Raw genomic sequence first — 60,948 nt, forward strand, 5'->3', positions numbered from 1 at the left:
ATTTCTGACCTCTGAATGACATATGATTGTGAATTGTTCAACATCTAATGTTGAACCACTCAGAGTTAAACACACTTTTAACCATTAAACACCTAAATTTTATGTTATATCTTCTCAAATTATATCCATAACACTTAACAAATAATTATATTGAATTTTTTATTCATGTAACACGTTACTAAGATAATTTTACACAAATCATATCGTTCAATTAAAATATTATCAAACAACATACTTTATTCAAAACTAAGTTTATTCAGAGACTTTAAATCATTCAAATTATGAACTATCCAACACTAAATCATTCAGTTTTTTCAAATGCAACCTAAGTCTAGAATAAACAATGATATGTTTTTTTAACTGCAGTGCGGGATCACCAAGTGGACTTAATCACCCATGCGTTCATCTCCCGCCAGTTGCATAACCCGCCCTCAACTAAACCCGGTCCAATTCGAAGGCATGGGCGGTAAAACCCCCTCCCCCACTACCCCCGCAATGCGATGTGTAGTAGGCACCCTTAGGTGAAATTCAGGGGTAAATGGGCAACCTTGTATGCAATGCTGCATCCCACGGGAGTCGAACTCCCGACCTCTCGCTAAGATAGGCAGATCACTACCACATGAGCTACAACACAAAGTTAAATGAACTTTTGTTTTTGAAATTTTATCATATATGCCCTTGTTAACCTCTAAAATCACATATTTACTCATTTAAAGATAATAATATAACATATGTCCATCTATCTTAACCTTTAAATCAAACATATTTATTCATTTAATAAGGACAATATCACATATGTTCATACACTTAAACCCATCAAATATATCATCTAAAATCACATATTTACCCACTTAAGTAGATAATATCACATTAACACATTTTAAATAATTAAAATCATCAGATATATCCATTCAGTCTATAAATCACCACTCGGTTTCAACCAGTTCCCTATCAAATTGCATTCACGATGATCTGCAGTCGGCTACATTAAATCGTGAACTTCTCCTGTTTCTATTTACTCCGTTTTATCGAATGATGATCTATATATCATTTTTGTCACCAGAATTGCTCTTCCACCAAATTTTGTTATCATAATTGTTTAGGTATTTTACACCTTGTCTTTTTTATTTAAACATAAGTTGTGTTATATTTTCCTTGTTTTTTAAATATATTTTTAGATATGTTGGTTAATGGACTAACCGACAAAGTTAAGTATGATGTTTAACCAAAGAATATGTTTTGATGATGACACATACATATGCATAAGTGATGGTCGACATCTTAACATAAAACACGCAAGTTCACTAATCCATACTTGATCTTGCAAATGACCAAATCAAACAAAACTTAGAATGAAAGTAAAGATCATTAAAGTACACGGTCAAAGTACGATCGACCGTATACTTGACCGTAGAAGCCTAGACTGAATCAACAACGCAGTTTTGTGAAAACAAGTTGCACGGTCGCCACCACGGTCAACCGCAGTGCGACCGCATAATTCTTTGTCACCATTTTTGATCAAATTTAGTTTGACCACTTCCCGACATCTATAATTCATGAAACCTTTCTCAACACGCTTAGAATAGATGCCTCCTCCATACTCAATTAAGTTTTGATCATAAAAACACTAATCTCGGTCAATTACGCTTAATTACATCTTAATAACAATTTAACCATGATAGGCATAACACATAAGTGTTAATCATAACTTGTGATCTTAAAACCTGTCTAGACATTCTTAGGATGATCACCAAGTACCAACACACATAAGCTAATGTCACTAGAACACTAATTAATATTTAAGATTACTTAGTGACAAAATTAAGGACAAATGAAGAACAACATTTTTAAGTGTAACTGTAACACACTAATTTTTTTTATCACAGCAGAAGTACTTATAATTACCAAAATAACCTTAGTTAATGTTTACAAACTATAGTTAAGAAATCAAATTAGTTAACATTGTTTACAACATTCCAAAACGACGGTGTTACATGAATACAATACAAAAGAGACAACATTAGAGTTCAGCTTATAGTCAAACATGTCTTCAACCCGTCCGTATCACCCTTTCTAGCCAGCAGTACCTAAATCCAAAATGGGTGGAAATGTGGGGGAATTAGCACAACTGCTAAGTGAATGGATACTATCTAACAGACCAAGCATAAGCAACTGAACATGCAAAGGTCACAGGTATGCTAACGTCCTGAACTAGCATAAAAACAACAACAATAACTGAAAATATGAGGATTGGTGGCTTGTACGAGCACACGACTTAGCTGATCAGGCTACCATCTACCGATAGTCTGCTTTATTGATTCCACTGCATAACCGTCCAGACGCAACACATGCGTCCTTCTATGTTATACTGAACAATCAGTAACATCATGACCCGACCAGGCTACCACAGTTGACCTCACACCAACCCTACCTTGTCGCCTCGGTGGGTTCCCAACCTTTCCGCCTCGATTGGTGTTCAACTAACAGTGTGCACATAAGATCACAGATAATCAGTCATGCAATCGTCCTAACTAGCATGACAATATCTAACTACACATGGTATTCATACAAGGCATAAACATAATAATAAAGAGTCTGAACAAGTAGCGTGTCAGCTATTAATACTCTATCTGAAGATAGACCCACTCACCGAATACCAGCAACTAGCTCAGGTAATCTATCACGGAGCTGCGTCCTTATCCTTATTACCTGAACATAAGGCAAATCAAGTTAGTTTCTATTCTTTAGCACAAAACGGCATAGTACAGAAAATCGGTATCAAAAAGCGCCGCTAAAAAGTCTACTTAACATTTATGCTTTTTCAGAATTTACATCCTGATCATCATAAGTCACGCGGGTAGCATAACGGCTACGAAACAACTAAATTACACAATAAAGCATCACTGATCTGCATCCGTACTGTTGCATCGTGCACCCGTACGGTTGCACACCCACTACCCGGTTGTACCAACACCACTGCATCCGTACGGTTGCACATGCACCTGTACGGTTGCACAGTGTACCCGTGCGGTTGCAAGCTGCAACCGTACGGTTGTGTTCATCGTGCAGCAGCCGCAGAAAACTGACGGGTTTCAACCTAAAATCACCAATTCTTGCTTTAGAGCTCGTTTCTTACCTCTAAACTGACCAAATCAAGTACACTTAACATCAGTAAGCATAAACTCACAAGATTTTGACACAGACAACATCAAAATCAACCATTTTGACTCAAAATTGCACATTTAACAAAGTTAACACAAAATCTTCATTTTCTCCAAGATTAGAGTTTGAAACACTTTGATTCTTACCTCAATAGACTCAGTATATCGTAGAGAACAATATGATATGAATGATTTGAGCTCTAGAACACAAATTAGAAATCTAGGGTTTACAAGTGGTAAGATTTTAGGTACGGGGTAATATAGAAGATTCAAGAAAAATGAGAGGAAAGGCTGGTCACAAGCTTATATATTTAAGTTAAAACACAATACCCCATCACACACGAGTATTTACCAGTTATCTAATAACTTTCGTACTTAATTTGACTGCCTTAACGGAGTCCAAATTAAATAAACGAACATGTTCTGTGACCCTTGTCACAAACTGGTCTTAACCAAATAATAAAATAACACTAAACATATAATTAAAATATATGCATAATTAGTTACACAATTATATCTAAGGGTAAAAAGTCATCTTACATCTAGGCCTGATATGAAAAAAAATGATAAAAACTGAAATTTAAAGTCAAAAAATGGTATCCATATCCTCTCATTTTAAAGAAATCCGCTTAATACGCCTCATGTGTTAGGTTAGATGGATTAGTTTTTTAAATCAAATGTTAATTCAATCTCCAATCCGCCTAAGACTGGTAACAACGCGGCGTCAGAATCAATCGCGTCAGACGAGGTGGCACATTCTGACGCCCCTGACGCCTCCTGTAACATCCCGCGTTTTTCCGTTAAATTTATTTTTAACACCGTTTTTTTTTTAAATAATATCTTTCGCTATTTAAATTCCCAATTTCCGTTGACTAACGTTTATAATATTCTCGTTATTTAATTATAACATCACTCGCCTACTCGAGCGTTTTTAAAATATTCGTTTGGTTAAATCCCGCACCCGCTTTGAAACTCGAGGGACCGGAGTTGCCAAATGGGCAAACTAGTTGACTAGGTCAACTAGTCAACCCATTTCACCACCATTCAATCCCTCCATCTCTCTCTCTTTCTCTCTAGCAAGAACACACACAAACCCCAACTTCATAGAATCATCATCTAAATTCGGGATTGGAAGCAAACTTCAAAACAAATTACATATTTGGAATCCTCTCTTCATCCTCTACAATTTGATACCAACTTCATCTCGTTTGGGTAACATTTCTAAAACTCTAGATTTCTCTAAATTCGTGTTTTCGACTTGAAATTGTGTTAGTTAGTGTCTATGGCTCGTGTATAATATGAATATATGTTTTGTTTGCTCGATTTGTTGATTTAGAGTAACTAGTATGAACTTTGAAATGGATGTGCTTAATCTTTGATTTTGGATGATTAAATGTTGTTAAATTGTTAAAGTTCATGTTTTAATTGTGTTACTAGTATCACTAGCTTCGTTTTGATGCGTAGGTTGATTAAGGAAACTTCAAAAACATGAATATTGATTTTTGCGGATTTTGGTTAGGGTTTGATAGACTTAAAACGAGCTTTTGATGTTTCGAATGCCATGAAATGTTATTAGTAAGTGTTTAGTTGTAATGTATGCTTCATTACCTTCAAAACGGCATATCGTATGTGTAAATTGGATTCCCGAATCATAAAATACGTTTTACGAACTTGAAACTTTGAAAATAAACCTTTCTTGATCAATTGACGAGTTTTCGGTTATTGTAAATGATGTTTTTGATTGATGATATGTGGTTAGTTGTATTCCTCGTCAAAATACCTTTTCGACGATATATGATAGGCATTATAAGTGTTTGCGGGTCAAGAATTGGGTTGGAAAAGGTTTTGGTTCGTGCACACTTGGAAAAACTGACCAGAATTCTCTGCCCAGGTAGTGGCGCGGCGCGCCACATCCCCGCGCGGCGCGCAGAATCGCCTGGCCAGATTCTGCTCACTTTGTCACATTTCACGCGAAATGTTTGACTAGCTACCGACCTCCGATTCACATGAAACTTGTTTTAATATACTTGTATATGAATATTTAGCATAGAAAAATAGTTCGGGACCCGACCCGAACGCGTTGACTTTTCGTTGACTTTGACCAAGTTTGACTTTTAGTCAAACTTAACCAAACTTTTATACAATCATTCTAACATGCTTTTATACTTGTTTCTTGTATGAAACTTGACAACGTGATTCACATGCTATACTTAATCGAGTCGTAACGAGCCATAGGACTAATTGAACACATTTCACCCGACCTTGTGTCGTAACCGGTTAATTGATATAACTTACTTGTTTAGGTCAAGGCTAAGCAACTTTCATGCATACGTTACTTTGTGAAGTACTTTTATACTCGTGCACTCGAGGTGAGATCATAGTCCCACCTTTTCAACAACTTTTATACTTTTAAATCGTGGGCTGAGAAAACATATACTTTGTTACATCTTGTACTACTTACTTTTATGTTTTGAACACAAGTGTGAAAACAAACATTCCACGTGCGAGTTAGAACAAAAATGCCTCAATTCGATTATCATTAGTTACACTTGCAGGGTGTAAGCGAGAACTTATATTGTGTGGCCATACGGGTTTAACAAACCCTCATTCGGACGGTTCGCTACCGTTATGCGGATGAAATATAATTTTTGTGTTTTAGTGTGGGTTCTAGCACTGTGTGATGGGGTAACGTTGGTTAAGTCTTGATAATTGGGTGCTCGCGAACAATACTTTTGGAATGCAAACGATTTTGATAATCAACTATGGGAATACTAAATCTTGTGGTTCAAAAACAACGTTTACAAATACATCTATGATTTCACCAACGTTTTTCGTTGACAGTTTTCTATATGTTTCTCAGGTTCATACTTGGCTATTTGATACATGCTTCCGCGTACACTCATACTTGCTTGGGGTCAAGCATACATGCATACACTCTGATTATTTTGCTTGGAGTCAAGATACATACATACATACGCTAGTGATAGCACCTTTGGATTCAAACTTTTGTTTACATACTTACGCTATTTATAGCAACTGTGTTTTTAAACTAATTATGTCGCAAGTTATTTCATTTATACTTTATGACTTTTGTAAACTTAGACTTGTTGTCGAACGGTTTTGTAAACTAAACTTGCAAGTCTTGTACCTTTCAAATGAATGCGACATAATTTTGGTCAAACGAGTCTCCTATAGGGACTACGACCACGCAACGGGACCTAAGTTAACGACGCCGTCAATAACAGTTTTGGTCGGGTCGTTACAAGTGGTATCAGAGCGTTGGTTGTAGGGAACTAGGACGTGCATTAGTGTGTCTGACAGAGTCGTTAGGACGCATTAGTGAGTCTAGACTACAACCGGATAGTTAATCATTGCATTCTGACATACATTTGCTATAGATAGCACTTACTTGACTACTTGTGCATTATACTTGAATCATTCTTAGGAAAACTTTTAATGGTACCCAACCTTCATTATACGAACTCGTATCCTGCCACTTTAGTTCGGGAACTCTGACTCCTTGGTTGTTATTTCCCCCGTCTCATCTTACTATCCATGAATATTGTAAAGTCACTGTCACTACTCTAGATGAGTATCGTCGTCACCATTTATCGCTACGGTTGCGTATTACTTGTTATCATGACTCGTTACTCTTTTCATACCTAAATACAATATTGTCTGACTCAAACCACATTGACGTGAACAATCAACTATACACTTCCCTCGGGGAACGCATCTTCAGAGTTGCACAAATTCTTTCGATTTAATACGAGTCACGTTTGAGACGTCGTTACATTTTGTTCATTTTAGGTCTTCACGATGACACGAATTTGAATCTATGGAGTGATGTGGGAATGGAGGTATGAGTTAGCGTAATATAACGACACTCGATCAACGTGGTTATATTACGGTAAGACATACCAAAGTTCTAGTGACGCGTGATGGTGGTTAGACTCGATCAACCTAAACACCACCATGTGCCATGTACATGACTTCATCCTTTCATGTTTGGACATCCGAAAACTCCGAGAATATTGATAACAACCATACCGGGGACACCCCTTCGACTTTTGTCGAACTATACTTATGCTTCCGAATGAATTACCGATTCCTCTCGACTTCAACCGTATGTTACACGTGTATACTATCTCGTCCTCGCACAGTCTTATTGACTAATTACGATTTACTCGTTATGCTCGCACCGAGGCGGAAACTTCTCTCTCATCACACTCGTACTTCCGGTTCAGGAAATCTTTACTCTAAACTCTCAATGGGGGGAGAGACTCTCCACGTTATACTAGTATTCACCTCGAGGGTGAATAGTTCCGACGAACGTTTTTGGAAACTGATAAATCTTCCGCGACGCGAATTTTTCTTGAGAAACTTGTCCTAGCTAACGTTTTCAATTCCTAGCAAACTTGTTCAATATGCCTTAGGGAAATGTACCCCGTTTCGGATCGAGATCCTCGTTTCGCTTCTAGATTTTGGAGTACCTCACAAAAAGCCTCGGGACCGCGTTTAGACATGAGTACCGCGTACCATCCGCAACCCGACGGACCGAACAAACATACGATTTAAACCTTGGAAACCATAATACAAGTTTGTATTACCAACTTCAAATTTTCTTGAGAAACGTCTTTGCCTTTAATCAAACTCTCTTACCACAAAATTTTCGTTCGAGTATTGACGCCACGCCTTCGAAACCTTATATGACCGGAAACGTCATTCTCCTTTTGTCGAACGAAGTAAACGATGACCAATTCACCGGGACCGGGATTATGCATGAGCGACCGAGAAAACTTATCCATATCCAAGAAAGACCCAACACGACTCGTTGTCGCCAAATGAGCTACGCCGATTTAGACGTAAACATTTCAAATTCCACGTGGGAAACCGCGTCACGTTAAGAGTCGCACCTTGGAAAGGTGCAATCCGTTTCGGAAAAACGTAGGAAGCTAAATCCGCGATATTTTGATCCTTTAAATTCTTGGGGTGTTTTGGACCCGTCGCTAGCCGTTAGACTTTTCTGACTCATTTTGGGTCTCCGTTTATCCTACATTCGATGTATCAACTCAAAGACGTGTTTTGCGAAACGAGAACTTGTTATCTCCTTTGATGAACTCACTATCGACGATAACCCTCACTTCCTAGGAGGACCGGTTGAAACCATAAATCGTGAAGCCAAACCTTAAAACAACATATGATCCCGACCGTCAAAATTCGTTGAAATACCCTAGAACGTACTTCTCCCTCATTCGTAGAATTGGCAACACAAGATCTCGAGGAAGATTCAACAACTACTACTTCCAACTAAATTTCGGGACGAAATTTCTTTTGAGGTGTGGATAATGTAACATCCCGCGTTTTTCCGTTAAATTTATTTTTAACACCGTTTTTTTTTAAATAATATCTTTCGCTATTTAAATTCCCAATTTCCGTTGACTAACGTTTATAATATTCTCGTTATTTAATTATAACATCACTCGCCTACTCGAGCGTTTTTAAAATATTCGTTTGGTTAAATCCCGCACCCGCTTTGAAACTCGAGGGACCGGAGTTGCCAAATGGGCAAACTAGTTGACTAGGTCAACTAGTCAACCCATTTCACCACCATTCAATCCCTCCATCTCTCTCTCTTTCTCTCTAGCAAGAACACACACAAACCCCAACTTCATAGAATCATCATCTAAATTCGGGATTGGAAGCAAACTTCAAAACAAATTACATATTTGGAATCCTCTCTTCATCCTCTACAATTTGATACCAACTTCATCTCGTTTGGGTAACATTTCTAAAACTCTAGATTTCTCTAAATTCGTGTTTTCGACTTGAAATTGTGTTAGTTAGTGTCTATGGCTCGTGTATAATATGAATATATGTTTTGTTTGCTCGATTTGTTGATTTAGAGTAACTAGTATGAACTTTGAAATGGATGTGCTTAATCTTTGATTTTGGATGATTAAATGTTGTTAAATTGTTAAAGTTCATGTTTTAATTGTGTTACTAGTATCACTAGCTTCGTTTTGATGCGTAGGTTGATTAAGGAAACTTCAAAAACATGAATATTGATTTTTGCGGATTTTGGTTAGGGTTTGATAGACTTAAAACGAGCTTTTGATGTTTCGAATGCCATGAAATGTTATTAGTAAGTGTTTAGTTGTAATGTATGCTTCATTACCTTCAAAACGGCATATCGTATGTGTAAATTGGATTCCCGAATCATAAAATACGTTTTACGAACTTGAAACTTTGAAAATAAACCTTTCTTGATCAATTGACGAGTTTTCGGTTATTGTAAATGATGTTTTTGATTGATGATATGTGGTTAGTTGTATTCCTCGTCAAAATACCTTTTCGACGATATATGATAGGCATTATAAGTGTTTGCGGGTCAAGAATTGGGTTGGAAAAGGTTTTGGTTCGTGCACACTTGGAAAAACTGACCAGAATTCTCTGCCCAGGTAGTGGCGCGGCGCGCCACATCCCCGCGCGGCGCGCAGAATCGCCTGGCCAGATTCTGCTCACTTTGTCACATTTCACGCGAAATGTTTGACTAGCTACCGACCTCCGATTCACATGAAACTTGTTTTAATATACTTGTATATGAATATTTAGCATAGAAAAATAGTTCGGGACCCGACCCGAACGCGTTGACTTTTCGTTGACTTTGACCAAGTTTGACTTTTAGTCAAACTTAACCAAACTTTTATACAATCATTCTAACATGCTTTTATACTTGTTTCTTGTATGAAACTTGACAACGTGATTCACATGCTATACTTAATCGAGTCGTAACGAGCCATAGGACTAATTGAACACATTTCACCCGACCTTGTGTCGTAACCGGTTAATTGATATAACTTACTTGTTTAGGTCAAGGCTAAGCAAATTTCATGCATACGTTACTTTGTGAAGTACTTTTATACTCGTGCACTCGAGGTGAGATCATAGTCCCACCTTTTCAACAACTTTTATACTTTTAAATCGTGGGCTGAGAAAACATATACTTTGTTACATCTTGTACTACTTACTTTTATGTTTTGAACACAAGTGTGAAAACAAACATTCCACGTGCGAGTTAGAACAAAAATGCCTCAATTCGATTATCATTAGTTACACTTGCAGGGTGTAAGCGAGAACTTATATTGTGTGGCCATACGGGTTTAACAAACCCTCATTCGGACGGTTCGCTACCGTTATGCGGACGAAATATAATTTTTGTGTTTTAGTGTGGGTTCTAGCACTGTGTGATGGGGTAACGTTGGTTAAGTCTTGATAATTGGGTGCTCGTGAACAATACTTTTGGAATGCAAACGATTTTGATAATCAACTATGGGAATACTAAATCTTGTGGTTCAAAAACAACGTTTACAAATACATCTATGATTTCACCAACGTTTTTCGTTGACAGTTTTCTATATGTTTCTCAGGTTCATACTTGGCTATTTGATACATGCTTCCGCGTACACTCATACTTGCTTGGGGTCAAGCATACATGCATACACTCTGATTATTTTGCTTGGAGTCAAGATACATACATACATACGCTAGTGATAGCACCTTTGGATTCAAACTTTTGTTTACATACTTACGCTATTTATAGCAACTGTGTTTTTAAACTAATTATGTCGCAAGTTATTTCATTTATACTTTATGACTTTTGTAAACTTAGACTTGTTGTCGAACGGTTTTGTAAACTAAACTTGCAAGTCTTGTACCTTTCAAATGAATGCGACATAATTTTGGTCAAACGAGTCTCCTATAGGGACTACGACCACGCAACGGGACCTAAGTTAACGACGCCGTCAATAACGGTTTTGGTCGGGTCGTTACACCTCCAACGCGGCGTCAGAATCTGACGCGTGGGGGCGTCAGTTTACTATTTGACGTCGGGTAACTTGCAGGTCCGGGACAGGTGGCTACGTGTGGTTGGCTGAGAATACAACGGATATATATCCGTTTGAGATATTTTTTTTATTTAATCCGAAATTAATTATACTTATTTATTTATTCTTTCCATCTTCCATCTTCATCTTCTACCTCCTTCTTCTTCTTCTTCTTCTCTACAACTTTTTCAATTTTTTTTTTCAATCTTCTTCAAAACACTATGTCAAATCCAAATCAAAGACCAAATACTCCACCCGATTGGTACGGAAGTTACATCGGAGGAGGTTCATCAAACCCAAACAACTATCATCAAGTTCCATTGATCGCGCCTCAATTCCGAGTATTGACACCCGAACAACAACATCAACTATTTTTTGAACAACAAAGGCGAATTGAAGAAGCCCAACAATTTCGCAACTTTCAAACCACGATGACTCCGATTTATCAAGAAACGGTGCCGGAAACTCCGACCGAAACGGTTCCGGAAACACAAGATCATGCCAAACGAAAGCACAAAAAAAAGAACGTCGAGTTAGGTATTATTTTTTCCCCAAATTATATTTTTTCCGTATTTTTTTTATTTTTTTCTTTTTTTACTGTTTTTTTCTGCTGTATTTTTTTTTTTTTTTTTTTGTAAATGTATGTGAATTTACATATTTGTATTATATATGTACATATGTATATGTATTTGTTAGTATATGTGTATGTTTATATATTTATTAATTAGGTATAATTTTTGTCCCAAATTATTTTTTTTTGTTATTTTTTTCGGTTTTTTTAACTGTTTTTTTCTGTTCGTTTTAGGTTTTTTTTTTTTTTTGGTTGTATATATTTTTTTTCTGTTTTTCATGTATATGTATATGTATTTGTTGTATTTTGTTAATTGTATGTTTATGTTTATATTTGTAGGCGAGGATCAAGTTCGTTACATACCGGCAACCAAGAAGGTCACGGCTTAGTCTCCTGAGGAAGAAGCATGGTTAGCCCAGTGTTGGGTTGATTCGTCCGAGGATAATCGAAAGGGAAATAATCAAAAGTATGGTTCTTTGTGGGGTACGATTCACAACAAGTTCAATAACAATAACAATGGGTGGGTTCGAGGTGACGACCAATTGTCATCAAAATGGCGAAACATCAACAAGGCTTGTAGTGAGTTTGCCGAGGCGTTCAACGAGGCGGAACGCAATTGGAAAAGTGGATCAAATGATGTCGATGTGTTGACACGAGCCCACCAAATCTACGTGTTAAATACAAAAGGGAAAAAGTTTAACAACCTAGCCGTTTGGTATGTGTTGAAAGATAAATCAAAGTGGCATGTTCCGGGCACGGGTGGTCGAGTTGATCTTAGTGCGGATGAGGAGAGTTTTGAACCTTCGTTGTCTCAAAACGATGTTTTTGATGATGATTTTGTTCGTAGGCCAATGGGACGGGACAAGGCTAAAAAGAAGGCCAAAAAATCACATGACTCCGATTCTAGTCAATCGTCTCGTTCGTCTCGTTCGTCAAAAGCGGAGGATGCTTTGAGCGCAATTTCGAAGCATAAAAAGGCACAAACTAAAAGTATTAAACTTTTAGATTAGCATGAGCTCCTCCGCACCGCTTTAACGGGTGCAAGTGTTTTATCGGTGAAAATCGAAGATATCACCGACCCGGAACAACGAGACTTCCTCACAAGGCTTAAGCGAATGTACCTTGATAATTTTAAGCATTTGCTCGACAACCCACCGAAACCACAAAATCTAGACACCGACGAAGAACAATCCGATGAAGATTAGTTTTATTTAATTATTTGTCTTTTTATGTTTTTTTTTTATTTCGGTGTGTTTTTTTAACGTTGTACTTTTTTTTGGAATAAAGTAAATTAGTTTTAATAATTTTATGTTTTAATATAATATGATAAAATGAACAAAATAAATAAAATGAATAAAATAAATAAATTAGTAGACCCTACAAATATTTGACACCATACACTTGACATTTTGGGTTATTGGAGGTCAAAATTTGACATGGTCCAGTCATAGTGACTGTACACTTTTTGGGCCAAAAAATACACTTGCCTGCGTTGTCACAGGCAGGGTTAGAAACAGTCTAACACGCCTCGAGCCTTACGTTAGAAGTTATAAATGACACATGGCATTTTTTTATTGCTTAATTCTCATTTTATCTCATCCGCTAGCACTTAGGCGGAATATTTGTGTATGATTGAAAAAAACTGACATCGACTATAATGGAGAGACAAATATGACTATATGGGGTCGTTTTCCATTAATTTATATTTATATCAGGTGCTATAATTCATTGCATGTTCTATTACCTAGTACTACCTACTACCTCTAAGTCTGTGATTATAATCATGTGGCTAAAATATGTGGCATGACATACAGGTGTGTCATTTTCGTTATCACTGAACTAAATACGAGCCACACACCCTTCTTTAATTGAAGTTGTTCAAACAAACAAGGAAACAAAGAACAAGACTAGAACTGTATTGGTACCATAAACAAACGTTGAAGATTTATGGTTTGATCTATTTGAGGTATCATATCTATAATTCTACTTAAGAAGCTTCTTTTTTACTCCGTATCTTATATCTTGGTTCATCCTAGTACTCTATATATGTAGTATACGTTATTTATTTAGTTTTGAGTGTTAATGTTAATATGTCTTCAGTAGGTATATAATATAACTAGTGTTTGGGTGATTGGCCAAGGCCCAAATTAAATCCTTTATTTTCAGCTGCCGCCAACACTTTTTGACCAAGGATTAGTAAAACGACGACGGAAATAATACGTAAAACGGCAATCCCGACCCTGCGCTATAATATAATATAATATAATATAATATAATATAATATAAATATAAACTAGTAAATGAGTCTCCGCGCTTCGCAGCGGAAGGCCAGAACAAACACTAAGAGAAAACATAATATTAAAAAAACAATGTGTATGAATAATAGTCCGAGATATTTAACGTTTTTTGAAAAGTTTCCATTTTGCGTATAGGTAGTTGCGTTGTTGTTCGTAAAATTATTTCGAGTTGAACCGTGGTTTCGAAAAAATTTAACGTGTGGCGAGCGAGAAGATGTGGTCCGTTGAAGATTTTGGTGAGTTTTTTAAGTTTTTTTTTATTTAAAAATATGTAAGTTTCACTTTAGCCCTTGAAATTTGAGATGTATGACATTTGTTACTAAATGGTGCTAGTGGGTACGACGATTTAAGCGGAACGACTCCTCTAGCATGGAAGTGGGGTACTATTTATGAATAGTAACCCATTTGCTCATATGTATTTATATATTATTATCATTACAATTGAAAACATTTGTTTATATAAAATACAATATAAATATAAATATAAATATATCCATTAAGAATGTGTTATTGCTCAAATGTAATTATATATATATATATATATATATATATATATATATATATATATATATATATATATATATATATATATATATATATATATATATATATATATATATATATATATATATATATATATATATATATATATATATATATATAAAAGAGAGATTTGATTAGATTACATGCCATTAGTTCCTTAAATATTGCATATTATGCCAAGTGTAATTTTCACATGTCACAATTTTTCATATATAACCTCATCAATCTTTAAAATCACATGTTTACTTATGTAAATCATATAATATCATATATATACTCAATTTAAATGCTAAAACTATCATATGTACCCATTTAATTAAAAAAAAATACTAAACCCAATTTTACACAATTTAATTTCTATTTGATCCCTACTCCTATATACTATTACGATCATCAGAAAAACTACATACATTTGTTCATACACACATGTCCTATTATTATAGTATATTCATACACACATTTATTCATATAGAATCATAAGAAAAACTACTGAACAATTTTGAATACTAATTTTGAGGGAACAGTAACGTATTACTTTGTGTTAGTAAAATTATACCATTACATAATTAGATTCAGCAGATTTCTTAAATCTGATAGAACTCGAGAAATTTTTTGTTGTTGCAACTACACGCAATATGAAATATATATGTATATTATAGTCTCGTTCTGTCAACGAAGCATACTAACATACTAGAAATGCGTCATTTTTTAAGAGCTTTCGGCGATCGTCGGAACATTTGAAAACGGTGACACATGGACGGTTTTGTTTCTAAGAACAACCATTAACTAAAGATTTGTTAATTTGTTTCTTGTAATTAAAATGAAAAGAATTGGGACGGAGGGAGTACATAATTTGTTTGTGGAGATATAATGTCAAAGAAGAAAATTGATACAAAATTGTTTGTTGGAGAGAAGGTTGAAAAAGAGTGGTTTATAAATCTGCATCGTAAAATATATGTATGTTCGTTCTCTAACCTCTAAAGTATGAACTTGGTGGAAGCTATAACTGATTCTAAGATCTAGACCGACTGTACTTCTCTAACCTCTAAATTATGAACTTAGTTCCAACACTTCTTTGTCCATTTCATTTTAGTCTTATTGATTCTTCTGTGTTATTTGTGGTAGTCAAAATATGATGTAACATATTATTTGAAAGACATACATTTGAAATATTTCAATGCATCAATAACAAAATGAGTAAATTTTGACCCTTTTGATCTGGTCAACTAATCAAACTCATTACCATTTTATCTAAACTTTTAAATACTAACCGCTATGACCTCTTAAAAATAGAGTACGGGATCAAATTAACCACATTTAAGTTATTGGGTCGACATGTCCCCCTTAAACGCAACCACAAATATTGTTTGAAAATGTAGATCAGGCATCATAAAATTAAAATAAGTGACTTATTTAAAACGGATTTTGAGTAGCCGTGCAACGCAGGGCTCAAAACCTAGTATAAATATAAATTTTAATTATAAATATAAATATATCCATCACCAGATTGTACAGTACAAGCTTCTCATGCATGTTCACAGTTTATGTACAAATTAACAATCATGCATGTTGGATATGAGTAGATACAAGTTTTCGGGTCAGCCGCGCGCTGTGGCGGCGGACCCCTTATTTTTTATACAACTTTTTGAAGACACAATTTATATTTTAAATTAAATACTTAAACGTTAATAACTCTAACGAAATCAAAAAGAGAATATGTTTCAAATCAATAATTAAAATCAACAAAATTTGAATATTCTCGTTATTTAATACGAAGTAGTAAAGTGTGAGAGTAGAAAAAAATTATAAAGAAAACGAGAAAAAAAAAAGTTTAAAAAGAAGCTTTTAAATAAAATATATATAGAAAAAGTGGTCAAGAAAAAATAATAAAAAAGTCATAAGAAATATTAAATTTAAAAAAGAATTCAAAAATAAAAGAATTAGAATAGGAGGACTGAATTAAAAATAAAAAATATTAAGGGGTGCATTATGAAAAAGAATTAAAAAAAGGATTAAGGGGGTAAATAGTAAAAAAAAAAAAAAAAAAAAAGGTATAAGAAAAATGGTCAGCCCGAGACTCGAACCCATGACCTTACCTTCAAGGTAAAACTTAATTTATCACTGAACCATGTTTACGTTTATTATATATTTACGATATTTAGTATTTAACAATTAAAGATGTCGATTTCAAAATAGTCAAAATTGACGGTTTGATGTTACTGTAGATAGAATTCTAAATGAATATATACAAGTATTTGGGCTGCCCTGCTGGGAAATAGGTTGTAGTAAAAAAAAAAAAAAAAAGAATCTTGGTCTCGAACCCGTGACCTTCAGGTAAGGGTTTTGAGTGCTAAGCCACTGAGGTAACAATTCATTTGTGTAATATGTTAGATGACTAAATATATATACTTCAATTCGCGCTTTTACAAAAGACAAAAAGAAAGGAATGATTCTACCCTTGGAGTTGAGTTTTATTACGCATGTATTCTAAATAAATAGTAACTTTTGTGATTTTCTATTTGAATATATGTATAATATTATATAATATAATATAATTTTGGTCACAGCTAAAATTAGTGACATTTTGTATGTAACTAGAAAGAGTTCGGACCGCGCGTTGCTTCGGTACGCATTTTGATATACATTATTTGGTACCTGTTTGTAATATCAACGCTATTTACGTAAAAAATGCGTACGCATCTTTACTACTTATTACATACATACATAATCTTGTACATATAAAAATTTTTAAAACACGATATTTCTGAAATTAACGTTCTGTTGTACAAATTAATACCAAATACTGGCATTTGAAAAACTTTGTTTCGAATATAATTAGTTGCGTTTTGTTCGTAAAATTATTTCGAGTTGAACGGTGATGACGAAAAAACCTAACTCGCAGCGAAAAATAAATAATTCCCGTTAAAAAATTGAGTGAGTTTTATTTACAAATTATTATATTAAATTGAAAAGTTACATTTTAACCTTTTATACCCTAAGTAATTATAATTTTTACCCTTGAACAATTACATATATTTTCCCTTAAGTATATATCACTTGACATGTTCTTCCATTACAAAAACTACGTTGCCCAAAATATGAAACGACCAAAAAAATGGTGGGTATTAGTAGATATTAAAATATTGGCTGCAGGTTTGTTAACAAAACTATACTACTAATATTATAGTGAGATTTAAGAACTTTTACCAAACGACTTATAGTCTAGGCGTGGCGAATTCAGGAATTTCAATTGACGGGTTCAAAAAGTTAAAAATTTGAAAGAAGCAAAAAAAATGGGCCAAAATGTCGAACTTTAACATATGAATATTAAAAAAAATTCAATTGCCAGGGCTGCTGACCCCGGTTGCCCCTTCAAATGTATCAAAGTTATCCCTTTAATATACTAAATGACGTGCAGATATGTGTCGTTTGACACAACCAACGGACCAAAATAGGGATAAAACGACAACCAACCAAACTCAATTCAAAAAACTCAAAAACACCCCCCTCAACTATAACCAACTTCTAAAACCTACACCAAACTCTTGGGGGGTAAAAACATAAATTCTCTTACTTAAAATAAAAATTCCACCCAAAGACTTCGACAGTCTGTATCTTCCTGCTCGTCGCGAGTTAAATTCCACCGACCACACCGCTAAACTCGAAATATTTTTTTGAACAAAACGAAACTAAATACGTTCGAAACGGACACTTTTTAAAAAACGCTAAACACAACGACAGTCCGTATCTTCCTGCTCGCCGCGAGTTAAATTTTTACGACAGCATCGTCAGACTCAAAATAATTTTATGAACAAAACGAAACTGACTACGTTCGAAACGGACACTTTTTAAAAAACGCTAAACACAACGACAACCCGTATCTTCCTGCTCGCCACGAGTTAAATTTTTTCGACAACACCGTTAGACTCGAAATAATTTTATGAACAAAACGAAACTAACTATGTTCGAAACGGACACTTTTTAAAAAACGCTAAAGACAATGACATCTACAACGTCACTTAACACATGTGCCGTTTTTCCTTATGTAAATACATAAAGCTACGTTAAATATGAATACGCAGGCCGAAAGCCCCCGACGCATCGCGCGGGCCGGATCCGGACTAGTTGCTACTATAAGAATCTGTTGGGTTCTGTTGTTGATCACGTGCAGTTCTCAATTAAGGAAAATAGCATTGCATATCCATCAATCTTCTTTTTTCTTTGAAAAAAAAAGGTAAAATTTTATTAGAATTGCACAGCCACTTACAATTAATAAAATCAACATGGAATAGCACGGCAGTATCCATCAACAACAAACAACAACAGTCAACAACCCACCCAAATACACCAGTAGCAATTTTGACCCAAAACTACAACTGAACATGAATACAAATAAGACTAGAACATTCATATCTACTTGTTAAGCAGTCTTCTTATTATGCTTATGAATTACTAATTGTGATAATTACCAAATTTCAAGTGACAAGTCTCGAGTCCCGGACTTTGGTGGCTACAAGTCAACTCTTGTTATCTAGTCAAAGAACAATGACACAACGATCACAATCTCGCCTTCAACCTTGGAACCTGTTAATCAAGTCCAACTGTCAAATCAGTCGGATATTATTTGCTGTATTTCTTGTGATAGTTTCCTTGGAAGTTATCAACTCACATTTCACGGTTAAGAAGCTTCCAGGCTTAGTTGGTGATCTTCCTTTTACACTTGAAACAGGGTATGCTTGTTCTTGTATTTAAAAGAATACAGTTGATGTAGTATCATGATATCCATTTTTCATGTTGTAGTAGATAAACTAAATCTTAACACAATAATGTTGTTTAAGCTACATTGGTGTCGAAGAATCAGATGACGTACAGTTCTTTTACTATTTCATTGAATCTGAAGGGAACCCGAAAGTTGACCCTCTTATGCTTTGGCTCACGGGCGGCCCGGGTTGCTCTTCTCTTTCTGGCCTTTTCTACGAAATAGGTATCATTCAATGTCCTGAATATTTTGGAATTAAGAGCACCTGTTGTTGTGATTTGAGTAAAATTTTTAACTTTTGGGGTCCTGATATCCTCACAAGAAATCTTTTCAAACCTCATTACCAATATATCTTTGGGCGATTAGGGAAAGATTCGAAAACGGTCACGCGATAACCTGTTTTTATAGATATGAGTAAATACTCCATTTGTATTTGACATTTTGTTATGATATGACTAGAAAACCTTATCCGTTTTCCTGTTTACCTTTTGTTGTGATTGTCACAGCAAAAACGAAGTTTTCATAACGAGTTCATTTGTATTTAGGGTTAAGGCTACTCAAAGGCCATATACTTTTTTTTTGTCCCGATGTAGTCCATATACCCAAAAAAATACCATTATAGGCCATAAACTTCAAAAAAATGTGTTAATGTAAACCGTTGACCTGATTGATCGATTTTGTAGGTTGATCTTCAAAAAAGTATAATTTTTTTTTGTTCCAATGTAAGCTTTATACAAAAAAAAGTACTAATGTAGTTCACATACTTTCAAAAAGTGTATCGATGTAGGTCACATATTCACATATTTTCAAAAAGTGTATCGATGTAAACAAAAGGTGGCCTGTTTAGCCGGTAACAGGTTACCTTTTGTTTACATCGATACACTTTTTCAAAGTTTTTGGCCTATAATAGTATTTTTTTGGTATATGGACTACATCGGGACAAAAAAAAAAAGATATGGCCCTTAAGTAGCCTTAACCCGTATTTAACATTTTGGTGCTTCTTCGCAGGCCCCTTTACTACTGACTTTGCTTATTCCACTTTGGAGAATCCAATGCTTAAGCTAAATCCTCACAGTTGGACAAAGGTGTGTTTAATCTTTACCCAAATTCTTACTTGCTATTCGTACTTGTGTATATTTGACAAGTGTTTAAGTATCGTCTCTAACATTTTTATTCCTAGTTTTTCTTAAACAAGGCCCCATCCCAAAGTGAATTTAGTAAGAATTGAACTTGGATCGCCTTTGGAGATTCCCAATCATTCAACCACTAGGCCACTCTTTGGATTACAAATTTTTTTTTGAATATAATATATATATATAGTGAAAAGATCCTGAGCGAACTTTTGACAGCCGCGAACCAAAGCAAAAACAAAACCCCGCTATGATGAACAAACATGGATTCAATTCATCAATTCAAGGCGTTTTAGATGATGATTCCAACATGAAAGTTGCTTAAAATGTTGCATCTAATGTTCTTCAATCGTCAATTTAAGCCGAAACATCATATAGATTATGAATTTGAATCATGAAGAAATTTTTGACTTTTTTTCTCCAAATCTTTGACTCACAAATTCGAGCTCGAATCTAATAGTTAGAATCTGAAACTTTGCAGATAAATTCATGAGATGAATGCTAACATATTTGCGTTTTTAATTTTGGTCATGACTTGATTTTTGTGAGATGCATCTACTAAATGCATCTACTTTTCATCTAAGTCTGGAGTTCAATATGCAAGTTAGAGAGTTAAATCTGGGTTCCAATCTGTACACAGATTGAACTCAATCTGTTGCAAATTGAACCCAATTTGTGTATAGATTGAGTTAAATATGAATAATTTTTTTTTTCTTTTTCAATCTGTAGGTTAAGTCTGCTGCAGATCGAAGTTCAATCTGCGTACAGATTGAAGGTCATCTGTTGAGCGGGCAGTAGTTCTCTGGGTTCTCTTCTAAGTTGATATATATATATATATATATATATATATATATATATATATATATATATATATATATATATATATATATTGTGGATTACATATTTTAAGGTTTCAAGGGTAGAATTTATATGATGTTAAGAAGCATATGAGTACAATTTTCATTATACAAAGATAGTTATATCAATCATCATTATTGCATTTTAGGCGGCCAACATAATATTTCTTGATCAACCGGCTGGGTCTGGATTCTCCTATGCAAAAACTCCGGAATCTTATATGACAAATGATACATCATCATCGATGCGGGTTTACAGCTTTCTAAAGAAGGTATCATATGATGATTTTTGTAATTTATCTTTTTTCATCTAAGCGTACTCAATAAATATTTGACTTACTATTTTTGAATGTCAAGACAAATGTGTTAGCCTTATCTATTCTTCAAAATGGATTACTTATTACTCTCTTCAAAATAAGTGTCAATCTTTTTTTTTTTTTTTCTCAAAATAAGTGTACAGTTGCAAAAAAAATAAAAAATAAAATAACTATTAAATATCATTAAACTCCTCGATTTATCTTTAGTTATTACCCTCAATCTCTCATAGTTTATATAAATCCGATCAAACTTACCTTAAATATAATGTCAAAACTAGCATTCATCACAACTATCTTAAATTCAAAATTTCTACCACATACATGCTCCAAACATAGGTTAGGTCCTTCTTAACACATTTCTGAATGAAGTGAAACCTCGTGTCTATGTGCTTACTTCTGCCATGAAATACCGAGTTTTCCGTGAAAGCTATCACCAGTTACTGACAAACAATGACAAACAACTGGACAGTTCTTAGCTTCCTGAACCATAAGTCTGTCAAACTTATAACCATCAAGCTAGACTTTCAAATAGCTACCATAAACTTACCTTTCACAAAAAGTCAATGCTATTGTTCATTGTTTCTGGGAAGACCATGTAACTACATTACGTGCAAAGTAAGATACCATTCCGGTTGTACCCTTACGATCATCCAAATCCACACCATGATTGTCGTCACTAAACCCGACTACTTTATGTTTTTCACCCTGATGGGTATCTTATTGCAGGCAAAGAACACTCGGTCTATCAACAAATCCCTTTACGGATTGTGGCAGGAACCAAGGACGTGGAATTTTCACTTCGAGAAAACACTTAATGAGTTGGGTTATTAATCAAGTAAAATTTAGCTTGAGTGCAGAAAGTGAAGATTATGTACGATCAATCGAGGATAGTAAAAGAGATCGATCACCGACTACAAGTTAGGTTTTGCAATCGGTGGTAGGATGTATTGTTGTGCTCTTGTGAGATGTGAATGATGAATGAACGGTACGGCAAACACCTAGGTTGTATTTATAGGGAGAAAACTAGTTAGAATTGTATCATGATTGTGATTCATACTAGGATTAGGATTCCAACTAGGGTTTTCCACTCCTTGAACTCGTCCGCATTGTGGGCTGTCATGGTGGGCCAATTGGCATTGCATCTTGGGCCAATGTTATTAGTGCTAACACGTAGGGCTACATGTTACAAGAAGTATTCTCGCACATCATGCCTAAGATAATGTGCGCAGTTGGACTTTGAAAATCCGGCTCGCTACACTGCTCTTTGGGTTGGGCTGGTTCACTACGCGGCTTTTTGTGCTAGGCCAGTTCGCTACGCGGACTATTGATGGTCCGGTTCGCTACATGGCCCTTTGGTCTAGGTCGGATCACTACACGACCCTTTTAGCTCTCGTACGAGAATTAGGTAGCGAGTTACTATGTGTATCATTAGTTATTAGATATGCCATTAAGAACAACGTGTTTACAAGCTTCAGAAGTCAAACACAGTGTTAACAGTTGGCCTTTATATAGACGATTTGATTGTGACTGGTGAGGACCAGGTGGCGGTTTTCAAGATACAAATACAAAGGGTGTTTGACATGAGTGATTTGGGGAAACTATCCTAACTTGTGATAGGATGACCGTGTAGTTAGCGTCCTGATATCTTCACAAGAGGTTTCAGGTTCAACACCAACTACTAGCACAACTTGGAGTGTCTAGATCCATTCCAAACTTATTTAGTACCACTTGGAGTGTCTAGATCCATTCCAAACTTATTTGTATTGATATTAACTCGATTTATTTTATGTAATATTCAATCATGTCGAATGCGGCGGTACGAATAAAGTTGAATACGTTGGACTATCGTTAGAAGGGAATCCCAATCTACTAAGGTTTAAGGGGGGGATTATTAGGTGCAAACCCAACCTACATCGAAATTGAAATAAAGTTATGATTGCATATAAGCTCATGGGTTACCTCATTTAATTATCTATTGATTTTAGAGTTAAGCTTTAGTGGGTTTATATGTTTATCATATTGAGCTAAGTATCGGTCCTAAGACTTTTCACCTTGTCAATATATGAGGCAATTGATATATTGCATTGCTCACATCATGAACATATTGCATCGTATCGGTTTATGATATAATTAAGCTAATTATGATAAATTTAATTACTTGATATATCTATCCTAACAGTGGCTTGTGGATCATCCTAACTTTCTTAACAATCCATTCTATCTTGGTGCTGATTCCTACGGTGGCATTGTGCTCCCAATAGTTGTCCAGAAAATATATGAAGGTGCTAAAAAAACTTTATTTCCTTTTTCATATTCCAACCAAATTAACTTGATGATTTCACATGTCTCAGGTTTCTCATTCAGGTTTCCTTCTTTCGTAGGTAATGAAGTTGGAGACTTGATGCACATTAATATCAAAGTATGAATCATTCATTAATACATTGACTTGATAAGTTCAGTTTTGGAATTTTATCAGCTAAATTGTTGTGAATTTTTTTTTTTTTTTTTAAATGCTAAGTGACCAACTGTAGTGAATTAACATATATTTTCCAAATTAGGGGTATGTACTTGGTAATCCTGTGACAGATGCAAGTGGCGAAGATAATTCAAGAATCCCATTCGCTCACAGAATGGGACTCTTATCAGATGCAATCTACAAGGTAAGTTATTTCATGTTTATATATTTATCTGGCAAAACACTCGCACACCCTCGCCATTAACTAGGACTTGAATCTCTTTGTAGTAACTTGTTGGACTACCTTGATATTTTCGGACCAAAAGCCTATCGATCAATAATTTATTTTCTGCAAATAAACATAAACTAAATTAAAAATATATCAGAATATCTAATGAAGTTAGATGTGATACAAATGCTATGATCTGCTTCAGTGATCTACTTGAAAAAACTACAATGTCTACCAAGTGAAACCAATACACATGCAACACTATTACAACTTCGAATGATCTGCATTGAAACGACAACAGCTACCACAAACCGCATCCGAACCCGAACAAGCAGTCACCCCGACTACATCAATTATTAACTCTAAAGTCGCATACACAAAGCCGTGGAAAACCTTTTGTAACCAACTCGTAAACACAGCCAAAGTTTGAAAGACACAGCCGGGAGATGAAACTAGCAAATGGATACCGAAAAGTACCCTTGAAACTCGTGAGCTGCAACCAAAAGAAGAACCACAACACAACGAAACTAGAGACGGATCAAAGGTAGTGTCCAGGATGAAGAACAGAGGCACAAGGAGAAGTGCGGAAGTAGGAGATGTACGACGAATTAGCGCCACACAAGGAGGAAAAAGGAAGTGGGGCCAGAAGAACCACAAAACAACAATCCATTAACCATTGAACCAGAAAACTATAACATCTCTAATGAGATCCAACTTCGTCACGATCTCTTATGAGATATAACTTGAAACAAACTTACCAAACACTTTGAAACAAACAACCAATTGAAAACACTTTAAAAACAAACAACTAGTTCCAATGCAAATTAAGAAAACAGAAAACTCTTGACAACTTCACAAACTATTGAAAACTTAACAATTGAAAACCAAATCTTGAACACTTAAATACAACTCATTAACAAAACTTGAATAAACCAACCAACCTACCAAACACATTTAGTGAGTTCCATTTTCAACAAGCAACCATATGGAAAACAAGCATCTTGAAAACCAACAGAAACACTTCATCGCCCTCGGATGAACACTACCGGGAAATCGAAACCCGTCTCCAGTGACCTATCACTAGTTGAAAGTATCCAGCTAAGTGAGACCAAACCAACCACCGAACCCCACCCCACAGAACAACCATCACACCAATGAAAACAACTACGGCGGCAAATAGAGAATTTTTGGCTTGCTGCCGGTATCGGAGAACAGAAAATAGAAAACAACGGAAGCAGAGGAAAAAGGAGAAAACACCCTACATCGTAACCACCCACAAACTCAGAATGCGGTTGCCACCACCGTATTCTCCGCCTGGGTGTGGTAGTGTTTGCCGGAATAAACGACGAAACTCCCCTCAAACACTCATCGCCAGAGAAAGATGGGTGGTAGAAAAAAGATAAAAAAAATAAGGAGAAAACATAAGGAACGAGGAGAAAGGGGGCAGAACGCAGATATCCGACCACCGGCACAGAGCCAACGGCCGGAAAAAGCAAGAAAGTGGCGGGCGACGCTAGATTCGAAATATTGGAGATTGGTCCAAGAGAGAGAAATGGTGAAACACCTTTTTCGATATTCATTGGGTAACTTGCTTATTGATGAATAAGTAAACATTCAATTGTTACCTAAGATTATGTCACTATAGTTTGTTAAAATGTATTATTCGTTGACAGGTTAGTATGTTCTCATTCTTCTCATAGGTGCTACTAGCAGCAAACAAAATGGAAATATATCTAAAAATATATAGTTGTATCTTTTGCAGTCAACTGTAGAGCATTGTCATGGAGAGTACTCAAATGTAGATCCCAACAACAATGCATGTCTGATTGATCTTCAAGTGGTAGACAAGGTACACAAGCTAGTTTCAGACATGCATTATTAGCTAATAATGTCCTCTTTAGGATCTGTATTGACTTTGATGTTATGTTGTAATTGATTTGCAGTGCTGGGATGGAATTTACCAGCCCCATATCTTAGAGCCTAAATGTCATGACACTTCAAGTATCTTAATGTTTGATCTCTTCCGGAGGGGCTTAAGAGCTCTTGACAATACCTATCTGGAGATTTCACCTCAACTTCAGCTGCAAGGGTGTCGAGTATGTCTCTAATATGTGTGTGTGTGTGTACTTGTCTTGACAATACATTTTTTAATGATGTTTTTATATACTAAAATAAATAATAGAATTCTAAAACCAAGTATCAACCAATCACTCTTATAACTGTTTTATGGTAGTTGTGTTTTATCCTTACTTATGGCAGGATGACAACTATATATACTCTTACGTATGGGCTAATAGCAGAGAGGCACGTGAAGCTCTTCACATTAGTGAGGTTTGTAATTCACAATGAGTTTTATTCATGTTCATCTTGATTTATGTAAGATGATAATCTCATCGAATTACTGGCAGGAAACTCGCAATATTGAGTGGGTGCGCTGCAATGAATCATTGCATTATGGTGAAGGTGAAGATGTGACATCTTACACACGCAATGTTCTAAGTACCATTGGGTATCATCGACGCCTTTCTGATAAAAATTGTCGAGCTCTTATATATAGGTAACATTAATAGCTTTCGTTAGTATGCACTGTAGTATAATTCTTTTTGTATTATACAAAAATTTTACTAACACAGTGGTATTCGTTACGTTATGTATGTGATAGAGATTAGCCCAAGGCAAAGCCCAATAATGATAGTCAAGGCCAAGCCCACTTGAAAGTCTCTAAATTGTGTTAATCAGTTAGGGTCAGGTCATTGAGAATTTTATGTGTGTATTTGGTATCAGTTCTTAAGTTAACTTGGGCAGGAAGATGATAATCTCATAGAATTTTATGTGTGCTACTTCTCTGATTCTGATTTTGGGCAGAGTGAATACCAATATGTGGTTTCCTCTGAGTTTATGTTATCCTCCATATTATCAATAAATCATTCACTTTTATTAAATAGTTCATCATCACTTGTTTATTATACTTGCTGCAGCTATTTACTCTTCATAATTCATAATCTGCTGCTGTCATATTTTGTGATTCTTATCAGTATGTATATATATTTTTTTGTATGTGTTTGAGCAGTGGGGATCATGACATGATTGTTCCATATTTGAGTACGGTAAACTGGATTGAATCGCTAAACTTGACAGTCGTAGATGACTGGAGACCTTGGTTTGTTGACGAACAAGTAGCCGGGTTAGTAACGCTTCAAGATCAATGACCTATATAATGACATATATATTGCCATTGTGATGTTCATGTATTATTATGATGCATTGATGCAGATACACCATGAATTACTCGAAAAATGAATACAGCTTAACATTTGCTACTTTAAAGGTGAGTTATCTACTCTAGTGAAAATTGCAACAACCTTTTGACTTGTGGTCATATATATGTCATATATACTCATATAGAAAGAAAAAAAAAACTAGCAAGCTCAACAATTTTCATGAAATGATATCAATACTTTTTTGTTTATGGTGATGATGATTATAATTAATTAACTATTTTTTGTATTGTTACTACATTTATTATATAGGGAGGAGGTCACACAGCTCCGGAGTACAAACCTAAAGAATGTTTAAGCATGTTTATGAGTTGGCTTGGTGATGACCCGTTATAAGTAACAATAAAATTGTATGCAAGTTGTATGTATCCATTTATATGTATTATGCACAATTATCTGTTTGGTAAACGATTTTGTGTTACCTGAATAAAAGACATTATTATGATTATGATACTGACTGAGTAGAAGCTACAAAAGTATAATATATTATGCATAATATATATTGTATGTAAGTTGTACATATCCATCTTATGATTGATCCATATATATGTGTATAAATTAATTCTTTATTATTCATTTAAACTTTGAAGACACTTACTCCAAAAGCCGATTGCTCTTGCACCAGAAAATGGCAACGACATATAAGAAGATGCTACCAGTAACACCACCGCCCATAGTCCATAAAAATTTACGCATACCAATTTCCTTCTCAGCATCAGTGTCATTCGCAAACAGATCGATATGAATATTCATTCCAAACACTCCAGCAACCACCACAAATGCACTTACTACTAGAGTTGCAGTTGTCAGCATAACACCCATTTGCAGAAGATGATTCTGCTTGTCATCCAGCATTATGTTGATGTAATCTTCTGTGTCATCCACATATTCTCTCAGCTGCACACAAATATAAAATTATCTACAATCATAATCTCAAAATATAAAGTTTATTTCAGAGATAGATAGAAATCGCCATATAAGTGAATCACACGTACAGTGGATAGTTTATTCAGTGTACCATCAATCTGAACGAAGTAAGCCTCCAAGAGCATTTCAAGTTCCTCAATATCGAGGCGCTTGCTATTACCGCTACGTGTTGTACTAGTTCGGGTCCCACGGCTGTCTCTTCCAATTGTATTAGCTCGATAAAGGTGTTCATGTTCATTCTCATTCCCATCGGTTACACCCTCGGCAGGGGCTTTGATATAATATAATTTTTATTCAGATTACATTATAGCGGTATTAAGAGGAAATAAGTAGTCTTGACACAAACCTGTCGTCGATTTCGGTTTCAAGTATCCCTTCATCCATGTCATCTTCTTCATTTACAAATGAAGATGAAGAAGAATTGTCAAGTTGTTGCTCGAGTTTGTCAGTCAGATACATTTCCGCCATATCTTCGTCATCATCAAGCAGATGCTCTAATTCATCCCTAACCTGAGCCAACAATATGAATCCATCGTATAAATTTTAAAAAATGAACCTGATTCTCTAAAGGTCATTTAGGGTGCGTTTGTTTGTCTCTTAACTGAATCATTCAGCACTGAATCCTGAATCAGGATTTAGTGCGTTTGTTTTTGACATCTGAATGACAAATGATGTTGAACCCACAAACCTTTTGAACACGTCCTGTAATAGCAACCAACCGACTTTTAATTTGACGGACACGTTCCAAATTGAGAGTACTAATCTTCGAGGTCAACTTATCCAGTGCTGGATGAGCTTCTTGCTCCAATGTCCTTGCCTAATTCAGCATTTTTTCAATAATAAACAACAATAAGAAACAAGGTTGAAAAAGGTGAGAGATATGGTCGAGACCTTTAAGGGTCGAGATGGACGGGACAGGGTCGTTGACCAATATTCACTTTTAAGTATATATATATATATATATATATATATATATATATATATATATATATATATATATATATATATATATATATATATATACATACATATTTTGAAGCCACAGGATCCTATAATCGCCATCACCGTTAATTTATAACAAAATAAATAAACTAAAATATGACAATTTTGACTTATTTGACCGATTTTCTTACTTTTCTTGACCCAACTTTTGACCTATGGTTTCCAATTTACTCCGTATACTTTCGTACTTCTGACCGAGACAGTTAAGACGAAGATGGGACAGGCTAGTCACCAAACCGCCGCAACGGCATGAGACGGGGTCGTTTGCAACCATGATAAGAAAAATATAGAAACGAAACACATGTAACAAGAAAATATCCATAAAAACCTCTCACTCACCTCGTTATCCAAAGAACCGCAAGCTGCCTCAAGACATGCTTCTAGTGACACGAACTCAAAAGGAAGAAGCTTTGGTCCATCTCGTTTATCAAAAGAATGTTTTCCGTCAGCTTTAACCTCGTGACCACTCTCTGCGACACTCGCAGCCACTCTCGGGGGACTAACTTCTCTTGATCGCGCCTCTCCCAAATCATACAAATGTCGCCATTCATTATCACCATCTACAATTCCCTCCTAAAAAGGTTACAACATCATTAGCGGCTTTATAATCTAAAACGATAAATATGATAAAACATAAAACCTGAGAAGTAGCGTGATGATGACGCAAAATACGGCGTTGAAGTTCATCAACAAAGGGAGTAACAGAAGGATCTTTAGAATTAAGCAACAAAACCTCTTGAGCAGTAATTATAGCTTTAATATGCTCAAGGTTAATCACAATAGCTCGTTCTCTACCGAGTACAGTAGACGGATACGATAGAATCGGGTCAAGGATCCGAAGATCACGAGCAGGTAAACCTGTACGGCGCATGATAGGATGTTTACCGGCTTCAATAATTTGAGCCTGACCGGTGGAATCGAGAAGAAGCCATTGACGGATGCCTGATGCTTTTTTACGAAGTGGTGGTCCACCAACGAGGTTCAATTGAGTGGCATCTTCCGGTGTGGCGGCGAATGCTACGGCTACCGGAGTCGGAGGATGTGTCAACCTCATGAATTTGATGTTTCAACGTCTCCACAAAGCATGGGAGGTTTTGATTGGCTGTGAGTAAAAATACTCCGTATTTGATTTTGATTAAAGGTGAAAGTATCGATGCCATCGAAAAATAAACAATTTTTCTATGAAGAATCATGCTTTAACCAGGGGCGGGCACTCTCAGGTATGTTTTTCTTTTTTTCTTGTTTTTTTTAATAAATTTATTGGCTGTCACGACTCTAGCCTAAATTGAATTCAATGCAGGATTTAAAACACATGTAAATTTGATTATATGGCGTCTCAATTTTATTTTTTATTTTATTTTACTATTTTTTTTAAAAACAATTCCTAGTTATTGGCCGAAGGTCCACTCGGAAGCAATCTCTTTATCCGTCGAATAGAGAGAGGGATGATTTTCTCTACTTTTGAGAGTGTTTCACTCTAGGTGAAGAAATAACTTGTTTTTAATATCGGATAAGGGAAGGATGGTCTACATCTTATCTCTCCATACACCACTCATGTGGTATTGAGTTTTGTTGTTGTTGTAAAACAACCGTCCTTGTACTTGTAGTTTGTTCAAAAATACTAATCAAATTCAAAAGCTTTTTTTACCATGAGAATTTGTATAGTTTATCTTGAATTCTTGATTGTATTGAGTGGCAGATATATGATATGATCAAAACTCATCGAGTAACTATCAAATTTTCACAACTAATGATAGTTGTAGGGTACTTTGGCAGTTGTTTAACTCCAAAGAACTCTAAATTCTAAAATTATATGGGGTCATATAGTAAAATTTAGTGGTATCACATACAATCTGAAGAATAATTCGTTAAAAGAATCCAGACTAGTGGGGTCACAGGACCCCACTGGTTATAATGTAGACTCGCCACTGATTGTATGAGGAGTCAAAATCACTAACTAACGTGATTTTGAAAGAAAATATGTGTTTGCTACTCCCTACGTCTCACTAGTGTCCACTTACTTTTTGCACACAGTTTTAGAAAATCTCACTAACTTTATTCCCCACCAATCAGAAGTTTTCTCTCTCCAGAATAACCTCTTAACAAAAAACAAAGTGGGCGTTTCAAATGAGACATCCCAAAATAGTAAGGTGGACACTTTAGATGGGACGGAGGGAGTACAAATTAACAGAGTTTCTAGGTTTATTGAAAGTTGCAGTTGTGTTGATGTGTGTATGTAGATAAAGAGAAAATAAGTAGGAAAAGGAAGAGAAATATTTGAATTGACTATTTTACCTCACTTATGCTGCACATGACATAATTTGACTGTAACATATAATACCAGTTAGCGATTTGGACTCTCATGCAACCAAGGTAAACTAAAGGGATTAAAAGAAGTCTTGTATCTGGTTAATAATTTTGGACAAACCACAAGGACTATGCCCATAATTTTGTGTTTTATTTATTTAGACCGCATTCTAGTGTTTTTTAGAAACGAAAGGAAAGTAAACAAACAAATGACGATGCTTGCTCTAGAGGTTTGAGGAATGATTTGCCAAGTATTATCGATATCAGATATATGCCTTACTCAACAAAGCAAGTTTGGATTGATTTAAGAGGAAATGACCTAAAGGCTAAGTGGGAAAATATCGTATGGTGTCCTCTATTCATTCCAAAACATGTTTTCATATTATGGATTACTATTCATGACAAACTCAAGACAATAGATGCTAAAAGCATGGCATCCATATGTTACCTACAAGTGTGTTTTATGTGAATCATGTGCATATTCTCATTAACACTTGCTTTCCATTATGATTAGCAACTTAGAGTTTGAAATGAACTAAAGAAGATGTTTGTCTACAGAAGTTTAGGAATGATTTGCCAATTATTATTGATGATCATGTCAAATATCCACATAACTAAGAGTATATGAGATGTGCACATTAAATTAATCATGGTTGTTGTTGTTTATATAGTGTGGCAAGAACTTGATTGAAGATTTTCATCAAGGTTAAAAGACACATGGAAGAGATAATGAAGATGGTAAAAGAACAAATTAAATTTAAACTCTTAGTATAAAAGTTAATAATACTTGTGCTATAAATAAAGGTGCATCAATTTGAAATTTTAAATAGGTTGATATGCAATTAAAGAAAAGTTGATTGATGATCTTGTCTATCTTAGCATGAATGTAGCAGTCGTGATAGATAAAATTGTTTATTTTGAGTTATTTAGCAAGGGATGATACTTAGCATGAATGTAGCAGTCGTGATGGATAAAATTTTAAATAGGTTAATATGCATTTAACGAAAAGTTTACGCGTACCCGATTAATCAAAAATGGTTTTATTCGGGTGAATCACATTAATAGGACATATTTACGCGAATAGTTCTTGTGGTTTATCTCAATTTGTAGATATAGTCCCTAAACTTCTCTTCTTGTGCTGGTAGTTCTTATGGTTTACAAAAAAGAATATTTAGGGATTATTCACGCAAGATTTGTGAACTTTGAGGACTACCAAAGTAAGAAATAATATTTAAAACTATATATGCAAATTGAGTTAAACCACAAGGACTATTCTTGTAACTACGTCTATACGTGGCCCTAAATTGAAGATTGATTTGATGAAGATCATATATCATATATTACTTCCGAAACCCTAATTTTATCAAACGTCTCTTAACCAAAAACCTAATTTTTATTCACGAATATTAAAAATTAACATCAAATTCGAGAATCAAAATCAATCAAAATCGTCCAATTTTGTTATAGCTGAATCCGAGAATAAGCATGAGCTGTGTCTTCTGATTTTAAAAAAGGTACTGCGGACCAGAATCGCTAATTTCATAATTAATTCTTTTTTAATAATTAATTTATAAATTATAATCTGGAAATCTCGATGCTCATATACAAAATTTGATTAATTGATTAGCAGCAACTGTTTTTGGATAAATCTGAGAATTTGAACAGTTTATGGGTTTATGTTGCTGTTATTTTGATCTAAGGTGTATGCATATTAATTTGTATAAGAAGTTTCATGATGCATTTTGCTGTTCTATTACTATTATACTTATAAATATTATACTTATAAATGGAAACTGAATTGCAGTGTTGTATGTTTGTAGAATTGTAGATCATAATATAGGTTCTAGGATATGGTAGCATACTATAAGTATCAAAATATGTAAGAACTAGTACTTTTTTTTTATTCAATTTGACCGTTTTATTAAGGTTTATGTTTTCGCAGCAACTGCATTTTCTGAAACATTTTTTACCATTTATATGTTTCCTTTTTGGTTTGGCCATTTTTGGTTTTTCTATTATATCAAAAGACAAAGACAATTGATTTCTTGTCACCAACTAGCTGCCGGTAAGTTTAGCGATTAAGAGTTGACGTGGGGATGATTAAATCTGCCTTTGTATTATTTGTCTCTTTTTTAGACACTGCGTTGCTTTAGCCTATATGATGGTTTACTTTAAGTAGTGAAACAAAGAGAAGTTAAGAACTATTATCGATTATCTCAACCCGAGATGCTTACTTACATTTTTTGTGCAAAATATCTGCAGCATTGACTTAACGTTAACTAAAGTTGAGTCGTTCAACAGGGCATTTGTGCATTTAGCAGATAATAATATTAAACTTCTCCTAATGATTGCTTTAATGTTGGATTGTAATCTTTATAATATTGTTATACAGGTAAAAGGTTACTACTTTGAGTTTTGTCTGATGGGTGCTCCTAAGCAGAAATGGACATCTGAAGAAGAATCAGCTTTGAAAGCTGGAGTTGTTAAGCATGGAGCTGGAAAATGGCGCACAATTCTTAAAGATCCAGAATTTAGCAGCGTGTTGTACCTACGCTCTAATGTAGATCTTAAGGTTAGTCTTTTCTAATATATTAAGGTGCTGTTTTTTTTTTAAGATGTTTTTGTCTGAAGATTTGCGGACCATGTCTATAAAGAAGATGTGGTCTGAAGGTCTGTACGCTGAATATTGAAGACTGTTTGTTTTTATGTCTGCAAAATACGTTAATCCTGGCTGCAACACTTAGAAGCACATTTCTAAGTGTGCGAGATTGCAGACAGAATAAGACATTATTTTATCTTATGTCTTCAGAAAAACAAACCGTATGCAGTAAAAACGTCTGCGAGCGCGCAAACATAAGACATAATAAGGTTTGCAAACCGAAAAACAAACGGGAGAAGGCGAGATTAGCCCTAAAACGAACGGGAGTAGGACAAATGGTTTCTTACTATATTTTATTTTTTAATGGGAGTAGGACAAATGGAGGAACATGAGTGTAATGGCTAACGGGTATGGATCTCGGGAGAAAGCAAGATTAGCCCTAAAACGAGTCCAACATTCATCTAAGGATGAAAACACCGACAGTGATGAAGACGAATCTGGTGATAGGCCTCTTCCTTCTTCTAGTGGCTCCCCACAAATTGCTGCTTCCAAAAGATCTATGATTAGGTTACACCACATTTCAGTTCCTACTAGTTTCGTTTAAATTTTATGTTTCTAGAAGATGATTATATTGATAACCTATATATATGTTTCACTTCACTGTTTACAGGTTGGATAATCTTATATTGGAGGCTATAAACAAGTTGAAGGAGCCTGGTGGCTCTAACAAGACTACTATTGGCACATACATAGAGGTATCTAATCTACATTATGTTCTAGTCTTAAATTTAAAACTGAAAACATAGTCAGTTTTATAGAGCTTAAGTTACCTGTTTTTATTCCCTTATCTTTTTCCTAATTCTTGACAATTATTGCATACAATCTTCAGGTTTTATAAACTTAATGTCTTTATAATTCCATTTTTGTAATAAAGTTTGTTTCTTTTTCTGTTTTCAGGAACAGTATTGGGCACCTCCAAATTTCAAGAGACTTCTTTCTATGAAATTGAAGTATTTGACTCAAACCGGCAAACTAGTCAAGGTAAAATTTATATTGTCTAGTGCCACAAGTGATTAAATCGTTTGATCTTTATTCAGTTTTCAATTCTTTTTTTTTTTTTTAAATGTTTTTCTACTGCAGACAAAACGTAAGTATAGAATTGCGTCATCGAATGCAACATCTGAAAAGAAAAAAGTCCCAACCGTGTTACGTATAGAAGGAAGGCAGACTTCTCCTCCAATAAGGGTTGATTATAATAAGGATGAAGTTATTGTTCCTACAAAAGCTCAGATTGATTTAGAAATACAAAAGATGAGGAACATGACACCGCAGGAGGCGGCAGCAGCGGCAGCTCAAGCGGTTGCAGAGGCGGAAGCCGCCATTGCAGAAGCAGAAGAGGCGGCAAAGGAGGCTGAAGCTGCTGAGGCTGATGCCGAAGCGGCTCAAGCTTTTGCAGAGGCTGCAATGAAGACACTTAAAGGAAGAAACAGCACACAAAGGCTGGTAATTTATAACTTGTTTGTCTTATATGGTTCAAACCACAAGATACACACAATCAAGGTTGTATTAGTTGCGAGTCAGTGTAGGGACGAGCCGGTCAAGTTGGGAACGAGTCAGGCGTCGACCAACTTTTGACTTTTAGTGATAAATAAATTAAATATATACGGAGTATGTATTACACATAAATAATAAATAATCAAAATTAAAACATAAATATATGGGGTACAAAATATAATTTTAAAAAATATTAAATTTGACCAACTTTGACTTTGACCGACCAGCTCGACTTTGATAGACTTTGAACCAACTTTTTAGGTGTTTTTCGGTGAAACGGGACGAATTAGTCCCCAAACTGATGCGTTGGCCGACTCAACTGACTTTTACAATGCTGCACACAGTGATATGGTCTAATAGTTTATTACTCCCTCCTCCCAAAAAAAACTGTCTACCTTATTATTTTGGTTTGTCCCAAAAATAGTCTCTTAATTTAGATTACAATAAAGAAAACCATTTAATTTCCAGTTAAACCTGTTTTTATAATATGGAAATGTAATTATTATGCATAAACAAATTTACTAATTACTCATTATAACAATTTTTCTTTACTTAAAATAACTCATTCAATCAAGGACATAATAGACAAATCAAAAAAAGATCTTAAATCCAACAAAAAGTCAACCCAATTCTGGGACGGAGGGGTAGCATTTAAGGACTTAAATTACTTACCTATATTGGTACCTAATGATTCCATGGTCTATTTGACGCACCAACTATTTACAAAACGTCTTTCAGCTCAACCCAACTCACGCTGACCCGTTTTCTAACATCCATGTGCTTACATCCAACAATATCTGTAAGAATTGGATTTTTTTTCTAGTTGTATGATAATAATATTTATTCTGTTGCAGACTCTTCGTACTTGACAGAAATCATCATCTACAAGAGCTTCTATCATACCTGCATAGATGTAGGCCTTGGACGAACTTTGCAGATGTAAATATTGCTGGAGATTATCATAGTTTAATTTTTCGTCTGATAATTTAGCGTTTGGTTGGTTTCCTCAAACAGAGTAAAGATAGAATAAAACACTACTTGGTGGTGTTGTTGGTCGTCAACTTGACATGCTTGTACTGTCACTGTCCTTTTTTTATATGTGCGTATATTATTTATTTAATTTGTAATTTGTAATTTGAAATTTGTATTTGTATTTGTATTAGAAGTACAAAGCTGTTTAATTTTTTTTGGCAAATTGCTTTTTCTTGTGAATTTCCTACTTATGAATCTTTTCATCCTTGTAGCAGGCATTTAGAGAACACAATCTGATCTTACTAGTTTCGGATTCATGCTTTCGACTTACAAATGCAATGTATAACTAACATTCAATATAACATTGGAATGAAGATTTAGATCCCAGGCCTTGGTCAACAATGGTATACTCCAACAATTAGTTTATTTAGTTGCTTTTGATAAAACGAAATGATTAAGCGCTAAATGGTTTAAATTCTCTTATTGTTGGTCCTTAATGAAAATACTTTGTTTGATGATCATTTTGAATGAACACTATGACTATGAGTGATGTAAAATTAACGCACTAACCTTGTATATTTACTTGAATAATAAAACGCTATAGTTGTTTGATAATCGTTTTAGATACGATTCAGGTTTAAGGATAATATTAAAGGAAAATAGAAGTATTGAATGGTTAAAAGAGTATCTAAACTATGAGTGATTTATTATAGTTTTTTTTTTTTTTTTTTGTCATCCAACATCTTTTGTTATTTATAGGTTACAAACAAACACACTTAATAATCAACGTTTCAACACATTAGTGAATAGTGATGAATCAATTAATGAAGAGGCAATCATGGAGTGTTAGTCAGATTGCACAAAACATCAATATGTTTGATTTATCTCGTATCATAACAAATCGTTATTATCTTGCATCTCACAAGTCCTAATTATAAACACTACCACAGGTTCGTTTAGAATAGATGTATTCAACACATGAGATATATTGTTTTGTGGAACAAATTCATTAGTATGAATCATCCTAAGATACAACACAATTTCGTGTCGGACAAAATCCTCAATCAATAGCTTTTGATATACATTAGCTCCTATTAATAAACATCCATGTTTAAGGTATTGGAACCATGAAAAAATATGAAGCTATTAAACTGATGATCATTGGATTTATGATTCAGGAGTTGCAACCGATTCTTCAACCTCAAGTTTGCTGTAGTTTCCTTTTTGTTTGAAGAGTTGGATATGATGGTGCTTGCAATACAGTCTTCCCTCATGAGCAACGTAGTTTGACGGACTTATGGTGCATCCTCCATGGCAGCATTTGAAACAGCTTCTATGGTATGCAGCTCCATTTATTGTAACCTTCGTTAATTAATTATCATATAATTAATCAAAGTTAGTTTCTAATTAACTCCAAATTGGTTGCAAAATTCTAATTTTGTATAACCGGGTACACTAATAAGGTTTTTCCTGTGCAGACCACCTGGGGAAGGGGAGTATTTTTACATATGTATGTTGTCTAACCGGGTCATCCAGTGACCATTTTCGACCCTTTTCTCTGGCCAACTATGCTACTATTGAGGTTTGAACATGAGACCTTTTGATAACAAGCTAACTTGTGATTTTTTTCTTGCTCTTTTATAGAGACAAGAATTCTATTTTGAGGTCGACTATAAAATTGCTTAGTGCAATAAAACATATTGTATGTTGTTCACTAAAACCTGATATTGATCTATCTTTTAGCAACGGCGAAATGGTTTTATAAAAAAATAAACGATACGAAATGGTGATGATCTCTACCCGCTCAATTGGATAAACTGTCTTGGTGCATCCATGACATTTGTCTCTCGTGCCCTCAAAGAAGCTTGAAAGTTTGCTTGCATTTTGATTCTGTAACATCAGAAAATGCGTTTTCGTATTAGAAAAAGAAAAAAAAAAACAGTAAAACACCATAAGAAAAAAGGACAATCCATGCATAAATCGTAGGAAATGTACCTCGCTATTCACCGGCCTCTCTTGCTTGAACTTTGGAGTTCCTAAATTACATCAAGCAGATTTGAGAACCGGATAGAAAAACTTATAAATTTATCATTTAATATTAGTAAAAAAAATTATACGAAACATAAATGTTAGAGTAATTATTAAACCTTCAAAACTTTTTTCCAAGCTGCCCGTTCTTTTGAAAAGCTGATCAAAATGAGGTCTACAATAAACTACTCCGTCGAAGGAATTGAAGTTGCTAAGCTGAAAAAGTTATATAATCGTTGTGTTTATCGACAGAAATGGATAATTTGATTTGCAAATTGAAGAATGAAAAACTCGAAACATAACATGTAAGAAAGAAAGAAAGAAAATGTACCTTGAGGGTTCGGTTGCAATGATGGCATCGAAAGCAGGCTTTGTGATAAACACGTTGATTAGCTACGAGTTTATCGACCAAATATACAGTTTTTTCACAAACGTCGCATTTTTGGGTGGTTCCTGCGAATCCAGTCATTTTTTTTCTTCGAAAGAGTTCTTTTTCTCTTGTTATTTCGAAAAACAACTCGAGAAAAAGAACTCTTAGGAAAACTCCTTAATTATTTTGCAATTAGATTTGGAATTTCAAGCTCTTTTTATAGACATGATCATTGTTAATATGTGGGTCGTAGCGATTTACACTGGAAAAACAGTCATTGATATTATTAACGGCCACTGTTTTTTGATCCGATCTTTATGCAATTCCATCTTAATTTTCTCGCCTAATATATTTTTAGAAACATGTAAAAAAACACATAAGAAATATGACCTTTTTGGTTGGTTAACCGTTAACTTATCAAGTTATTATCATTGCAGTCCTTAATAATTCACCAAGTATACAAATAAAGAAACTTAAAATCATGACATATTATTGACATCTATAAAAATGTTATCTTTGATAAGAATGAGAAAAAATAATAATATAAATACTAGTACGGATGATACATAGATACATTGAGTAAGTTTTGATACTTAAAAATGTTACGGACAAAATTGATACACATTTTACACTACAAGAATAAATAAGTTGTAACATGCTGTTAAGAAAAAATAAGTTGTAACATTAGAAAATTGGATAAAGTTAGTATGTGTTGATCACTTGATCTAGACTTTTGGTTATAAATTCATGGTGTTTACATAGCAATGGAGTTAAAAAGTGAAACCAACAGGTCCACAAATACTAGGGTCGTTTTCTGATATCCAAGCTTTTGTGTATACCCAAAACAGAGACACTTCATTATATATATATATATATAATGATATCGGATATCTGACATCAAATCAGAGTGGCGCAGCGGAAGCGTGGTGGGCCCATAACCCACAGGTCCCAGGATCGAAACCTGGCTCTGATATTAGAGAAAGGCTTCCAAATTTTTTTTTATTTTTAGTAATCTATTGGGTTTGGATTGAGCTTACAAGCCTTATTAGCTAAAAAGCTATTTACAAGAGCGAAATCACGCTTCTGATTGGCTGCCCAATTATTTTTTGCCATCTGATTCCCGTTCACTCGTCATTCTTATTTTCCCTATTCGTATTTTTTTTTTTTTTCTCTTTTTTTTATGCATGTTGATGTACACAGTACGCGTGCCCTTTTCTGCCCGCCTACCTCTCCCAACGCACTAACATCTGTTAAAATAACACCCTCTAGCTAGGTATTACAGTATTATTGTTAGTGTTTTCGACCTCCTTAAATTGATTTATGTTCGTAAGGTAATTTTCTTGCTCATAAATTAACTTTTAATATCTTGATGTGGTCAAATAGGATTCAAGATGGAAAAAGTATAAGCATTTGACATCAGATGTACATGTACTTCTGATATTTTATTAATGTTGGTTGAATAATATTTAAAAAATTTCATGAGTTTTGTTAACATTTAGGTTTTTGTGTGGTTGCTAACATTATTGATTATCCAAGCTCTATGTTCTTAATATCGAAATATTAACAGATTTGTTTATCCATAAATTCCAGGTAGTTGGAGATGGTTTAAAAGCCACCAATGTGTTGGTTACCAAAGGATTAGATTTCATATGGTATCTACCTTCTACTTAATTCAAAATGTTTTGAACTCCATTTTTAATTTATCGACGAATAATATTTGTATTCTTTTTATCCGGGTTCCGCTCTTACCTTCATAGTATCATCAAAGTCACATAAGAAATGCAGGTTTTGTTTTTCTATTAAATCGCGTTGTAGCTCAGCTAGTAGACATGTTCTGATGTTCGTACATGTGGTCGGGGTTCGACTCTTGCCTTCACAGCACCATCAAAGTCCCTTTTTCTTTCGTTGCACGTAAGCAAATGCAAGTGCACAGTAATTTTGGGTGGTGAGGATCGTTACTATTGTTGGTTGAATTTGGTTTGCTTCGAGGGACTTCATTGGCAGCCACTTCCCGGAGTTTGGTTTCAGTCGTCGGACATGGTACAACTGCAATTCAATGGGTTTTTTTTTATTTGCCAAATTCCATTTGGTACTTAAAATCTTTCATTCTAAAATTTGAGCTAAAATTCGAGCGTAAGGAGTACAAAGCTCATGTCAATGATTTAATAATCAGTTTTTAATATTTGAATGAAGGTTTAACATGTTGGTTGTTTGCATTAGTGGTTCTAAAGAAAATTTGGATTCCATTATTTTAAGTCACAAACAAGTCTACATTCTATACTATTGTATATCATTTTTTTCTTCTCATGTTTACTACATTTTGAAGCTACTAAATCAAGGTGAAAATCAAGGATTCTTCATGTAGATTGTTGTAGCTTTGTATGGTAGTAATACTTATCCATAATAAGGTAACAAGATGGGCGGGTCAAGGTTGGGTAGCATGAAATACTGGCTCGGCTTTAAACGATAATTCCATACAACGATTTTGGGTCACTTTTTGACCTCTTACTCTAACCAATTTCCAGCAGCCTATCTATGTTACTAGTCTGTAATAATTTCAAGTGGCTCTTTTGTAGAGCTTTTAATTTGAGAATGGTGGGATTGAATTTTGAATCATGTGGAAAATATAAGTATTATTTCCATCCCCTGTAATTTTGTTTGAGTTTGTTTAATCCAATTTCGTTTAGTTGATATGATAATGATAATATGATGATGACATTAAATTTCAGGATGATTTGTGAATGTGTTTTTGCTATCATGTTTATTTATTGTTGATAAATGCAGCTACAAAAGTTGTTGATCCTTCTGAAGGTGAACTGAAGTTGAGTCCTCTGCAACTAAGTTCATTTTGCTCAGCTTCATTGCATAGGTCCCGAGTGTCACTTTCTGTAAGACCCTAATCTTCATTGTACAGCAGAGTAAATAGGGTACATGAAGTGTGGGTGACCTTGTATATTAAAACAGAGGCCAGAGGGCGAACTGAGCAGGGTGCGCTCAGCGCACACTTAGGGGTGCGCCTGGCGCACTCCTCACTGTAGCCGGGTTCTGTTTGGTTTATTCAGATATTTTGATGGGCTTTTTGGTAATTTCACTTGTGGACGAGTTGGAGGCCAGTAGGTCAGATCTTGGGGTATCATTCACTCCATTTTCAACAACCTTATCTTCTTCACTTTAATTTTGGAGAGAGAGTGTGATTTCTTGAGTAAGAAAGCTTAAATCTAAGAGGAAGAAGTTGTTCTCGGGCCAAAGTGCGGGTATTAAAGTCGTTCATCTACTCGCTTGCTACGTTGTGGTTGTAGTGGTAAGCTCTAATCTTGATTTCCTTACTTTGGTTTTGTGTAGGGTTAGGGTTTGGGTAAATGAAGAACATAAAACCCATATTTGTTGATGTTGGGTGTTCTTGGGTAAGATGGAGTCATGAAGACTCAATGGTAACTAACCTAGGGTTTCAAAGTGTTAATTGAGGTTTATGAGTCCTAATTGGTTAGTTAATTACTAGCACACTTAGCTAATTGGTAAATGGGTGTTAGTTGGGTTAGTGGATGACCCGAAATGGGTGTGTTGATTTTAAATGAGTCAAAGGGGTTAATGATTGACCTAGTTGGGGATTATGGGTATGAATTACCCTAATTGTGTTATAGTTAGTGTTGATAGACCTTAATCACTAGCTTTTAAGTGATTGACGATGGTCTTAACCCTTAAGGGGCGGTTTTGGTGAAAATGGGGCATTTAATGCATTTAAGTCATTAAATGCACTTGAGTAAATTGTTGGTGTTTAGCCCAACAAGTTTGTTTGTTGATTGAGTACTTATTGTATTAGGTACTCGGCTTTGAAGCATTCGGAAGTATATAATCATCACCAAATCGTTGAGGTGAGTGGAATAATTATATATGTGTGTATATGATTTATTTACTTGTGGGGTATGGGTTAAAGTTCGATGTTGACGATACCATATCCTAGAGTATATTGTTGGTACGTTTTGATGAGGGTTTAAGTTCGATGTTGACGATACCTCATGTATGGATTTAAAGTTCGATGTTGACGAAGCCATACCGCTATTGTAGTGAAATTCGATGAGGGTTTAAGTTCGATGTTGACGATACCTCATATGTGGGTTTAAATTCGATGTTGACGATACCACATTTATTAGGGTGAATGGGAATTAAGTTCGATGTTGACGATGCCATTCGTTGAGCTAGCATTGGGATTCGAATATTAATGGATGTTGTGAACATCAATGCTTATGTATTGTGTTGTAACGTATTGTGTTGTTGCGTTATATGAATTTGTTATACTAGCTTATGTTATCGAGGATTTAGCGTTATACATTGTAAAGGTATGCTAATTATGTTGCTAGTATGTATGCGGATTTGTTGTAAGTGTTTGCAAGTAAGTAAGTTATATATGTATATGCATAATTATTGCATTCACTAAGCTTTGCTTACCCTCTCGTTGTTTATCTTTTTATAGGCTCGGGCGTTGATAAGGGTAAGGGCGTATGGTTGGATTAGAGATTTTCCGCTTGTTGTTTGATAGGGGACACTTTTGGATGTGATAGCTTTTGGAGTTTGACCGAGATTTGGGTAGTTTAACCCCAAACACCATGCTCTTAGTGTCGTTTGGAATTTAAACTAGTGTGGTCGAAACTCGAACTTTTGTATGAAACTCGTAAAACGGCCGATGTGGGCCCCGTTTTGTAAAACTCATTTTATGTTTGAATCGTATGAGTTTTTCATATTAGGACATGTTGTGAAAAGCGTTTCGTCTAAATATATCGGGAAGTGGGAGATCTTTATTTGAAAAATTGAAAAATTGAAAAATCGGACAGAACTGAAAATAGACCTGTGCGCGCCGCGCACCCTGAGGTGGTGCGCGTGGCGCACTCCCCTGTAATAAAAAAAAATTCTTATGCGTGTTCGATTGTATATTGGGTTGGGTTGTTACAAGTGGTATCAGAGCATGGTCTAAGGGATTTAGGCGACTTGTGTAACGACCCTGGTTTTTCCTACGTTATTTATTAATAATTATTATTATTAATACGTGTGATTAATCGAATGTATGTTATTACATTTACATGTTGCTTTAATTGCCCGTACTTGAACTTTAAATGCCCGAAACGTCTTTGTGACACCCGGAACTTGCACGAATAATATTTTAAGATATTATTTACATTCATGATTAATTTTATTAATCATTTTAATTAACTAAGACTATTAGTTAATTACTTGGGCATTTAGTGGACTTACTTGTTACTTGCATACAACTTGGGCTTTATACATGTACATGGACTTATGAGAGCCCACCCTACTTATTAGTTGGACTTAATTAGCCCATTAAGACTTGCAAGTATCAAACTTAAGTGTAACTAGTTAGTTACATCCATTTAGAATCTTGTTAACACTTGATCCCCATGTAAACACCTCTTTTACCCAACTTTTGTCATCTTTACAAGCTAGTAACCAATGAACCAACCCATCCCCTTGTTTTTTTCTGCTGAATGCCGAACCCTTTGAGCCATATAGTGGTGATTTGATTTTTTTTTTTTACACTACATACTCACTTGAAGTCTTCTCTCAAAACACACACACTTTACTTACAATTATCTTTCTCTTTTTCTCTCTCAAAGTTCTTTGTTCTTGTAAGTAATCTTGAAGACTTTTTCTCTTCTTCTTTTCTTCTTAAAACCTTTTACATACATGCAAATCATCATCATCTTTTGTTGGTTGTTACTTAATCTTGTTGTAGTTTAATTACTTGTAGATTACTAAGTTGTTTACTTACTTACTTACTTGTCTTTCTTTACATGTTTCAAGAATCAACTCTTTAGTTTGATTCTTCATTTATATCTTGTATTTATCAAGAACATCCAAGAACATAATCTATCTAGTTATGTTCTACATATTTTGTTTCAAAAGATTAAAGTTCATAGTTGTATAAACTCATTACTTGTAGTTCTTGAAGTAACTTTAAAGTTACTTCACTTAAAGATCAACTTGGGTTGAATCTTTAAAAGTATGAGCAACTATGAACCATTTTCTTATTTAGTTAGTTTTCTACTTTATTTTGTTTCAAAAGATTTAAAGTTTATAATCTTTATAATTGTTACTTGTGTTCTTGTTTGTTGTATGTTACTAGAATACCACCTTCATGGTTGGTTTAGGCTTATCATTCATTTTCTTTATTTCTTATTGTTAGTTGCTTACTACACATTTGAACAAGGACATGAAACCAACAAGAGCTTACACTTTGGTGCAAGTATCATGGATCCAACACTTGGTTGTGATCTTTCTTAGTGTTCATGAACTTGTTCATAAACTTACATGTAACCTTGGTTCATCAAACACTTACAACACTTGCACTTGAGTTATGATGGACAAACCTTGGTCAAAATGATGTTAACACATCAATGAGTTGTACACTTGAAGCTATACGCATCAAGAATGAGAACCGTGATGAACATCAAGCACCGAGACAACCGGAACTCTCCAAAACCCACTGTTCTGTCCAAAACCTACTGACCTGATGCTTCTGGAACAGACCAGTAGACCTGGGCTGTTCTAACCTTGATTTTTAGATAGAACTTTTCGAGTAGATAACTTTTCATATAGGACTCGTCTTAATCCGAGTTACGGTTTAGGATTTATGGCCCTCCGATCGTTACCATGTCCTTTAACGTTGTGCAGAAATTTCTGACCTACTCGCACTTAGACCGTCGCCACGGTCAAACCAAGACGAGTTTGCTTCTGTAAATTTTACCACACATAAGGGACTCATAGACGGAGCCATGACCACTGGTCTCACCTTAATTCAGTAAGGGTAGAGGCCGTGGTGACTGACCGAAGTCAGCCTTTGTTTTAAACGACTTTCATAAACGAGTCTTACTTGTTACCTTTTGTTTAATGATGATTGATGATGACCCTTATGACCTTAATTATGTACTTGTAAACCTTTTGAGACGACTTATTGACTTAGTGCTATTTGACTTAGGTTGAGGACGTTTGGACCGTTACTTGCACACCACTTTCCGACTACTACCTTACCATTACTACTAATCATTGTGAGTTATAGCATTCCCTTTTTACTTTAACTTATTTTGGGAACTGAGAATACATGCGGATTTTATGTTTTACATACTAGGCACGAGTACTTAAACTTTATATATGTGTGGGTTATATAACGGCAGAAACATTCCCTTTAGCTCGGTAACGTTTAATCATTGGTTTTTGAACCGTGAACGCGAATCTTAGATATGGATCCATAGGGTTTGACATCCCCACTCGGGCTAGTAGCGCTAGCATTTAACGAGTGTTTAATACTTCGAGGTTATACGCACTTGCCAAGTGCACTTTAAGGGGGTACATTAAACGTTAAGTTAGTTACCGGGTGCCCACGGTTAAGCATATACTTTTACATACTTTTGAAACGCTCGTTGTAGCACTGAAATCTCGTGGCCTACTTACATTACTGTTATACTTAAACTATAGCTCACCAACCTTTGTGTTGACCTTTTTAAGCATGTATTTTCTCAGGTGTTTGAAGTCGCTTCCGCTATCTTACTAGTCGTGCTGTAGAACCCGCTGCCTAGAGTTGTTATCGCATGACTACTTATGTTGCATTCAAACTTTTTACTTATGAACTTATGTTATGTAACGACCATTATGGTCACGTACACTTATTTAATGCTTCTACTTAGCGAAGCATACTTTTGATTTGTAAAACAATTGACGTATGTTATGACGTCACTTTTATTTATGAATGTAAACTCTGTTTTGAAAACGCATATAGTACTTAACCTTGTAATGATCCTGTTGTTGATGGTCCGTACATGATGATTTAGTACGGGGCGTCACATTTGGTATCAGAGCATTGGTTGTAGGGAATTAGGATGCATTAGTGAGTCTAAGACCGACCCGAGTAGGATTCACTAATAGGGCTAATCTACAACTTGTTAGTTTACTTGTTTCCGCTGAACTTACTGCATGCTGCTGCTTACTGTTACTGCTATATGCCGTATGCTACTACGTGATTTCACTACTGCATGCTATTACTTGCTTTCGATTGCATGCTAGTTTCGTACGATTACTGATATTGCCATGCTACTTATTGTTATACATGAATTAAACTGTTGGCCTATTATTTGCTTGCTTTATGACATACTGACATGGAAAATTTATTTTTCCTTGTTCAGATGTCGGACGTTCCACCTACTGACATCCCGAGCGGCTCAGGCCCCGTTGTTCCACCCACTACTGCACCTATTGCTGCTGCTGCTGCTGCCGACATTCCGGCCCCGACACCCACTGGCGACCCCGGCGCCTCTAGTTCTGGAGCTAGCTCTAGTGTGCCTATCCCGGCGTCTTCTTCCAGACCCCTGAGGCAACTGGCTCGCATTGGTGGCATGGAGATCCCCGCGGAGTTCGGGGAAGGACCCTTCCGTAATCACTGGCGCACACCTTGCCGACGCACTGCCGACGGCCGCTTAGCCGTGATTACGCCAGGCCGACACCGACAGATGTTGGCCGCTTTCGGATATGTTGAGCCACCCGCGCCACCACCGCATGATTCAGACGACGGTTCTTCCACCGATGCTTCTTCAGACGACACCTCATCTGACGACTCCAGTGATGAGGAGGATCCCGCTGACCGACCGATTCAGGCACCTTCTACCCCGCCGAAGAAGCGGTATCGCTTCGCTGGCATAATTCCTGGTCGTACTGTCACTGACGCTTATGGTCGACGTCGTAGGATCACTGCTCGTAAACGGCTGGTGCCGTACCCCGCCGACCCACTGATATTACCGTCTCCACCCAGAGCCGGACCATCCACTTCAGCACCACCGGCTCCACCTGCACCGCCAGCACCACCTGCCCCACCATCTTCCTCTAATGAGGAAATGAGGCGGGAGATTGAGATTCTCCAGACTCGAGTTACTGAGCTCGAGGAGCAGATGACTCATGTTTTGGACATCTTGTACCCACCATCGCCGTAGGACTTTGTACTAGATTCTGTATTGTAATCTCTTTTTGTAATTTCATATTTCACTTATGTAATGTACGAACTTATTGTAATGTATGAACTTATTATCATTAATGAATGGAATTTGTGTTGTTACTTTGTGCGCAAGTGTTCTATTTACGTTATCATATCATGGTTTTGTGGTACTTATATATGCTTGCATTACTTAATCAACATGTGTTGTGCTGTTTTCATGTTGGTTGTTATATACTATATTATTATTATTTGCATAATGGATTTTGACTTGAGTCAAAATGTTTGTATAGAACATCATGGCCAACGGGAGATCTATCCCCACCGCGGCACAAATTGAGGAAATGATTAACGAGCGAGTCGCTGCTGCACTAGCTGAAAGACAACCCCAAGTTCCACCACCGCCGCCTGTCAATCCACCTGTCGTCCGAGATGGGTGTACTTACAAGGAATTCCAAAACTGCAAGCCACACTACTTCAGTGGCACTGAGGGACCCGTCGGTCTCACCAGATGGTTCGAAAAGTTGGAATCGGTATTCAGGGTTAGCAATTGTTCTGAGGCTAACAAAACGAAATTTGCATCTTGCACGCTGTCTGATGGCGCGCTCACATGGTGGAATACCATGGCCCAAGCGAAAGGAATTGATGAGGCGTATGCTACGCCTTGGGAAGAATTTAAATGTGCTATGATCGAGGAATACTGTCCGAGAACCGAGATTCAAAAGATGGAAATCGAATTTATGCAATTGAAGACCGTAGGGAACGACCTTAACAGCTACAACCGTAGGTTTTTGGAATTGGCTCTTATGTGTCCAACCATGGTCACCCCCGAATTTAAGCGTTTGGAGAAATACTTCTCGGGACTTCCTAAGTCCATCAAGGGTAATGTTACCTCATCCAAGCCACCAAGTGTTCCCGAAGCAATGCGCATGGCGCATACTCTCTTGAATCAAATCATCCTTGACGAGCCGGAGAAGGCTAAGTTTGAAACTGTTAGTGGTGAAAAGAGGAAATGGGACAACAACCACAACAACAACAGGGGTAGGAACTATGATCAAAACCCGGCAAAGCGACATGAAGGGTTCAGGCAAAACAACAACATGCACAACAACAACACCAACCCCAACAACAACAACCGCACCAATCCGAACTACAAAGGAACCTTACCACAATGCAATAGGTGCTACAAGCACCACACTGGGTATTGCAATGTTATCTGTGAGAAGTGCCAACGATCTGGACATGTTGGCAAGGATTGCAAGGTTACCACTTTGAATGTGAAGCCAAACCACAACAACAATGGGCCTAAGAAGTGTTATGAATGTGGAAAGACGGGCCATTTCAGAAACGAGTGTCCTAACAAGCGTAAGGATGACGGACCACCACGTGCTAGAGCCTTCAATGTTAATGCAAGGGACGCTCGCGACAACCCCGACTTGGTGACAGGTATATTCAAGATCAACAATCTTTTAGCTTCTGTCCTATTTGATACTGGTGCCGATAGGAGCTATGTGTGTAGACATTTTTGTGATAAGTTAGATTGGTCGTTAGTTCCTTTGAAGGAAAGTATGCTTGTCGAGGTCGCCAATGGAAAACTTGAAAAGGTTGACCATATTAGTCGTGGAGCTATTATCAACATAGCTGGTGCAGATTTCGAAATTGATTTGATACCTATCAAACTGGGAAGTTTTGACGCGATCGTCGGTATGGATTGGTTGAGCAAGATAAAGGCCGATGTTATCTGTGGAGATAAAGCACTTCGCATACCACAAGGAGATGGCGAACCACTGGTTATCTATGGAGAGAGATGTACCTCGAAGTTGAACCTCATTAGTTGCGTGAAAGCGCAAAAGATTATGAAGAAGGGACGCTTTGCTGTCCTAGCACATGTGAAAGCGGTAGAAACTGAGATGAAGAACGTGAACGACGTTCGAATTGTGAACGAATTTTCTGATGTCTTCCCAGAGGAATTGCCTGGATTACCGCCGCAGAGAGCAGTAGAGTTTCAGATTGACTTAGTGCCAGGAGCTGCACCTGTAGCTCGCGCACCTTATAGACTCGCACCTTCCGAGATGCAAGAATTACAGAGTCAACTACAAGAGCTATTAGATCGAGGGTTTATCCAACCAAGCTTCTCACCTTGGGGCGCACCTGTGTTGTTTGTAAAGAAGAAGGATGGATCCTTCCGTATGTGTATCGACTACCGTGAACTCAACAAATTGACTATCAAGAATCGATATCCTCTTCCACGAATTGATGATCTTTTTGATCAACTACAAGGATCGAGCGTTTATTCAAAGATCGATTTGCGATCCGGATATCACCAGCTGAGGGTGAAGGAAAGTGACGTGATGAAAACTGCATTCAGGACCCGTTATGGTCATTATGAGTTCCTCGTGATGCCATTCGGTTTGACAAATGCACCTGCCGTATTCATGGATCTCATGAATCGTGTCTGCAAGCCTTACTTGGATAAGTTTGTTATCGTCTTCATAGATGATATCCTCATCTACTCTAAGAGCGAAGAAGAACATGAGCAACACCTTCGGCTAGTGCTTGAACTCTTAAGACAAGAGCAACTTTACGTCAAATTCTCCAAGTGCGAATTTTGGTTGAAGGAAGTACAGTTTTTGGGTCATGTTGTGAGCGACCAGGGTATCAAAGTTGACCCCGCCAAGATTGAAGCCATCAGCAAGTGGGAGACCCCCACTACTCCAACGCATATTCGCCAATTTCTAGGTCTCGCCGGTTATTATCGAAGGTTTATCGAAGGATTTTCTCTGATTGCGCGTCCTTTGACCGCACTGACTCACAAGGGCAAGAAGTTCATTTGGGAACCCACACACGAATCAGCATTCCAAACTTTGAAGAAGAAGTTAACCTCCGCACCTATCCTATCACTTCCTGAAGGCAGTGACGACTTTGTTGTTTATTGCGATGCATCGAAGAGTGGTTTTGGTTGTGTACTGATGCAACGATCAAAGGTTATTGCCTATGCCTCCCGCCAATTGAAGATTCACGAGCGGAACTACACTACACATGATCTTGAACTTGGAGCCGTTGTCTTTGCACTCAAATTGTGGAGACATTATCTGTATGGAACTAAGAGCACTATCTTCACCGACCACAAGAGTCTCCAGCACATCTTTGATCAGAAGCAACTAAATATGAGACAGCGTCGATGGATTGAGACGCTCAACGACTACGATTGTGAACTCCGTTATCACCCTGGCAAGGCCAATGTTGTAGCTGACGCTTTAAGCCGAAAGGAGAGGACGGCACCTCTCCGTGTTAGGGCTCTGAACATCACCATCCACTCGAACCTCAACAACCAGATCAGAGTAGCCCAAGTTGAGGCTCTCAAAGAGGAGAACATATCTCACGAGCATTTGAACATACTTGTCTCTCGATTCGAGGTTAGAGAGTCTGGACTCCGATATTATGCCGGAAGAATTTGGGTACCTTACTATGGAGATCTACGAAGCCTGATACTTGACGAAGCACACAAATCGAGATATTCGATTCACCCCGGTGCAGGTAAGATGTACCACGACCTTAAAGAACAGTATTGGTGGCCGAATCTTAAGAAGGACGTTGCGACTTATGTTGGTAAGTGTTTGACTTGCTCGAAGGTTAAAGCCGAGCATTAGAGACCTTCTGGGTTACTTCAACAGCCGGAAATCCCACAATGGAAGTGGGAAAGGATCACAATGGATTTCATTACTAAGCTGCCGAAGACGGTGGGCGGATGCGATACTATTTGGGTTATTGTTGACCGCCTCACCAAATCTGCACACTTCCTAGCGATGAAGGAAACTGATACAATGGAAAGACTTGCTCAGCTGTACATCAAAGAGGTTGTATCTCGTCATGGTGTACCTTTATCAATCATCTCCGATCGCGATCCCCGTTTTGCTTCCAGATTTTGGCGTTCTTTGCAAGAAGCCATGGGAACTCGTCTTGACATGAGTACTGCTTATCATCCTCAGACTGACGGGCAAAGTGAACGAACGATTCAGACCTTGGAGGACATGCTGCGTGCATGTGTCATTGATTTTGGAAAGGCCTGGGAAAGGCATTTGCCACTCGCCGAATTCTCGTACAACAACAGTTATCACTCAAGCATTAATGCTGCACCTTTTGAAGCATTGTATGGTCGTAAGTGCCGATCTCCTATTTGTTGGGCCGAAGTAGGCGAAAAGCAAATCACCGGACCCGAGGTAGTTCACGAAACCACGGAGAAGATTGCTCAGATCCAAGCTAGACTTAAGACTGCCCGTGATCGCCAAAAGAGCTATGCCGATCTTAAACGGAAAGACTTTGAATTTAATGTTGGTGATCGTGTAATGTTGAAGGTTGCACCTTGGAAAGGTGTGATCCGTTTTGGAAAACGTGGAAAGTTGAACCCACGATACATTGGTCCTTTCGAGATCTTGGAACGTGTTGGACCAGTTGCATACCGTTTGGATCTACCAGCACAATTGAGCTCAGTTCATCCTACCTTCCATGTGTCAAACTTGAAGAAGTGTCTTGCTGCACCCGAACTCATCATACCATTGGAAGAACTTACTATTGATGACAAACTCCACTTTGTGGAGGAACCTGTTGAGATTATGGATCGTGAGATCAAAACTTTGAAACGCAACAAGATTCCGATTGTACGAGTACGATGGAATGCCAAACGAGGACCTGAGTTTACTTGGGAACGAGAGGATCAAATGATGCGAAAGTATCCTCACCTTTTCCCGACTCCTCCATCTACTTCAGCTTAAAATTTCGGGACGAAATTTTCTTTAACAGGTGGGTAATGTAACGACCCTGGTTTTTCCTACGTTATTTATTAATAATTATTATTATTAATACGTGTGATTAATCGAATGTATGTTATTACATTTACATGTTGCTTTAATTGCCCGTACTTGAACTTTAAATGCCCGAAACATCTTTGTGACACCCGGAACTTGCACGAATAATATTTTAAGATATTATTTACATTCATGATTAATTTTATTAATCATTTTAATTAACTAAGACTATTAGTTAATTACTTGGGCATTTAGTGGACTTACTTGTTACTTGCATACAACTTGGGCTTTATACATGTACATGGACTTATGAGAGCCCACCCTACTTATTAGTTGGACTTAATTAGCCCATTAAGACTTGCAAGTATCAAACTTAAGTGTAACTAGTTAGTTACATCCATTTAGAATCTTGTTAACACTTGATCCCCATGTAAACACCTCTTTTACCCAACTTTTGTCATCTTTACAAGCTAGTAACCAATGAACCAACCCATCCCCTTGTTTTTTTCTGCTGAATGCCGAACCCTTTGAGCCATATAGTGGTGATTTGATTTTTTTTTTTACACTACATACTCACTTGAAGTCTTCTCTCAAAACACACACACTTTACTTACAATTATCTTTCTCTTTTTCTCTCTCAAAGTTCTTTGTTCTTGTAAGTAATCTTGAAGACTTTTTCTCTTCTTCTTTTCTTCTTAAAACCTTTTACATACATGCAAATCATCATCATCTTTTGTTGGTTGTTACTTAATCTTGTTGTAGTTTAATTACTTGTAGATTACTAAGTTGTTTACTTACTTACTTACTTGTCTTTCTTTACATGTTTCAAGAATCAACTCTTTAGTTTGATTCTTCATTTATATCTTGTATTTATCAAGAACATCCAAGAACATAATCTATCTAGTTATGTTCTACATATTTTGTTTCAAAAGATTAAAGTTCATAGTTGTATAAACTCATTACTTGTAGTTCTTGAAGTAACTTTAAAGTTACTTCACTTAAAGATCAACTTGGGTTGAATCTTTAAAAGTATGAGCAACTATGAACCATTTTCTTATTTAGTTAGTTTTCTACTTTATTTTGTTTCAAAAGATTTAAAGTTTATAATCTTTATAATTGTTACTTGTGTTCTTGTTTGTTGTATGTTACTAGAATACCACCTTCATGGTTGGTTTAGGCTTATCATTCATTTTCTTTATTTCTTATTGTTAGTTGCTTACTACACATTTGAACAAGGACATGAAACCAACAAGAGCTTACACTTTGGTGCAAGTATCATGGATCCAACACTTGGTTGTGATCTTTCTTAGTGTTCATGAACTTGTTCATAAACTTACATGTAACCTTGGTTCATCAAACACTTACAACACTTGCACTTGAGTTATGATGGACAAACCTTGGTCAAAATGATGTTAACACATCAATGAGTTGTACACTTGAAGCTATACGCATCAAGAATGAGAACCGTGATGAACATCAAGCACCGAGACAACCGGAACTCTCCAAAACCCACTGTTCTGTCCAAAACCTACTGACCTGATGCTTCTGGAACAGACCAGTAGACCTGGGCTGTTCTAACCTTGATTTTTAGATAGAACTTTTCGAGTAGATAACTTTTCATATAGGACTCGTCTTAATCCGAGTTACGGTTTAGGATTTATGGCCCTCCGATCGTTACCATGTCCTTTAACGTTGTGCAGAAATTTCTGACCTACTCGCACTTAGACTGTCGCCACGGTCAAACCAAGACGAGTTTGCTTCTGTAAATTTTACCACACATAAGGGACTCATAGACGGAGCCATGACCACTGGTCTCACCTTAATTCAGTAAGGGTAGAGGCCGTGGTGACTGACCAAAGTCAGCCTTTGTTTTAAACGACTTTCATAAACGAGTCTTACTTGTTACCTTTTGTTTAATGATGATTGATGATGACCCTTATGACCTTAATTACGTACTTGTAAACCTTTTGAGACGACTTATTGACTTAGTGCTATTTGACTTAGGTTGAGGACGTTTGGACCGTTACTTGCACACCACTTTCCGACTACTACCTTACCATTACTACTAATCATTGTGAGTTATAGCATTCCCTTTTTACTTTAACTTATTTTGGGAACTGAGAATACATGCGGATTTTATGTTTTACATACTAGGCACGAGTACTTAAACTTTATATATGTGTGGGTTATATAACGGCAGAAACATTCCCTTTAGCTCGGTAACGTTTAATCATTGGTTTTTGAACCGTGAACGCGAATCTTAGATATGGATCCATAGGGTTTGACATCCCCACTCGGGCTAGTAGCGCTAGCATTTAACGAGTGTTTAATACTTCGAGGTTATACGCACTTGCCAAGTGCACTTTAAGGGGGTACATTAAACGTTAAGTTAGTTACCGGGTGCCCACGGTTAAGCATATACTTTTACATACTTTTGAAACGCTCGTTGTAGCACTGAAATCTCGTGGCCTACTTACATTACTGTTATACTTAAACTATAGCTCACCAACCTTTGTGTTGACCTTTTTAAGCATGTATTTTCTCAGGTGTTTGAAGTCGCTTCCGCTATCTTACTAGTCGTGCTGTAGAACCCGCTGCCTAGAGTTGTTATCGCATGACTACTTATGTTGCATTCAAACTTTTTACTTATGAACTTATGTTATGTAACGACCATTATGGTCACGTACACTTATTTAATGCTTCTACTTAGCGAAGCATACTTTTGATTTGTAAAACAATTGACGTATGTTATGACGTCACTTTTATTTATGAATGTAAACTCTGTTTTGAAAACGCATATAGTACTTAACCTTGTAATGATCCTGTTGTTGATGGTCCGTACATGATGATTTAGTACGGGGCGTCACAACTTGAGATAGGTGCCTAGACTTAGACTTATTTGTGTATGCACTTTATGCGGGACTTGTAGGAGACGGGTCTGACCGGGAGTTGATTAGTGCTTAGGTTTATGTGAATTAACCTTGCACTAATTGTTTTGTGTTGTTTTAGCGATCATCAAGCGAGATAGGCGTTGTACTAGCAAGTTAATGCGACGTGCTCGCGTAACAACGATTAGCTACCATTGCTACGGGTTCAAATCGTGTCAAACAAGCGATGTACGATGATTGTTGAGCAAGATGGGGTAGTGTGGTGTAGATGTATATACATATGTGTTAAGTCCTTTCGTTTTGTGCTTAATTTACTTCGTTTTATAGAATGAAGATGAGAAATGGACACGACACCAATGACGGAAGTACGAGTGAGGACGTCGAACTCACGGTCAAGGTCGAGGCCATCTTTAAAAGGCTAAAAAAGGACTTTCTTGACGATGTTCGAAAGGTTTTCCAAGAGTCGGTTGATGGACAAGTGACCGAAATGATAAATGAACGAATGAAAGCCACAATAGAGGAGGCTTTAGAAGCTAGAAACATTTATCCTCGAGGCGAAGGGGGTGGAGGTAATGGTGGGGGTGGAAGGCGGGACTTCCACTACAAGAATTTCAAGGATACTCAACCTCCGATGTTTAATGGGGTGAGGGATCCATTGAAAAGCACTTGTTGGATTTTCGATATCGAGGGGGCGTTCTGTACCGCGGAGTGTCCTCCCGAGAAGAAGACGAGGTATGGGTCTAGCATGTTGCGCTTAGAGGGCAAGTTGTGGTGGGACGATAAAATCAAATTATATGGTGAAGAGCAATGCATGAGCTTGACATGGGAGGAGTTTAAGAAGGAATTTTTCCAAGAATACCGAACTCCTTCCGACCTTGATAAAATCCGGAACGAGTTACACAATTTGCAACAAGGTTCAATGGACTTGGTTACTCTCAAGTCTACCTTCTTGGCAAAGACTCATTTTTGTCCGGAGTATGTTGGTGATGACCACAAGTTGATGCTAGATTTTTATCGTACACTAAGCGACGAGTTAAAGCGTAAGATTAGTCGGGGTATGGCTAAGTCTTTTGACGAATTGTTTGAGTTAGCCCGGGGCTTCGAACCGGAAGTTCCAAGACAAAGTGATTTCTCCTTTTCTAAGAGAAAATTCGAAGGTTCGAGCCAATTGAACTTTTCAAGCAAGAGGAACAAGAAGGGCTCCGAGAGTGTTGGTAGTGTAAAGAAGGGCGGTTCTAAAGAGTTCAACCCTAGGTGTTATAATTGTGGGCAATACGGTCATCTATCCCGTGATTGCACGAACCCGGCAACGACAAAGTTCACTTGTTTTAATTGCAACAAAGAAGGACACCGAAAGTCAGAGTGCCCCGACTTGAACACCGGTCATGTTAAACGGTTGGAGAAAGCGGCGGGCACGGCTAGGGGTCGCAACTATTTGATGACGAATGAGGAGGCCAAGCAATCCAACGAAGTCGTCTCAGGTACTTTCATGGTTAACTCTAATCCGGCACGAATCCTATTTGATAGTGGTGCCAATTTATCGTTTGTTTCTCCAAGATTCGTACCTAAGTTAAATAAACCGCTAGTTAAGTTAAGTCGTCCGGTAGAAGTTGAAATAGCGGATGGCAAGACGGCGCTAGTGGTTGATGTGTGTGAAAATTGTAACGTTGTGTTTGGTGCCGAAAATTTTAAAATCGATCTCATTCCGATGACTTTGGGTGATTTTGATATCGTCGTTGGTATGGATTGGCTCGATCATAATAGAGCCGATATTGCATGCCATGATAAGTTTATTCGAGTAAAAACCCCAAGTGGGGGAGAGTTAATTATTCATGGCGATAAGCGGAGAAGACTTGTGCCGATATGCACTTTTGCAAGGGCACGTCGTTTCCTTGTTAGTGGTGGCATGGCTTTTCTAGCCCATGTTGTTGATACTCGAGATGAGCCACCATCCATTCGTGAAATTTCGGTGGTGAATGAATTTGAAGACGTTTTTCCGGATGAGTTACCGGGTGTTCCAGCGGAAAGACAAGTTGAATTTTGCATTGAGTTGGTTCCGGGGGCTACCCCCATTGCTAAAACTCCTTATCGTTTAGCACTGACGGAAATGCAAGAGTTGTTAAATCAAACCCAAGAATTGCTTGAGAAGAGTTTTATTCGATCGAGTGCTTCGCCATGGGGTGCTCCGGTTTTATTCGTGAAGAAGAAGGATGGTAGTATGCGGATGTGCATCGATTATCGGGAGTTGAACAAAGTGACGATCAAGAATCGTTATCCATTGCCTAGGATTGACGATTTGTTCGACCAACTCCAAGGTGCAACGTATTTCTCTAAAATCGACCTACGGTCCGGCTATCACCAAATGCGGGTCCGTGAGGAAGACATCGAGAAAACGGCTTTTCGAACGCGTTATGGGCATTTTGAATTCGTAGTTATGCCTTTTGGTCTTACGAATGCACCGGCGGCATTCATGGATCTTATGAACCGAGTGTGCCAACCTATGTTGGACAAGTCGGTAATTGTGTTCATTGACGACATACTTGTCTTGTAACGACCTTGGATTTTCCAACGTTTACTTATTAATATTTATTATTAATACTTGTGATTAAACGAATGTATTGTTATACATTTACTTGTTACCATGATTGATCATACATGACTTTGAATTGCCCGAAACGTCTTTGTGACACACGAACATTACACGAATAATATTTTAGAATATTATTTGCATTCATGATTAAGTTTTATTAATCATTTTAATTAACTAAGGTTATTAGTTAATTACTTGGGCTTTAATTGGATTTACTTGTTAATTAATGGAACTTGGGCTTTTTATTAATGATTAATGGATTAGAGAACCCACCCTACTTCTTTATTGGACTTACTTAGCCCAACACTTCATGTAAGTATCACTTTAGAACTTGACTAGTTAGTTTAATACTTGAAGAATCTAGTTACACCATGATCCCCATGCAAGCTCACCTTGTAACCATCTTTTAAGGCCTTACATACAAGAACCTCATGGATTTTCTCCTTCCCCTTTTTTTCTTTCAAGACCGTCGGCCACCTAGGGCCAAGGAGAGCTTTTTGTTTTCAAATTTTGGTTCTTTATTCTCTCATTTTACTTCACATTTCTCACACACTTCATTCCATACTTTCATCTTTCTTTCATTCTCTCTCACACTTGTAAGTTACAAGTTTCTTTTTCCTCTTCTTTTTCTTGTAAAAACCGAAACACACACACACATACATAATCATCATCATCACTTGTTTTATGTTGTTGTTTAATTACTTGTACATGGTTGATATTTTGTTACTTGTTTTTGTTATTATTTACTTACTAGTTACAAGAATCAAACTCTTTAGTTTGTTCTTCATATTATCTTGATTATCCAAGAACATACAAGAACTAAACTCTCTAGTTTATGTTCTACCTTTATTGTTTAAAAGATTTAAGGTTCATGTGTTGTAAACTCATACTTGTGAATCATGTTTGTAAACTTAAAAGTTTACTTTCTTAAAGATCAAGCTTTGGTTTGAATCTTTAAAGTATGAAACCCATGAACTTATTACTTGTTTACTTAGTCTATTTCTTTATATTATGCACTTTAATTTTATGTTGTTGTTGGTCAAGTGTTACTAGTTAACTTTGATCTCATTAATCTTGAACAAAAGTTAACTTGAAAGTTCAAGAACATGGAAGTGTAACTCTTTAGTTATAACTTCATACACTTGTGTTAGATTTAACTTAATAACTTTAGATCTAGACTTTTGGGTCTTGGATCTTCAAGATCTAACTAAGAACTATGTTCTACATCTTAAGATCTTGATTAGTTAGTTTACTTTCAAGTTTATAGTTCAATATTTCTTTTATATTTCATGTATGTGTTAAATCTAAGACTTTGATGTAACTTTGGTTCATCAAACTACTTGCAACACTTGATTGTGTTGTGCTACACATCTTAGACTTGCACCTGGGTTATGATGGTCAAAACTTGGTAAAGATGATGTAAACCCATCTACGAGTTGTACACTTGAAGCTATATGCATCAAGGATGAGAACCGTGATGAACATCAAGCACCAAGAACCACCGGAACCTACTGTTTTACCGTTTATGTGTCTGACCCATATGACCTGGGATACTGTAAAGATGATTTTCAGATAGCTCTGTTCGAGTAGATAACTTTTCATTTAGGACTCGTCTTAATCCGAGTTACGGTTTAGGATTTATGGCTCTCCGATCGTCGCTATGTCCTTTTAAAGTTGTGCTGAAAATTCTGACCTACTCGTACTTAGACCGTCGCCACAGTCAAACGAAGACGAGTTTGCTTCTGGAATTTTTACCACAACTAGAGGACTCATATATGGAGCCATGGCCACTGGTCTCACCTTATTTCAGTAGGTATAGAGGCCGTGGTGACTGATCGAACTCAGCCTTTGTTTTAAACTCTATACTTGAAAGAAACTTACTTTACACCTTTTGTTTAATGATGAATGATGATGACCCTTAAGACCTTATTTACATACTTTTAAACCTATTCAGACGATTTACTGACTTAATACTATTTGACTTAGGTTGAGGACTTTCCAGACCTACGTACTTGCTTATTTCCTGACTCGACTTTACCGCTACTTTATCATTGTGAGTTATAGCATTCCCTTTTTACTTTAACTATTTTGGGAACTGAGAATACATGCACAGTTTATGTTTTACATACTAGGCACGAGTACTTAAACTTATATATGTGTGGGTTATACAACGGCATAAACATTCCCTTTAGCTCGGTAACGTTTAGTCATTGGTTTTTGAACAGGTGAACGCGAATCTTAGATATGGATCCATAGGGTTTGACATCCCCACTCGGGCTAGTAGCGCTAGCATTTAACGGGTGTTTAATACTTCGTATACATACGCACTTGCCAAGTGTACTTTCAGGGGGTATAAACGTTAAGTTAGTTACCAAGTGCCCACGGTTAACATATACTTTATCATAATGTTTTGAAACGCTCTTTGTAGCACTGA

The 60,948-nt window shown here is 36.4% G+C and overlaps 4 protein-coding genes, 1 long non-coding RNA gene and 1 other non-coding gene across 8 annotated transcripts; 4 read left to right on the forward strand and 2 right to left on the reverse strand.

Annotated features, from left to right (window-relative positions):
- Positions 1-13,377: 13,377 nt before the first annotated feature.
- Positions 13,378-27,954, forward strand: LOC139873232 (serine carboxypeptidase-like 10). 3 transcript variants are annotated; one of them, XM_071861167.1, is made up of 16 exons: positions 13,378-13,584; positions 14,051-14,151; positions 18,939-19,188; positions 19,297-19,442; positions 20,226-20,302; positions 21,354-21,476; positions 23,701-23,803; positions 23,873-23,940; positions 24,080-24,181; positions 25,968-26,054; positions 26,149-26,301; positions 26,465-26,536; positions 26,614-26,762; positions 27,276-27,389; positions 27,479-27,533; positions 27,736-27,954. In XM_071861167.1, the coding sequence occupies exons 2-16, from the start codon at positions 14,130-14,132 to the stop codon at positions 27,817-27,819; spliced, it is 1,605 nt and encodes a 534-aa protein (XP_071717268.1). In that variant the 5' UTR covers positions 13,378-13,584; positions 14,051-14,129; the 3' UTR covers positions 27,820-27,954. The 3 variants fall into 3 exon arrangements, with proteins under 3 accessions (XP_071717268.1, XP_071717269.1, XP_071717270.1); XM_071861168.1 differs by having other exon boundaries at positions 23,903-23,940; XM_071861169.1 differs by lacking the exon at positions 14,051-14,151.
- A 99-nt stretch (positions 27,955-28,053) lies between these two features.
- Positions 28,054-30,470, reverse strand: LOC139871797 (magnesium transporter MRS2-3-like). The gene is made up of 6 exons (XM_071859528.1): positions 30,053-30,470; positions 29,752-29,985; positions 29,099-29,227; positions 28,753-28,920; positions 28,479-28,670; positions 28,054-28,380 (listed from the first exon to the last, which is right to left on the reverse strand). Exons 1-6 carry the CDS (start codon positions 30,464-30,466, stop codon positions 28,078-28,080), a joined length of 1,440 nt encoding a protein of 479 aa, XP_071715629.1. The 5' UTR covers positions 30,467-30,470; the 3' UTR covers positions 28,054-28,077.
- Positions 30,471-33,078: 2,608 nt separating this feature from the next.
- Positions 33,079-36,952, forward strand: LOC139872923 (telomere repeat-binding factor 1-like). Its single transcript, XM_071860859.1, has 7 exons — positions 33,079-33,233; positions 34,112-34,291; positions 34,692-34,885; positions 34,989-35,073; positions 35,276-35,359; positions 35,459-35,821; positions 36,727-36,952. Exons 2-7 carry the CDS (start codon positions 34,142-34,144, stop codon positions 36,739-36,741), a joined length of 891 nt encoding a protein of 296 aa, XP_071716960.1. The 5' UTR covers positions 33,079-33,233; positions 34,112-34,141; the 3' UTR covers positions 36,742-36,952.
- Positions 36,953-36,955: 3 nt separating this feature from the next.
- On the forward strand, positions 36,956-38,503 carry LOC139872925 (uncharacterized). Its single transcript, XR_011767206.1, has 3 exons — positions 36,956-37,248; positions 38,023-38,182; positions 38,323-38,503. It is a non-coding gene; the product is annotated as an uncharacterized lncRNA (long non-coding RNA).
- Positions 37,846-39,413, reverse strand: LOC139872924 (pollen-specific protein SF3-like). The gene is made up of 5 exons (XM_071860860.1): positions 39,204-39,413; positions 38,992-39,088; positions 38,840-38,880; positions 38,645-38,734; positions 37,846-38,206 (listed from the first exon to the last, which is right to left on the reverse strand). Exons 1-5 carry the CDS (start codon positions 39,339-39,341, stop codon positions 38,012-38,014), a joined length of 561 nt encoding a protein of 186 aa, XP_071716961.1. The 5' UTR covers positions 39,342-39,413; the 3' UTR covers positions 37,846-38,011.
- A 730-nt stretch (positions 39,414-40,143) lies between these two features.
- TRNAM-CAU (transfer RNA methionine (anticodon CAU)) lies at positions 40,144-40,215 on the forward strand. The gene has a single exon. It is a non-coding gene; the product is annotated as a tRNA-Met (tRNA).
- The last annotated feature ends 20,733 nt before the right edge of the window (positions 40,216-60,948 follow it).

The sequence above is a fragment of the Rutidosis leptorrhynchoides genome, chromosome 10 (genome assembly GCF_046630445.1).
Source record: "Rutidosis leptorrhynchoides isolate AG116_Rl617_1_P2 chromosome 10, CSIRO_AGI_Rlap_v1, whole genome shotgun sequence".
Classification (NCBI taxonomy): domain Eukaryota; kingdom Viridiplantae; phylum Streptophyta; class Magnoliopsida; order Asterales; family Asteraceae; genus Rutidosis; species Rutidosis leptorrhynchoides.

What these genes read in the sequence shown, in the direction of transcription:
- LOC139873232 (XM_071861167.1), top strand. Translation starts at nt 14,130, where the DNA reads ATGTGGTCCGTTGAAGATTTTG. An exon ending in GTGGTCCGTTGAAGATTTTG is followed by an intron (nt 14,152 to 18,938) that starts GTGAGTTTTTTA and finishes CCAAATTTCAAG; the next exon opens with TGACAAGTCTCGAGTCCCGG. An exon ending in TGTCGAGCTCTTATATATAG is followed by an intron (nt 26,763 to 27,275) that starts GTAACATTAATA and finishes GTGTTTGAGCAG; the next exon opens with TGGGGATCATGACATGATTG.
- LOC139871797 (XM_071859528.1), bottom strand. Translation starts at nt 30,466, where the DNA reads ATGAGGTTGACACATCCTCCGACTCCGGTAGCCGTAGCATTCGCCGCC. An exon ending in TTACAGGACGTGTTCAAAAG is followed by an intron (nt 28,921 to 29,098) that starts GTTTGTGGGTTC and finishes TTGTTGGCTCAG; the next exon opens with GTTAGGGATGAATTAGAGCA. An exon ending in CCGAAATCGACGACAGGTTT is followed by an intron (nt 28,671 to 28,752) that starts GTGTCAAGACTA and finishes GCCCCTGCCGAG; the next exon opens with GGTGTAACCGATGGGAATGA.
- LOC139872923 (XM_071860859.1), top strand. Translation starts at nt 34,142, where the DNA reads ATGGGTGCTCCTAAGCAGAAATGGACATCTGAAGAAGAATCAGCTTTG. An exon ending in GCTCTAATGTAGATCTTAAG is followed by an intron (nt 34,292 to 34,691) that starts GTTAGTCTTTTC and finishes TAATGGGAGTAG; the next exon opens with GACAAATGGAGGAACATGAG. An exon ending in TCCAAAAGATCTATGATTAG is followed by an intron (nt 34,886 to 34,988) that starts GTTACACCACAT and finishes CACTGTTTACAG; the next exon opens with GTTGGATAATCTTATATTGG.
- LOC139872924 (XM_071860860.1), bottom strand. Translation starts at nt 39,341, where the DNA reads ATGACTGGATTCGCAGGAACCACCCAAAAATGCGACGTTTGTGAAAAA. An exon ending in CTTGGAAAAAAGTTTTGAAG is followed by an intron (nt 38,881 to 38,991) that starts GTTTAATAATTA and finishes GATGTAATTTAG; the next exon opens with GAACTCCAAAGTTCAAGCAA. An exon ending in CAGTTTATCCAATTGAGCGG is followed by an intron (nt 38,207 to 38,644) that starts GTAGAGATCATC and finishes TAATTAACGAAG; the next exon opens with GTTACAATAAATGGAGCTGC.